We start from the raw sequence: 72,089 nt of genomic DNA on the forward strand, positions 1-72,089 counted from the left end.
CTTAATGATATTCTTTGAAAAGATAATTAAATAGTGGAAGTTCATCGATTAAGAATTTGGGTCAAGTTCCAAAAATGCTGCAAACAGCAAGCGGAGACGTCTTTCATTAGTTCAGTACAACAGCACGCTGTTAGAAACAAACCTTTAGAGCTTTTGTCAAGATAACCCAGATGACTTTGCTACTATATCATCAGCACAAACTGTCCACTAATGGAAATTATGCAACGTGTGTTTTCGGCCTCTCATCTGCCAGCTTGCAATAAGCTTCAACATCGGCTGCTTTAAATTCAAATTCAAATTTTATTTGTCACATACACAGTCATACACAGTACGATATGCAGTGAAATGCTTACACAGCTGCTCGTGACCTAAAGAAAAAAGAAAAGGCTATGAATAAGATAGGAAATAAATATGAAAATTAAAAAGGGTAAATTTAACCAGGAAGGAATAAAATAAAATAAAATATATAAATTAAAGTTGAAAATAAAATAACTGTACAACAAAATACACAATACACAGTATAGAAATATATATAAGAATGTATGAAGAAATATAAATATATATATATATAAGTATTAGCTGGAAATGAGGAATATAATGTCCAGTGTTGTGCAGTGCAAATATGCTTAAAGTGGTTTAAGTGATGAAGTGAAAACAATGTCCAGAATGTCCAGAGTGTGTAAGAACCACACATGTGGTTCTTACACACTCTGGACAGTGCTGTGTGGTGGTGTGATTGAGAGACCGTATCGCCTGCAGGAAGAAGCTCCTCCTCAGTCTCTCCGTGTTGGTCTTCAGGGAGAGGAATCGCTTTCCTCCAAGACTTTAGTTGGAGGACCTGCTGGTTCTGTTACTCAGCTCATGAACCCTCAGTCAGGACAGTCGTGCTGAGCTCCGTCCAGACTCGTGCCTCAGCTCTGGGATCAGCGCTGGGTCAACAAGACCGCGACGCCTGGAACGGTTTGTATGATGAACTTTCTGCAGCCAGCATCAGGAAGCTTTGGTGCAAATTAAGCTTTGGTTTAAAAACCAAGGAAACGGCGTCTGCCACATGTCTGCCACCGGCTGCCTCGCAGTATGATAACGGTCCCCTTTGATTTGCTGCATAGCCTAATTTCACAAGGAGCCCCCACCCCCCATTTCTCACCCAGAAGACCTGCCCATGGTTTAATTGTATCTGCTCTTGTTCCTTTAAAGTCAGTGGAGAAAAGTGGCAGGGGAAAGATTATCTTTGTAACACCTCTGCACTGCATCGCTGTGTATTTTCTGCCTCTTGTGAGTGGATTTCATGGTTGAGAGTGCAATTTGAAATAGGATTAACAGTAGGTGTCAGGTAGTGCTGGCTAAACCTCTTTATGTCAGGTATGGCAGAGAGAAGTCTGTCATTGCATCTGCATGAACCCTTTTACCAGCGAACGCTGCTCGAGGGGATTCTTTAAATATTACTGTGTTTGTGTTCATCAAAGGATTGGCTCCGCAACGCCGCGGTTTCTATCGTTAAAACGAAGAAGAAAGACTCAACGCTGCAGTATTAGACGACCTCGGCGTGTTCTCCCAACACGGGAGCAAAATGCTGCCTTTTGTTGTCCTGCGATAAATAAAAACGCACTCAAAGTTCCTCCTTTTTCCTCTTTGTGTTTCAGTGACACTGGGAGGCCACATGGTTGGCTGTGGTCCAGACCCACTGTGGGGCTGCATTCCTGGGATGGCCGTTGGCAGTAAGATGCCCAGCCCTCTGCACCCACAGTTTCCACACACAACAACAGCTTCAGTAGCTTTACGTAACTGAGGTTTGGTTGTAGAGGAACAGGAGGGCTGCAGGGAAGGATTATGAACCAACGCTGAGCAAAAAAAGGAAAACAAAAAGAAGAGGTTGTTTAAAGTTGAGCAGTAACACAAATTTTATAGCCTCACCCAGAGATTCAAAAGTAGTGCCACAGACGCTGCACAGTATCCTTCCTCCCTGTGGGTGAGTAGTCCCTCATACTTGTTGTAACATTTGAGCTGCTATGAACTTTAAAATAAAAGTAACATGTGTTTATCAGGTGTCAGTGTTACATGCAGCTAAAATTCTGTCTTCAGATGCAAATGATCGTGGGAATGATGATGTCCTACAGCCCAGCTGTTTTAGCTCAGTTTGAGATTTGGGCGTTTTACAGTTTCACTGTGACTGTCTTCAAGTCAGTTTTCAGGGAGCTGTTTTTACTAAAGAAGGCAACAGATAACAAATTTAAGAGAAAACTAATTTCACACATGAACTTTGAGCAGTGTTGGGAGAATCAAATTGGCATCTCTAGTTGCTCTTTCAGGCAGCAAGCTCCACATCCACAACCATGCTCCAGACTCCAGATGGATCCAACATTTAGTTTCCACAGGAGGACTCAGGTTAGCTTCAGGCTACGTCCACACGTACCCGGGTATTTTTGAAAACGCAGATTTTTCTATGCGTTTGCACCTTTCGTCCACACGTAAACGGCGTTTTTGGTCACTGAAAACGGAGATTTTAAAAACTCCGGCCAGGGTGGATATTTTTGAAAACTCCGTTTTTGCGTTTACGTGTGGACGAGAAAAACGGAGAAAACGCAGAAAACGCAGCGTCAAAGGTGTGCGCATTTTTGACGTCACACTGTGCGCCACGTTATTGTTTCGGTGAAATGAATTTCTACAATACTGTTACTGTTAATTGTCTCTGCAGTGTTTAAATGCTTACATATACACACACAGTTACTGTCCCTCCACACATACGACTCGGTTCTGCTTCTATGCCCCAGCTTTGTTTACTATTTCCCACCGAGGCTTCTAGACTTCTGATTGGCCAACATTTCTACACAGTTAGGAATATAGCGCCATCTGCTGCTTTGGCATGTTCCTAGCAGCGTTTTCCTTCATTTCTGCCTTTACGTGTGGACGGGATTATTTTTTAAAGCGAAAACGGAAAATCTCCGTTTTCAAAAATACCCGTGTACGTGTGGACGTAGCTTTAGTCGACTCCTTTGAACGTCTCTTAGTTTGCTTATTGAAGTTAGTTCTTTAGTAAGAGCTTTACATTGTGTTACTGATGTTCCACTTCTGGTGAGATATACCACGAGTTTAGGATCAAAATGCATTTTAAGCATTTTAAGAATCTGGAACATTCATTTTTTATTTTGTTTTGTTGCAAATGTTTTTAATGTCCGATTTACAGAGTTGGATATTAGTGTTCTCACAACAACAACAAGTCTGGTAACACAGAAATGTTCCAGGCGACGATGGCTGCTGATGTGTTCGGCCGCCACACGCTGTTGCTTGAACAACTTTCCCTCCAAGTGTTCTTATTATAAAATGTCCTGTTGGGTTGAGGATGCAATGAGACCTGACTCCACTAACCGCCGTTCCTGTCTTTCTGATTCTGTTTAAACCAACCTGATGACTGATGTAGGTCAATGACAGTGAAGAGGAGTTATCCTTGGGGGGTGACTGGAGCCTATCCGAGCTGTCTCAGGGTGGGAGGCGGGGGACACTGTGGACAGGTTGCCAGTCTGTCGCAGGGCTAACACGCTGACACAGACGGATAGCTAACAGATGATAATGATTCAATATAATGCACTGACTTCATGCTGCCAGTGTAACATAACCAGTGTCGGCTTTTTCTTTTGCTTAGTTAGCTTAGTTAGCTTAGTTAGCTTAGCGAGCAGAGCAGCGCGCTGTGCGACCATGATGGCGGATAGTAGTCGAAGTTGGCACACGGTCCATTTGTAAGCATAAGCTAGCAGAGTGTTAGCACCTTAGAAAGACTTTGCTGTTTTACTTTGATGTTGTTAGTGAAAAACGCAGTCTGTGTCATTTCTGTTATTTTGTTAATAATTTGGAGAGTGATATTTCTTTTTTGTACTTTTCATGAGTTATGAAACTTAACAGCAAAGAAATTCCGATGTGTATTCTATATTTGTCTCTCGCCCTCGTTCTCTGTGTTTTGGTTTTTCGTGGCCTTGGGCGAACCCGTCGCATGTCCCACGCTTGTTTGTGCTCGCCTCGTGAGGTCCCACCTGTAGCCGATCACCTGGCTGATGACGCTGCTATTTTAGGCTGTGGTGGATCGCTGAACGTCTAAACGTCAGTGATGCCCCGCCCATTGTTTCTTCGTGCTTGCGTTTTGAGATCTCGCTGGTCGTTGTGGACTGCCTGACCTCCCCGTCTCCCTGTGCTCAGGCTCTGGACCCTGGTGACCCCGACCCTTTGCACCACCAATCCCTGCACGTTCCCACACTGCTGTACGTTATTGTGTCGCTGTAAATAAATGAGTGCTGCACAGTAACACTGCTAAACACCGTGCAGTGAACACTTTGTGCTGGTGGAATATTCAGAAGGATTTAGACTCATATCATATAAAGGCTTCTGAATTTAATGTTATTACCATGTTATTACTGTTGTAACGCTGCTTTATTATCTTTTCTCAGAATCATCACTGGGTTTCTGGCACCAGCAGCACTAAAGGAGGAGGACAGGTGCTCCCTGTAAATGCTGCTAGTGCTAACTATAAAGTCAGAATTCAATTGTGAGTCAGCTTCAGGGTCTCGGCGTGTTTATCTTCTCTGTGAGGTTGGCAGGAAGCCCAGGCTCAGGCTCTGCTTTATGTTCAAGTAACAGCTGAATCCAAAAAGGAAGCACAAACTCAGGTGTGTTTGTCCTTATCGTGAGCACAGAGGGAAACATCCCAGCTTTCCTGATTGGAGCATCAGCAGCAGCCGCCGGTGTTACTCAACAGAAACCCTCGGGGTTTCCCAAGGCAGGGAGTGGCATCCCCTCTCCACTGGTGAACACATCGATAATCCTGCAGGTTGACTGACTGGCATGAAAATAAAGCAGGAAGACCTGTGGAGAAGAAGCAATTAGTGTTCACTCTGAGGTGGACGGGTGTAAAAGGTGGGTGAATCATGAGGCCCAGTTGGCTGCAAGTTGGTGTTGCTCTCCAACGCATCCATGTGTGAATCTGACACAGATGAAGTGCTTTGAGTGCTGAGTTGATATAAGAATCAGTTCGTGTACTGTTTATCTTTATGAACTAATTTGTCATTTGAATGCACTGGTTTCCAGTACACGCAGCTGTCTTAAAGATAAGTATAAATGTAATTCAGCTGAGCTTAGAGAGCATTTAGGCTGATGTATGAACAAACACTACAACCAGGGGAACCTGCTCATGTTTCAAATACGCCTTGCAGCAACTCCTTTCCTCGTCATGCAGTGTAGGAAAACAACATGAAAACAAGACGTTGTGGTTTCTGTCTTTCACAACAGGTCTAAATACCGACGATGCAGGTCATGTCAGTGGTTGTGAAAATAACCTGATATGTATCCACAGACAAAGCCCCGAGGCTGCTGGCCTCCTCACGTGTCCTTTTTTTTCAAGGCGGTTTTTTTCTTTGATCGTTTTATGTTGTTATTTTAATTTTGGCCCGTGGCAAGAATTCCCCATTAGAAGCATTTAATGCCCAACAGTTCAAAGTCACCGGAGTCGTCCCGGCACCTCGCTGACTCTTTGCCTCCCTCAGGAGCAGCACCTGATCAGATTGTATTAGCACACAGCTGGTTTAATATGTGCTACTGTTATCAAAATAAAACACGCCAGTCGAACATAAGCAGCCATTCGTTTGTAAAAAGAGAAGCTCGTTTGGTTTAAAATGTCCAAGAGAACAAAAAGAATTACATGATCATTTCGTTTTATTTATGCGGCGCCAAATCACAACAACAGTCGCTTCAGGGCGCTTTATAGTGTAAGGTCGACCCTACATATATACATATAGAGTGAGTATAGTGTAACATGAGTATGGTTTTACTTTCAGCTAGTGAAGGTCAAAGTGCACGTTTTAGGTTTGCTTAACTTTAAAACTTAAATCTAAGTCATAAAAAATGAGCAACAAGCTTTTTACAAACTGAGCTGATTAAATTCTCTTCTGTGGAACCAGCTTCCAGTTTGGATTCAGGAGACAGACACTATCTCTACTTTTAAGATTAGGCTTAAAACTTTCCTTTTTGCTAAAGCATATAGTTAGGGCTGGACCAGGTGACCCTGAATCCTCCCTTAGTTATGCTGCAATAGATGTATGCTGCCGGGGGATTCCCATGATGCATTGAGTTTTTCCTTTCCAGTCACCTTTCTCACTCACTATGTGTTAACAGACCTCTCTGTATTGAATCATATCTGTTATTAACCTCTGTCTCTCTTCCACAGCATGTCTTTATCCTGTCTTCCTTCTCTCACCCCAACCAATCACAGCAGATGGCCCCGCCCCTCCCTGAGCCTGGTTCTGCTGGAGGTTTCTTCCTGTTAAAAGGGAGTTTTTCCTTCCCACTGTCGCCAAAGTGCTTGCTCATAGGGGGTCATATGATTGTTGGGTTTTTCTCTGTATCTATGAAGCGCCTTGAGGCGACTTTTGTTGTGATTTGGCGCTATATAAATAAAATTGAATTGAATTGATTAAATGTCACGATGAAAAATCCTGAATTCTGATCTTTGTTCGCTCAACCTTTCCAACTCCAAAGAGTATTCTATAAAAAATCACACCTGTTCATAGTCTGTCGTTACTTTGGCAACAAAGTTTCTTTTAAAACATCTGAAGAAACAAGTTTGGACATTTTTCTGCTGAAAAACACAAAACTGGTGTGTTTGAACTGGGATCTGGATACATGTTGGTGTCTGTGGTAAAGCATGAAGCTCCGTTCTGACTGGGCTCAGCGCCCACGTGGAGCACCACGTTTTAATGCACCAGATCATCTTCAGCGTCATTTTAAAGAAGCCAACATGAACTTTTATCCAAATGATGCTCGTTTCCTGAGTGTCATCACTCTTTCTGTACAGCCATCCAACAAGTGAAAATCAACAGGATCTCCGTCTCCTGGACACCAGCACGGCCTTATCTCACCCCAACCAATCACAGCAGATGGCCCCGCCCCTCCCTGAGCCTGGTTCTGCTGGAGGTTTCTTCCTGTTAAAAGGGAGTTTTTCCTTCCCACTGTCGCCAAAGTGCTGCTCATAGGGGGTCATATGATTGTTGGGTGTGAGAGCACACCTCATGAGAGCGACGTTTGGTCGTTTGCCTTTCATTCATTTGGGGATCAGTGGACTTTGAGATCAATAAGAACGGGCAGAGTGAGGGAAGTGACACACACAGTCAATATGCATATCATGAATATTAGATGGTGAGAAAACAGAAGGATAATGGATGAAAATGAATCCACGTGTACAGTCGGTTAATCTGACAAATAACAGCTGAAACAATGACATAAATGTGTTTGTTGGACGAGCTGAGTGTTGATCCTCTACTTATAGTCTCCTCGTGTTTCCCACAAGCTGCCACGGCGTCTTCAACAAATCCACTCCCCTGTCTGCCTTCACGCTGCGTCCGGCCGTGTGACTCATGTTTCTCGTGTTTACGCTGCGGCAGTACATCACCTCGTCGTGATGACGAGGACTTTGCCATGAGCCACAGCAGACCACACCATATCCACCCTGCTGGCACCGCCTCAGTGTTTTCATTCCATGTGATAGGAGTCACGCCGCATTCCTGTTACAACTTCTCTGTGGCACATAAAAATCTCCTCGGAAAACCGCAGAGCCATGTGTTTTGAATTTTCTCTTTGTTCCCATTTACAGCATCTCGCTCGCTCTCATTTTTCCTCTCTCACACAAACGCTGATCGCTGGCTCTCCTTCTGTTGATAGGTCCATTTAGTTCTCGTGAAAGCACTCCATTTATGTGCGTTTGAGGTTTATGGTTGTCACTGACAACCGGCTGACGGAGAGTGGCAGCCTCTATCAGCGTTGGGGGTTTCCAAAGGAGCTTACGAGACACAGAGCGGCCATTGATGGGGCGAGCTTTATGGACTCAGAGCCACCCAGAGACAGCAGTGTGTGAGAAACACACCGAGGAGACTTGGAAGTGTCCTCCTTTGGCCCTCACTCTAAATTACAACACTGATCATCTGGACTTTGTCAACAAGAAGAATTTGCTCCTCTGTCGACTCTCTCATTGGATTTTCCGTCTACTTTTAGACGGATATATGAGGAGGAGGATGGCTGTGATGAAACCTTAGTTCTGCTCAGTCACTCACATGCACAGCGCTCTCCTGTGTTAAAACCCAGTGTTTCACCCACCTCGACCTCGCCTTACAGTAAAACTACACTCAGTGCTTTTCTTTATTCTAATCCTCTCGTGATAGAAACTGTGTCGCCTTTGCAGATTCCACCTTTCATTGAAGGAGAGGAGCACAGCACACTGTGAGGAAATGCAGGTGATGATCCTCACACAGTGAATCAGAACTTACACTGTGTGTGTGAGGTTTACAGATAATAAAATAAAATCTGAGCCTGGTTCTGCCGGAGGTTTCTTCCTGTTAAAAGGGAGTTTTTCCTTCCCACTGTCGCCAAAGTGCTGCTCATAGGGGGTCATATGATTGTTCGGGGGTTTCTCTGTATCTATGAAGCGCCTTGAGGCGACTTTTGTTGTGATTTGGCGCTATATAAATAAAATTGAATTGAATTGAATTGAATTGAATAACCGCTCACAGTTACATCTCAAGATTCTTGCACTGTTGTGTGATAAATGTAACGCAGTAGAAAATACAATGAAATCAAAATGCAAAGTGTCCCACAGAGCAGTAGTCAGGGTGTTTTTGTGTGCAGGCACTTGCTGTAACATGCTCGTTTATGTTGGTGCTAACGTTGCTCGTATAGACGGCATGAAACCTAAAGCCAGCTCCGGATCCAGAATGACGTCTCTGCCAGGACCTCTGGGAGTGGGTGGGCTCCTCCGTCGCTCATCATGCTCTCAAACCCTCCTGATCTCAAAGCTTCAAGATGACAGCAAAAATATCACCTTGATGGCGTCTGTGGTTGGTCTCAGCCGCTGCCGTGGAGACTGAATAAATAAAGTCTTTGTAGTGACTTGGAAACAAGTGCAGCCACTGTGTGCTGTTGTTTTCTGATATTTCACGTTTCATCTGCTTCTTCCTCGCTGTGGTCATCTCCACCATGTTCAAATTAACTCCGCCCCCAGCCATGACTTTTTCAGATACCTGCACTTAGTGTCAGTGTTGCTGCTGGGCAGCGTGCTTTGACTTTTTGAGGACTGGCTGCGTGTACATCTCTGCAGGCTGTAATCCCACAGCCCCTCTGTGACCTGTGCAAACGTCCCAGCCTGAGATCCTGGGACAGACGCGTCTTTTCTTACGTTCACACTGGGAGGAGCTACGATGGGAGGAAAGCAAATAAAGAAGGCAGCAGATATGTTAGCGTAACACGCACACACTACACAGCCTTTGCTGCTCTTATAATTACTGCAGGGATTTAATTACCGGACACAAACCTTTGTGTTTAATCTTTTTCTGCATTATGTTCGATTATTCTAGTAACAAGCAGACTGATAACAACTTTTAACTGTAACCAATCAACACTAATCACACAATAACAAGATGGCCACGGTCGTTCTTGTAGCCACGTTTAAAAAATGTAAAACAATATCAGGGTTCATCAGGAAAAGATCAGCTGTGTTTTATCTTCAGTTCAGACTGTGTTTAAACTCAGTTCATAACATTTACACCCAGAAATGCCTCCTTTGGATGGAGGTTTCATTCACTTCACTGAATGAAACTACAAAAATAATAATGCAAAACAAATGGGAGAAAATAGTAATTATACGTATGATTTCAGTTCTAGTTTGTGTTCTCGTGGTCAGAGATGGGCAGTAATCTGATTACTTTTTCCAGGTAACGAGTAAAGTAAGGGATTACTATTGCAAAAACGGTAATTAGATTACTGTTACTTTCCCGTAGGAACGCTGCGTTACTGCGTTACTAAAACCGTGATTTTTTTGCGAGAATGTCTCATGACAGTGACGTAAGCGAGTGCGACGTTCGTGACAACAGCTGTGTGCAGATCAACAATGGATCATATATCGAGTGCAGAGAGAGTATGAGCGTGCAGCGTTTAAAGCGTGGAAGTACTGACCTTACTTTGAGTTTGATTCCATAAAAAGTGACAAAAACATTAGTGTCCGTTGTGCGTGGGAAGAAAACTTCTTTTTACAGAGAAAAAACCCCTAAACTTCCGAGCAAGCACCGAGTAGCTACGACGTAATGGGAAACTCACAGAGAAACTCGCGGATTCTTCCACTGACCGCTGCACACCTGCACCAGGGTAAACCTCCGCCTACCCCACTCCTGCTTTACAGGTGAAAATAGAGCAACAGGACCGCTAGTCTTTGACTTTATTTATTTTCTGCTGTGTTTTACTTGCATCTATTTGAAAGACTGAGTGTAAACACACAAAATATTTTATTTTATGTGCTGGAATGTGCAGAAAATAGGTTTAAATGTTAAACTAATTTCTTCCAGTCAGAGAATGTTGCAGATAATTAAATGTTTGCTTGATGCATAAAGTTAAAAGATTAAAACTAATAAAACAAGTTTTAAAAAGAGACTTTTCCATTTGATTACATTTTGTATGATGATTATGCAGAAAAAGTAGAATTGGGCTGAAAGATCTATCACTTTATCACCTATTCAGGTTGTAAATCGTGTTTTTAAAAAGTAACTAAGTAACTAAGTAATTAATTACTTTTGAAACTAAGTAATCAGTAAAGTAACGGGATTACTTTTTTGGGGAAGTAATCGGTAATTAGTTACTGATTACTTTTTTCAAGTAACTTGACCAACACTGCTCGTGGTAAATTATTAGTTTTGCTTTCCTAATAAGAGGCAGTCGGACTTTCAAACATGAACCTGGCAGAAGTTTCAGGCTCGTTCTGATGGACTTTGTAGGATTAGAAAAAAGTCCGTCAGTTCAATTTTGTCTTTAATTAGAAAAAATGTGACTATTTTAAAATAAAAGTCTATAAATGAATCTGTCTGCTGTATAGAAAGGGTTGCTTTTAGAGTGTTGTCGGGAATTTCACCACACACACACACACACACACACACACACACACACACACACACACACACACACACACACACACACTCCTCCCTCTCTGGAAACCTGTTCTAGAGGGAGTGACTTGATCCAGGCGGCGTCCAATTATATGGAAGCAGCACTTATTCCACTTTATTCCAGGCTCCAGTTGAGTGGCTTGGAGCCTTCAGAGACACACAGACTTGTAGAATAAAGGCAGAGCAACAGACAGAGCGACGGTACCCATGTGACATGTGCGCGGAAAGCTGAAGACAAAGGTAGAAATCTCTACCACACCGAGTCAGGTTGCGGAGAGGAGACAGAGGATGCTCCCAAACAAACCCACGAGAGGCTTCTTTTTTTCTCTCATCTGGAAATTTACGGCTTCACATGAATGATTCATGAGAGCCTGTTCTGATTTCTAAAGGAGTGAATAGGCTCTGTTTCACTGGCCAATCTGCCAAAACGCGCCAGCAGAGCTGGGATCAGAGCCCGGAGAAAAATCTGAAGTCAATTAATTTGCGGGGAGTTTGATAAGAATTCTGGACTCGTCTGTCAGGGATCAACTGTTGCTGCAGCCGGAGCGCGAACAGAGACATTCTCCAAGTGTCTGGCTTTTTCACTGGATGTTTGACCGTCACTCGGCTGTGCATGCAGCCACACAGCCAGTGTTGTGCAATTAACATGGAAGAGAGACTGATACTGCTTCTGATGCCTCGGATACACCTTCATCTGTCCTGATGTGATCCACATTGTTGCGCTGAGGAGAATGAGAATACACACAGCTGCTGATACTCCGTGTGTGTGAAACTGTGCAAATCCATCTTTTCAGCCCGTTTGGACAGTTTGGGCATTTTCACTCACTGTCACGTCAACACTGACACGCGTTTTGTTACTGTGACCTTGCCCGGTTTTGACATCTATTCAGCGGGAGATCATGCTGATGATGATGGAGAACAGCGGCGCGGACGTGCATCAGGTTGACATCGATTCGGAATTTGAGCCTCACGCTCGGCCGCCGTCGTGCACCTGGCCGCTGCCGTGTCCGGAAGACTTCCCCGGGGGAGAGGAGGCGAGCCGAGGTCTGGCCCTGGCGGCGGTCAAAGTGGAGCAGTACAACGTGCCGGCGTGCCGGGGCGAGAGGAAAGGCGGCGCGCCGGCCGAGATCAAGCATCCGGCCGGCGCCCCGGCTCCGGTCGTGGCCGCTCCCGCCTGCATGTCCGGGGCTGCCCTCGACGTGGCCGGCCAGCTACGCAAAGCCAAGTCCTCCCGACGGAACGCGTGGGGAAACCTGTCGTATGCAGATCTCATCACCCGTGCCATCGAGAGCACCCCGGAGAAGAGGCTCACCCTGTCCCAGATATACGACTGGATGGTTCGCTTTGTTCCTTATTTTAAGGATAAAGGCGACAGCAACAGTTCAGCCGGGTGGAAGGTAGGCCACATGAAAGAATGTCTGACACCACACAGCGAAGCTTTGAGTGCACACTAGCCTACACTATGTTTAGCCTCAAGCTGTGTCTGCAGCACACCCCCTTTCCTGCATATCTCACAGCCACATAATTGACCCTTGGTTCCAGCAATTTATGTCAGTGGCGTGTCCTCGTGTCACTCCACAGTACAGTGTGTGAGCAGGGGCAATGAGCGTGGCTGGATAAGGGTTCACTGGGTTCATGCATTCAGGAATTCCAGCGTGTGCAAACAGGAGAAGCCACACGGAGCCCAAACTCCCCTCTTCACGGTTCCTCCTGCAGGCGAGCCGTGACGCATTTGCGCTCGTAAGCTTGTATTTCCCCCACGGTCACATCGGGGACATAGTGAGCCTCCTGTCCGATTTCTGTCACCTACCGGTTGCGTGACGGGGATAAACCCTTTGGAGCCACCCCGCCCCCTACTATCCATTGCGCGCACGCCGAGTTACGCACAGGCTGTGGGAGAGCATGGCACGAGGAGAGAGGCTTAAAGGGTGATAACAAGAGATGATGACAGTGGGTGTCACAGCAAACAGATGTAACTACAGATTATCATTCAAATTAATACAAGGTAATCTCATAGACTGGTGGCTGTAATCTACTTAAGGTTATCATCAATTCTGTGTTAGGATTACTAGTCTTTTGTTTCCACGCCTCACGTGGGTTTTTCCTTCGTAGCTACTGTTTGACAACGACAGGAGACTGAAGAAACCATCAAAGTGGGCTTCAAGTTACATTAAACACAAAAGTAACGAAACGTAAATAACAAGAACATTCGCATCATTAGAGACCTGATTGGCTCTGACTCCACGTGTGTTTTATGGTCTCAGTGGGAGTTCCCTCAGTGGGATGCGAGGGTCAGTGCTGCAATTAATGAGCGCTTTAAAAAGTGAAACACACTGTTAACTGTAACAGAACATGGACGAGGCCTCAGGTTCTCAGGCGCCGTGAAAACACACAATGTATTTATTAAACATGATGACTCCACAGAAAGACTGCAGTAGATATATATATATATATATATATATATATATATATATATAGAGAGAGAGAGAGAGAGAGAGAGAGAGAGTTTATGTTTTAAATCAAAGAGTTCATAATTAAAGCTACAGAGGATGAAACGTACAGACTTTCTTCTGTCATCGTTGAGGCTCTAACTGAAAACTCTCTACATGTACACGCTGACGACATCACTATGACATCATCAGAATGATTTCTTCACAAACTTTAAAGCCCCCTCAGAGCTGCATTAATAACATACAACTGAAAAAATGATCCCCTAACAGTCGATTGACAGTCCTGCTTGTAACAGGTGGAGGAGACATTTGGATGCTTTTTAAAGCAGCGCTTTGTTGCCATGGTGTTTTTGCTTTAGTGGGTCACCCAGAGGATACTGTATCAGGCGTGCAGAAGAAGAGGAAACAGGGTCATAGTGGGATTAATCTGTGTGGGACATTTTATCCTATTCTTACAATGTTTTTGTGAGCGTCTTTCTTCTTATTTGTCTAACTTTTTGCTTCAAGCTTCAGCTCTGTACCAGCTGACGACTGAACGTAACCCAGTTGCAGATTAATCCACGTAAAAATGTGAAAGAACAACAACAAAGAAACGTAAACCAATGATAAACAAGACTGGATGTGACAGGGTTTAATTCCCTGTTTTTGTTGCTGACTGGAGGATGCTCAGCGTGATCCCTGGCTGACCACTGAAGCTTTGTTTGGAGGTTTTGATTGGCCGCTGTGGCAAGATAGGTGATTGGTGCAGAGACGGACTCCTGCGTGAAAACAACAGCTTGATTCAATCACAATCAGTCTCATCAACAAAAGAGAGTAAGAGAGAGACGCAGTGTGTTTATAGGTATATAATAGATAAAAACGTGCAGGCACTGACATTTCAGTAGAATATGTGTACACCCTCACACTGATGAGTTGGGAGTGTATGACTGGCTGGATGAATGGGACGAGTGGGAAGGAAATAAGATCCAATCAAAGTCTTGCTGCTAAAAGAAGTCTGTAAGAGCTGTTGTGTAATCGCGTCTGAGAGCTGCTGCTCAGCCCTGCCACTGGGCTGCGGCTCCATATCTAGGCCAGCAGCTTCCCGTGCACCCTTCAGACAAACGCTGCTGAGGTGTCACTCACTCGTTTAAGTGTGAAGTGCTGAGGCCACAGCAGCCAATCAGATGCTTTCACACACTGCTTGTCTCCAATGATACGTATGTGGATTTCTGTGATTGTTGTCACACACACAGGCAGTGTGTGTGTGTGTAGCAGGGTTGCACTGCTGACTATGTATGGATTTCTCTGACTGTGGCTCAGTAATTGTGGTCAAGTGTTTCAGCCATGTTTGTTATTGGCTCTGAGGTGGGAGGCTGTGTTTGGCTGTATGAAGTGAGTTCAGTTCTGTGGGTGGTTTCGGTGCTGCTGGTGGTGAATGAGGGGGGGTGCGTTCTCTCTGTCTCACACACACACACACACACACACACCTACACACACGCACACACGCACACACACACACACACACACACACACACACACACACACACACACACACACACACTGTTATGTTCATTTCACAAGTGGCTCTGCGTGGGAATGGATGTGCTGAGCTGTGGCCTGTCTGCAGGCTGTACTGCACACAGATTGGGCAGCAGGCAGGCAGGTAGGCAGCAACGATCTGACTCTACCTGAAGGCTTTACGAAGAAGCATGTTAGAGGTTCATTGTGGGTGTACGCCTGTGGTAATCAGACTGCGATAAAATGACACGAACACAAGACAAGCAGCAACTTAATATGTATTAATGTTTGTTTTCTGTCTCTCACGAGAGACTGGTCATGAGAGACTATAGTGTTTCTTTCCGTTGGTATATTCAGCACCAGAACAACTGTAGAGTTTCATGAGTGAACTCAGTTTAGGGGAGGCATATTTTCCCAGCAATCTACACATGAACGCAGATCAAATACGTGTTTACAACTGATCTGAATCTGATGAGACACATTTTAAAAATCCTCACAAAGTTTCACCAAAGCCAAGCAGGTTGCACAGAATAACTAGTACTAGGACTAGTTATTTGAAATGGGATGCAGTTATATTTATGCTTTTCATGTTAGAACAAGCTCCAGGTCTTCTGAATTTGGAGTAGCTCTGCTAAACACCTGACGTGATGTAGGGGAAGGTTTGTTTACTATACCAGCGTCGCAGAGCAGAGGGTTGTGTTTCCAGTGTTATGGTCGGGTAAAACAGTACGGTGCCGAGGACAGTAACTAATATCTAAATATTACATATATATGTAAATATTACATATATATGTAATATATATGTAATATATATGGGTTAGGGTTAGGGGTTAGGGGGGTTAGGGTTATATTACATATATATGTAATATTTATGTAATATATATGTAATATTTACATATATATTACAGCACAATTTGGATTCTGTTTCAGTTTAAGCTCCTCAGCTCGTATCTTTCAGCCTTTGATGAAAATTGGAGACAATGTATCGGCATTTCAGGAGCAGGGCCACGCCTCCAAACACGCTCCTTCCGGGTCTCATCTATATACGCTCCCCCAGTTCTGCAAGCTGTTCATTCTCGTTTACGTGCCCCTCCCTCTCTCCTTGTTCTCAATTCTTTAACTTCTTCTCTTCTATTTAGTACGTGGGGATCTGCCCGGCCCGGCAGCCGTCGCCCCTTCGAGGCCTTCCCCAAACCGCAGCTCAATTCATGCCCAAGCTTCCCCTTTACCTACTAAAACGCTGTCAAACCTAAAATGAGGACGTGGGCCCAGCGAGTGAATATGAAGATATACGTATCTTAGATTTTTGTCATTGGGGACAATTGTAAAGGTGGAGTCGTATCGTTTGGCTCTTTTTATTTACATATGAACAGAATATATTTTTTAAAGAACAAATTCCAGCCCATGCCGTCAACACCAAAACAAAATCTTTTCAGTAAAATGAACACAGTGTTTGATAAAATGAGGCAAACCTGGGTTGCTTTAGACCAGCGGTCCCCAACCCCCGGGCCTCGGACCGGTACTGGTCCGTGAGTCGTTTGGTACCGGGCCGCGAGAGTTGAGGCTCAGGTGTGAAATGTTTGGTTTTCAGGGTTTTTATTGGTTTTCAGTGTTATTTTGTTATTGTTTTTATCGTTTACTCGGTTTTTCTTGGTCTTTTCACGTGTGTTATGAATAAATCTTCTTTTTAAGTACCGGTACTAGTTTTATTTTGTTGTATTTATCCACGACACCTTAAAGGCCGGTCCATGAAAATATTGTCGGGCATAAACCGGTCCGTGGTTGGAGACCGCTGCTTTAGACGGTACAGGTGTAACTAATAAAGTAGCTCACGATGGTGTCATCCGCCCATATGCAGCATCCTGTCTGAAAGCACGTAGACAAGAGGATCACTGACCTTCCAGTAACACAGATTAAACTGAAAAACTTTAACACGGTGACTTATGAGAGAACTCACAACAAGTATTGATAATGATGTTTTAACTCCTGCAGACAAGAAAAGAAAGCAAATTACATCCATCGACTCTTTCCTCTGGGCTGCATTTTCACCTGCTGGAAATCAGTTTTAATCCAAACTAATGTCCGCATTAAAACAGTCAAACTGACTTTAGATTAGCTTATCATCTGTGTCCCTGATTACAGAGAGCAAAAGTGAATCTTTATCTGGATCATAAAGCACTTGCTGTATTACTGCCCGGGCTGAGGACGGTCACCGTGTTCTGCTGAGAATCCACTTGTGGGTGATAGAGAAGGACAACAAGGTGATGAGATGAGAAAGAGAAAGCAGAAAAGAGAGAAGAACAAGGTATTATTTGTCTCGCCAATAAAGCCTTTTTTTGAACTGGATTCCATATTGAGTGGGAGAGGAAGAGAGAGGTGGAAAGAGAAGAGATAGAGCGAGTGCGTGAGTGGTGCTGATGGCCCCTGCTGCTGAGCACATTGATAGCAGCCTTAATGCCTGTGATGCTCCAGTGCCAGCCCAGACAGAGGGGAATTGGTTGGAGATGGTGAAACAAGCTTAGAGGGTTCCCCGTGCCAGCCGGCCTGGCGCTAGCTCAACAGAAAGCCCTCTGCACCACTACACAGTTATTGTTATTATCACAAAGGCACAGCAGAAGGAGAGGCAGCTCTGGAGTTGGCAGGCCTGGGGCTGGGTTAACTGGGGGCGTGGAACGAGAAGAGGAATTTGGAAGGCGAGGGGGGTTGGTGGTTGAGTCTCAGACTGTGGTAAACTCATCTGATCAGTCTTGTGAATGGAGAGAAAACAGTTGGGAAGAGCTGGTGAGGGCCTGAATGGGAAGGAGGCTGATTTTGGTCCAAAGGGATCAGTTGCCTTGTCAGTTTCTACAAAAGGCATCTGAGTAGATATCGCTTCAATCTGGAGAAGGACTGGGATGTAAACAAGGGATGCACCAGCAGTGGAGGCGGGGTGTTCACTGCCTAAATGAGTCATAGTGGTTGGAATAGCACATAATATTCTTGCTCTCAGCCCTCACACTTCAATCAGCTGGAATAAATTGTTAAGGAACTGTCTTCAGACAGAAATTCCAGAGAGAAAACAGAGTCCAGACACAGAACAGTCAGCGAGGCAGGCGGATCTTGGGAATCGTGCCTGGTGGTGTCGTAAAATGCCGACCCAGTACACATTCCCTGTGTTGTCTACCAGACCTTCAAAATGTTCCAGTTTCTGGCTCAGATGGTGAGCAGAGGCCTCGCCAGACAACAGAAGCGTGTAAAGTCGGGGCGTTACTAACAATACCTTAGAAGAGATTTGACTCACTTTAGCTACTTTCATCAATGCTGCTGCTTTTTTGAAATGTGGTTATATATCATCATCTGCTGCTGTAGGCAGCCATTGTTTTCAGTTCACGTGTTGTTACGATTGTTCTGACCTTTTTCACCTTCCTGCTGGTTTCCGTTGGTTTAATGATATGAGACTCAGTCATATAACTTACACATGTGCCTCATGCAAAGCTTCTCTTGCATGATAGCAGTAAGGTTTAGCTTTGTAAAGCCATTTGTTCCACTTGTTATCAAGTCTTGATGACACATTTAATGCAGGACAGACATTTCAGGTCATCCCATAATTAAAACACATAAAATATCAATAATAATGATGATGGTGACTTGAGTCAATAAAAAAAGTTATATCTGTTCATTAACACATCTTCATTTAAATAGATGTAAATGTACCCTGAGTGTTAATAAGGAAAGTGAGTCCAGTGAAGATCATTCATCTTCACATTTATAATGTCTAGCACTCCAGACAGCCATTAATGTCTATGTATTATTATAAGGACAGCAGCCGTCTGGCTTGATGACCCAATACAAACATGGGTGCTTGGAAAATAAAGCACTGGTTTTTCAATAGCAGAGCAACGGCTGCCTGGGTGGCAGGAAAATCAGAGGAAAATTAAGAACAGGAAAGTGTTTAACTGTTAACTGTTACTCTTTAAATGTTACTCTTTAAATGTTACTCTTTAAATGTTACTCTTTAACTGTTACTCTTTAACTGTTACTCTTTAAATGTTACTCTTTAACTGTTACTCTTTAACTGTTACTCTTTAAATGTTACTCTTTAAATGTAACATTTAAAGAGTAACTCTTTAAATGTTACTCTTTAACTGTTACTCTTTAACTGTTACTCTTTAAATGTTACTCTTTAACTGTTACTCTTTAAATGTTACTCTTTAAATGTAACATTTAAAGAGTAACTCTTTAAATGTTACTCTTTAAATGTTACTCTTTAACTGTTACTCTTTAACTGTTACTCTTTAAATGTTACTCTTTAACTGTTACTCTTTAAATGTTACTCTTTAAATGTTACTCTTTAACTGTTACTCTTTAAATGTTACTCTTTAAATGTTACTCTTTAAATGTTACTCTTTAAATGTTGCTCTTTAAATGTTACTCTTTAACTGTTACTCTTTAACTGTTACTCTTTAAATGTTACTCTTTAACTGTTACTCTTTAAATGTTACTCTTTAACTGTTACTCTTTAACTGCTACTCTTTAAATGTTACTCTTTAAATGTAACATTTAAAGAGTAACTCTTTAAATGTTACTCTTTAACTGTTACTCTTTAACTGTTACTCTTTAAATGTTACTCTTTAACTGTTACTCTTTAAATGTTACTCTTTAAATGTAACATTTAAAGAGTAACTCTTTAAATGTTACTCTTTAACTGTTACTCTTTAAATGTTACTCTTTAAATGTAACATTTAAAGAGTAACTCTTTAAATGTTACTCTTTAACTGTTACTCTTTAAATGTTACTCTTTAAATGTAACATTTAAAGAGTAACTCTTTAAATGTTACTCTTTAAATGTTACTCTTTAACTGTTACTCTTTAACTGTTACTCTTTAAATGTTACTCTTTAAATGTTACTCTTTAAATGTTACTCTTTAACTGTTACTCTTTAACTGTTACTCTTTAAATGTTACTCTTTAAATGTTACTCTTTAAATGTTACTCTTTAAATGTTGCTCTTTACATGTAACATTTAAAGAGTAACTCTTTAAATGTTACTCTTTAACTGTTACTCTTTAACTGTTACTCTTTAAATGTTACTCTTTAACTGTTACTCTTTAACTGTTACTCTTTAAATGTTACTCTTTAAATGTTACTCCTCCTACACGAATCAAATGTTCAGATACAGAAGGAGATCTGGAGCTGGATCAGTTTGTGACATTTTCTTGCAAACATCGAGACAATGTGCCTGATTTACTAACACATGTGTAGGGAAAAAAATAGTTCCCACGCAGAATTACTGTCAGATTTATCAGATGCTGAATAATTTTGTTTTTTTGCGGTTGATGATAATTTAAGAGAGAAGGCTACACCACTAAAGCAAAAACACTGAAAATATCACACTGGAGAAACTTAAATAACAGTGTTGGAGGTCCACAGAGGGGCCACTTTCCAAAATATTTGATTGATCATTTTAAATAAAAAAAAATAAAAAATCACCATGGCTCAAGGAAAAAAAAATCTGAATCACAGTATGAAAAATGACAAAGAGACTACAAGAAAAGAAGAAAACAAAGAAACCCTCCTCATCCTCCAGCATCTGTGGGACAGTGGAGACAACACGCAGGATTTTTAATAAAAGATCAAATAATTCAAGATAACACAAGAAATACTGGAATATATTTAGTATTAAATATAGTATTTTTATATTTTTACAGGTTATTTAATCGTTTTGGTTTTTAAATTGTTTTACGGTTCTGATTCCAGGCACGTGTCTCACGATGTTTAGACAGCTGTAAACAATCACCAAAAAGCAATAATAAGTATAATTAGTAGTAGTAATATTCATATTAAAGATGTATTTCAATTTTCAGCCAGGGCTTCATTTGGTCATCAGGACTTCAAATTTTTGGAATTTCTAATTTTCAGACAAACCAGAAGAAAATGTTGGCAAACCGCTGATGTGTGATCTATAAACAGATCTGTGTATATGCACTACGACCAATGTTCCTCCGTTTATTACAAAACGACATTTTTCTTTTTTGAAACGTGACATGAAGAGCTCTGTATTAAGACGCTAAAACACCCACAGCTGTATGAAAACGGCAGGAAATTTCCAGCCAGTCGGTGAATTATCCCATAATGACGTTAAAAACTAAAACCAGTTTTAGGTTTACCATCATAGCGAAACATAATACAGGGTGCTAGTGTGCAGTCAGTCCATCAGTTCACAGCAGCATCAAACTGATTACGATCCCACTGGAATCAGAGAAAACGTTCTAATGTAATCATGCATCTGAAATTGAACTAAATTTTAATGTGATTAATGAGAGAGTTGCCTCATAAAGTATTCACCCCAACTTTCTGCATATTGTACTCATTATACTATGCATCAATTTTAATAAATCATTATGCACTCAGTTTATAAGAGCTTTTGATGCCTCATAATGCCTTACGAGGACCACTCCAAGTAATGTGTTGCCCTTATTTTCTTTGCAAATGGGATTAGTTTGGAGTTCCTGCACATGCCGAAATGGATTTAATAGAGGTTTGTATGGATCTGAAGATTCTGTGTGTGTACATGTGTGCATCTGCTGTTGTTGTGGTGTGGCTGGGGCTGATGGGAGTCCAGGTCCAGGGGGTACAGCTCTAGTTAATAATTCAGATGAGGCTCATTATCAAGGCAGCACAGATCTCTCTCTGATTCCACCTTAATTGCAGGCAGGATGTGCCTCTCAGACACTCTCAAAGTCACTCCCCCTCCTGTCTGCAGTACCACACACAGATGCACGCACGCCGGCAGACCTCCACTGGTTCTCTTCCAGACCTCCCAGTTGCAGCAGGTCTCCTCAGTGGGATCAGACCTGGATCTCTGCATAATCACATGAACGTACATTTGGAGATGAGCAGATAAGTTGTGCTCTCGCCTTTGTTCTGTCACAGAGCATCGACTCAGAGACCGGTCGTGCTCTCCTGTTATGAGTCAGTTACATTTTTAATCAGATCTTCGTGAAGGCTTTCTCCCGTTCGAGGGCTCGGCAAACTGAGATTGATGGGAGGTAATCAGTCGGGGGACAGCGGGCTTGTGATTAATGCTTCTGGAGAGTGGAGCTCTCAGCACCACACTGGAGAACTTGGATCACAGCGTCTCCACCACAAATTTCCAGAAGCGCTGAAGAATTTCTGTTCTACCTGCATGTCAGTCCAGTCCCACAGAGCACATTTGGACTGGTTCTTATATACTCTACCTCAGAGCACCTCGTTCACCCATACAAGTGCTTTCTATCTACATTCATACATCAGTGGATGCAACCGAGAGCAACTTGGGGTCAATATCTTGCCCAATGATATTTGGCATGTAGACCAGAGCAGCTGGGGATCCAACCAGCAACCTTCCCATTAGTAGATGGCCTGCTACAGCCACAGTAAGAAGTTGGGTATTGGGTTAGGGCAGGGGTGTCCAACTCCAGGCCCTGCAGGACACCAGCCCTCAAGGCCTGGAGTTGGACACCCCTGGGTTAGGGTAAGATAATATGTATGTGTAGATCCCAGGTGGATGACAATTTCCTAACATATGTATTTGTGATTGTTTCTCATTTAACTATTATCATAGATTTCTCCTTTCCGTAACTGCACAAAGAAAGGAGGAAAAACCCTTTTTCCACATGTAAACTGAGCATCTTGTATGGACCGGGCAGCAGAAGGCCCTTGTCTTGGCTTCTGTAACTGAACCTGGAGCATGACGGCACTGTGCCCGTTTGCTGGCGTGGAAGGAGCAAGTCAGGAGGACTTATGGGAAATCAGAAAACTGCCAATTGAAAAACGGCTGAAAATTCAACAAGTTCTAATAATTACATTTAGGACAGGTCTGAAACAGAGCTGCACTGAAACACAACATTTTATGTAGATGTTCTGAAAACAAGCTAAAAAACCAAAATCCACACTCATTACCTGTTTATCTTTGAATTAGAGAACGTATGCTGTGTGAAAATACTGAAATTATTGCAGTGACTTTTATTAAAGCTTGCAATAGTTAGCAGAATTATGAAAAGCATCTTGGCTAAGTTTAAACGTGCCTACTATCCTCCTAAAGAACTGCACTCACTATTAGTTCGGTCTGAACGTACAGTCAACACAATACAGTGATGACATGTCGCTTACATGTAGTCGTTTTGACGTTTTGACGTCCTCAGCGTTGCTTTGACAAAGGAGGGCGATCGTGGCTCAAGAGTTGGCAGTTCGTCTTGTAATTGGAAGGTTGTCGGTTCGAGCCCCGGCTTGGTCAATCTCAGTTGTTGTGTCCTTGGGCAAGACACTTCACCCGTTGCCTACTGGTGGTGGTCAGAGGGCCCGGTGGCGCCAGTGTCCGGCAGCCTCGCCTCTGTCAGTGCGCCCCAGGGTGGCTGTGGCTACAATGTAGCTGCATCACCAGTGTGTGAATGACTGGTTGTGTAAAGCGCTGTTATTAATGCAACTCAAATCCAGAACCTTTGCTGAGTGTGGCGTCTTTTTGTCGTTGTTGGCTAAACCAGAAGAAGTCGTTTCCCACACGTGTGTTTCATGTTTTTAAATAGGGACAAACTGGCCGCGCAGCTTTTCAGGCTGGAGAAACTGGTGGACCGATCAAACAAAGTCCCCCATCAAACCCATCAGAGGTGAACAACCATTGGCTGTGAGTCATTTCTGGACTTGGTTGGAAAAGAAATCCAAAATGAAAGTCGTAGTTCCCTACTACTACATACTTCTTGAATGTTGCATGAACGCCATTTTAGACTTTTGAAAGTGATAGACCTGAAAATAGTAACAATTTTGAAATCATTAAGGATCATCAGAGCCGTTTGTAACCATCCTCAGGTGTTGAAGGCTGTTTAGTTCAAAGATATATATTTAACTCTGACCTAAAGTAGGTGAGGGACCAGTATGGCAATTCAGCCAGCCATGTTTCTATCATGATTAAATAAAAGACTATAAGATGAATACTATTGTTTTAAAAAAAATCTACACTGCTTTGTTCAGAAAGCCTAAAAAAGTCTCTCCAAAATGCCACGGCCGATGGTGTAGCGTGGTCTCTGCACTGTAGGAGCTCGGTTTAGGAAGAAGAAACACATTTGTACTGACGCATGATGAGGCAGATTCACGCCTGCCATAGTTACAGCAGAGTAAAAAGCTCCACTCTGTCATTTTACTGTACTATCACTCACCCGTGATAATTATTGTTCTCAGTGTAGTTTAGTCACAGCGAGGTGATGTTCACCATCAATCAACTCACTTTCATTTGCAGGCAATTGAATCCATTTTCATTAAAGATGTCTGTTATTGCACTTTGATCATAGCTGATAAAAGCCTGTTGAAAATTAAAGCCATTAGTGTCTTAAGAGCAGGATCGTTTGCTGTGTTTTAACCAGAATTAATTGGCCATTGTCTTTGCAAAATGTCTGTTAGAACAGTTTCTGCTCTGGGGAAGGTGTCTGTGAACAATGTCAGGCGGAGCCGAGGTGGAGAAAGAGCTAAATACCTGCTGTCAGCACAAAGATGGGTCGAAACGAGGACGGTTTCACTGCTGAATATTCATCAGTCCAATGACATATTTGGTCAAATTGCAATAAAAGCCTTTCAGTACTTGAGGTGACTGCTGTTGTTATTTAGTGCCATATAAATAAAACTGAAGTGAACTGAAAAAATCTGGAATGAGAGAAACATTTTGTCATTTTGTAAAATATTCTTCAAATATCATTAAACTACTAAAATGAAGGCTAAGCAGATTTACATTATGCTATGTGCAAAGTGTGTGTGACGGCATGCTGGAGGTGGTCCAGGAGGCAGGCAGAGGTTAGCAGCGTAACACAGCCTCTCGGTGGATTTCTGTGTCAGTTTGATGAAAATAGGTCAGGTTTCCGAGCTCTGCATTTAGCATTCTGGTCATGTGATGGCTGACGCTGCACGTGATGACAGCTAGCCTCAGATGAACCCTGCACCCTTTCTGGCTCTCTGTTTTTCCCTCCTGCTTCCTGTCTAATCCAGACGCTCTCCCGTCTTTCTCTGTCTCTGCTGTGCCTGCTGTCGCTTCAAGCTCATGTAAAGAAATTCAGATCTGCTGACCAAAGATTAAAAGCCTGCTCTTTCAAAGAAGCTGCACTCAAATCCACAGCAGACTCTGATACAATTTACCTGTTTAGGATGTAGTTTTGAGTATTTTTCTCTGCTTTCAACAGAAAAAACTGCTCTGCAAAGTTTCATGAACTGAGCCATGGCTGCAATAACAGGGTCTGCAGAATGTTTTGTCATCTTTATGTATGATCATCTCACTACTGCCATCTCAAAAGTGAAGCAAATGTAAAGCTAACAGCAAAATAAAAAGACACCTATAAGTTAGATCTGATAGATGTACACTTTGAAATAGTCGAAATAGTTACTTAAAGGCCATTAAATTAATTCTTGTTACCAGAGAAGTACTCCAGCCTTTAGCTTAAAGCTAATACCAGCTTCTGAACATGCTTCTGTGTGTTGCTAACACTAGTTCTTCTCTGCAAGCATCACAGCCATCTTTAAAGCTGAGAAAAACCACGCGTGCAAACTGGCTTTTTTATTTATTCTAGCTATCCGGTCTTTAAGTGATGACGTATGAATCCTGCTTCTGGGTCCAAACTGCTTTGTGTTTATTAAGGCTGTTCTGTTTTTAACATGCTTTGTATGCTCTATTTATTCTGAACAAGCCCCTAAAAACAGTCAGTGATCACTGTCGGCCTCTCGGGTTTTTATTACCACTGTTCATTTTAAAGCTCAGTTTTTAAACCCTTACGGTGTAGCTGCAGTCCATGCAGCAGTATATTAATGACTAACCTCGTACTGTGGATGGATTATCTCAGTTGTTCTCCTGACTGAAGTTTGGCCCGTGTATAGCATCCTGCTATGCGATTGCATTTGTCCCTGACCACCAGAATCCCTCACGTTAACTTTTATCGAGTGGAAAAAAGTTAGCGTTCATCCTCCAGCTTCACTGTGTTTATATTATGCTAACGTAGCTGTTTTGCTAGCGATCACGTAGCACATCATTATATAGCAGCTAGCCCAACTTCAGTAACCCTACAAACGTCACTGCTGTTTAGTTTTCTGTCTTCATTTATGTTGGAAGTGACAGCAGAGCTGTACGTTTGAATTGTTTCAGAAATCTCTCAGTCAGAACATGCTATATCATGTTTAGGTGGAAGCTAGCAAGCTAACTTCCTGCTAACTTCTAACTCTGCTCTATTTTCGAGTAGAAGGTGGTCACCACAAGATGTAACGCTAAAGTTTGAGTTAAAAAGGACAAAATACAAAACTGGTGATATGTAGGATAGCAGGGAATTAAACAAGGTTTGCCTTTGCACTTAACAGCAGAGGATAAATAATTACTGGTTAGATAAGATGATGGGAAATACAAACATTTAGACTTGCGCTGTCAGAGTTAGCAACAGGGTGTCACCAGGATGCTAGGTGTGGGTTAACACATCCCCGAGGTGATAGTGTGTTTGTTAGCACCCTTCTTTTTTTTGATTAAGGATGTATCATAACTGATTCTCATTTTACATTGATGAGATCACACCAGCAGCTTTCATTCCCATCTCTTTAGGATGCTGTTAATGGGTAGCTAATGAGTCTGCTGAAATATGCCTGCACTAAACATCATACGTGTTTTTTCCAGGTGTCTTTAAAGCAGTCACTTTGTGGCAGGTTGTTTTATAGCATCACAGACGACTTTGTGCCGTGTTGTTAATTGGCTGTGGTGTTGAATAAGGTTACGATAAAATGAGAGCATGATGATAATACATTTACTATACTGCTAAAAAAGCATCACTGCTTGCTTATTACATAGAATTCAATCTGTTTCAGGGAAGTTAAGGCTTCACACAACACAACGGGTTGGATTATTGAGATTATTGGGTCAAATTTTACAAAATGCTCACAATAGCTTGCAAGAAAAAGTATCGTTCTGGATTGATTAGCATCGTCTTAAATGCTGTCAATTTGCAGCTTCGCCCCGGAGATACTGACAGATGTGATGTCAGTTTAAGCTTTGAGTACTGGAGCTGATAGGCGGGCAGTTAGGGGATGGCGGTGTACTGATGCGGTTGCGTGACTGTGCAGTGCTCAGGTCTGTTTGTGTAATTCTGGCACGATGGATATTGAAGACGTAACACTGAGGCCTTCCCTCCCTGCGCTCTCTCTTCTCCATTTTCCTTTTCCTTCACTTTCCCCTCTCTGTCTCTGCTAATGATCTGCTCCGCCTGTCGCTGCCTAGCTGACTGATGCCTACTGACAGACCCACTCATGTGGAAATCTGCTCGTCTTGCTCCCCTTCTCACACACACACACACACGCATACACGCGCGCGCGCACACACACAAAACGAAAAATTAACTCCTGCACATCACAATGCTGCATATGTGCTGTGCATGTGTGACACACGTGCACATGCACGCCAACATGAATAAGTGCTCACGGTGAGATCAATGGATCTATATTAACTAATCAAGCCCATTTGTTCAGTTACATGCCAGCAGATATACATGTAGAGCAGATGACAACACACAGACCATAGAGCATGTGTATGTTATCCACATCACAGCGGATCATCTGCCTACAGCCTATCCCAGCATCGTGTCCCGTCACACCAACCCTGTGCATGCATTCCTTCACCACATCCTCTGAGGTCTTCCTCTGTTCCTCCTCCCTGCCAGTCTCATATTCAACATGCTTTGTCCATTGTATCCTTTGTCCCTCCTCTGGAAATGCAGACAGACCTTGCAGACAGAGGTTAGCAGTGTAAGACAGGTTCAGCTCAGGTTCAGCTTTCCAAAAAGCCCAACCTGAGCTTTTCCTTTGATTTCTCATTCCATCCTCATGGATCCCACAGCAGTGGCGAGTAGACGTCATCACAGTAGACGTCTTTCTGAAAGTGCTGTGGTTGAACTTAAAGGATATAATTCACCCATTGTTGTCTTCTTCACTGCCTCGTGCCAACGCAGAGCAGAGCAGCTACCTGGACTCTACTCCCACAGAGGTCCTATGTGTTATTGTAGGGTCAACCTTACAGTATAAAGCAGTTTGAGGTGGCTGGTGTTGTGATTTGGCTCTGTATGAATAACAGATATCATTACCATCTTGTAAACTCTTCTTCTATCACACATTACCCCAATATTCCCCAACCACTCTCCATCACTTCTCTTGTGCACTTTCCATTGTTTTGCATGGAGACCCTACAGATTTTAACTAATGTACCTTCACTCTCTCTTCTCAGTCCAGTTAAATTCAGTTTTAATAATAATAATAATAATAATAATAATAATAATAATAATAATAATAATAATTTATAATATTATTATTAAATAATATTATTTATTAATAATATTATTTAATAATAATAATAATAATAATAATAATAATGATAATAATAATATTATTAAATAATATTATTTATTAATAATATTATTTAATAATACTTTATTATTATTTGGGGCTGAATAAATAGTTTTATTTCTTCAGCCCCAAATCAGTTTCCTCAAGGTGCTGCAATAATTCAATAATACTTTTCATGTCACGTTCACCTTTCCACCTGACCTCAATGACGTCATCTGTCTACCTTTCCATCACCGTAGCCAATCAGAAGCAGCTCAGAGCTGATCCTTGATGTAATGGCAGCCCCGCCTTCAACTGATCTGTCACTCCTACCGTGCACCTCACCGCTGTCAGTTCAATTCAATTAAACTTTTATATTAAATATTTTTGATTTTAATTTATTTGTATTAATTAAATTGTATTTTAAAGCTCCAAATCACAACAACAGTCACTTCGAGGCACTTTATATTGTATGGCAAAGACAATAATACAGAGAAACCCCAACAATGAGCTGAGGCCCTGTGAGCATTTGTCAACTGTGGGGAGAAAGAACTCCCTTTTAACAGGAAGGAACCGCCAGCAGAGTCAGGCTCAGCGAGGGGCAAGTTAACTCTTGACTATCACACTTTTTCTTTTAACTTCTTCCTTTGAGCACTTCCTTGTATTTCCTCATTCCACCACCAGGTCTCCCTGTCTGCTGTCCTTCCCTCTGGACGACACACCAAAAACTTCTTGGCAGTTTCTACAGGTGTCCTTTCCCAGTCATCTAGTGACTCTTCCCTGCCACCTACAGCCTGTTTCCCCCTTTTCCTCCTCCTGACGTCTAAAAGTCAGACGACTATCTGACATGTACCACGCCTTTCAGTCTCCTCTTCCAGACCTTCTGCCAAAGATGTAGTTTCTCCTCCTGTCTGCACCGTGGGAGAACAGCTTGACTCCACCCTTCTTGCTTCCATCTGGTCTCCCCCTCACACGACACATCTACCCCCCTTACTCACATCTCCACAAGCCTTCCTTCTCTCTTATCGCCTCGTCACTCTCCTCTTCCATTGTCTTTGGCCAGCAGCACAGTTTCACTGGTAAAGGCGACTGTTGTTAACCCTGATGTTATGTCAGACAGCCTCTGTGATGCAGTCCGTCCCATTTACCCAGTCTTGGACTGGCACTGGTAGTACAGCGGCTTCTCGCCTCCCTTTGGCTGTTTTCATGTAGTTTGGATGTTTTTTATTTTGTATTTTGATGTGACTTGGATTCTACTGGAGCTGCCACGACCGACTGAATTATACTGAATAGAAAGCAGCACGTTTCAGTGGGATTCCCACACTTTTATCTCACCTGGGGACAAAAGATGATAAAATAATATAAATAATGTGATATAAGTAGAGATGGGAATACTTCTGTTACGTTAGAAACATGGTGAGGGTTTGACATGATTAGCCTTTCAGCAGCTGCGTTAGTCGTGGTTCAAGAGTTCATGTTTAGCACGAGAGGAGCTGTGCTTGTGTTGGTGCTGCAATAGTTCATGGATCAGAAACTCCAGGTTCTCAGATATGGAGGAGCGACCCCCAGAGCCACATACAAGCTGCTCACCCCAGTCCTGCTCTCAGCAGCAGCTTCTTGGTGACCAAAACTACAGCAAGTCCTGTACGAGCTCAGTCAGTGGGCCCAACACAAAGAGACAGACAACAACACACAGTCGCACTGATTCAGCACAAACATGCAAACCTGATACAGAAAGGCTGAACAGCCGCTTCAAAACCTTCTGTTCAGACAGCAGAAGAAGAAGCTGGTTAATACTCAGAGTAAATGTGTAACTTTTCATTTTACCATACCACCTTGATTTATAAAGCACTTTAACATAAAACCAGAGTTCACAAAGTGCTGTACATGCTAATAGCATAAGTAAAGAAAATTAAAATGAGATAAGATAAGATAAAATAAATAACTAAAAAACTAAAATAAATTGAAACATGTTAAAACAAATTGAGTCAACCCCTCTAATCAATGCCAAAGGCTTCAGCGAATAAATATGTTTTAAGAAGACTTTTAAATTCAGAAAGAGAAGAGGCCTAACATGCAAGGGTAGATCATTCCACAACTTTGGAGCCACTACAGCAAAAGCACGATCACTTTTAAATTTATACTTAGTTTTCGGTACCTTAAGGAGCTGCTGATTGGCGGACCTAAGGGAACAGGCAGGTGTATATGGTTGTAGTAGCTCCGAGAGGTGGGAGGGGGGGGGGGGGGGGGCAGGCCATTAAGAGATTTAAAAGCAAATAAGAGAATTTTAAAAACAATCCTAAAATGTACAGGTAGCCAGTGGAGTGAAATTAAAATTGGGGTAATGTGTTTTTGTTCCAGTTAAAAGACGCGCTGCAGCATTTTGCACAACCTGTAGGCGCCTAATGGACGCATCACTAACCCCAAAATAAAGTGCGTTACAATAATCCAGCCTAGAAGTAACAAAGGCATGGATTACTGTCTCAAAATGCTGTTTCGATAAGACGGGCTTTATTTTGACTAATTCTCTCAAATGAAAAAAGCGAGATCTTACAGCAGCTCTGACCTGGCTTTCAAGTTTAAGATCTGCCTCCATTTAAACTCCCAGATCAGTGATGACTGGTTTAATATACTGTGCCAGTGAACCAGGATCTATAGTAGTGGTCTCAGAAGTGCCACCAAAAACCATCACTTCTGTTTTCTGTTCATTAAAATGTAAAAAGTTCAAAGCCATCCAGGCCCTTATTTCATCAAGGCATCTGAGCAATGGGTCTATTTAGTCAATTTTAATAATCGATTATAATTAATTTATCAATTAAGTCAAAATCAGTTTTTTCCGACTTAATACTTAAAACACAGGAGACGTGACAATGAGTGCTGATGGTGAAGTTTTCATTTTCAGGATGTCGTATAGGAGCATTTGTTTCATGCACTGTCATGTGTGGATGTTTAAATGACACGTTTTAATGATTAATGTGTGAATCATAATTCTGGTTGTCCTAGCACATAAACACTACTGCTAATAATAAAATGTAGAACATTTCTGTCAGGCTGACAAAAAGCAGTTTGACGACAGCTGAAATGGATTTATTGGATTTATTTGACACACGTGAACATGTTCATGTACAAAAACATGTAACAAACAGCTGATCTATTTATAGTGTGTTATAGTTATAGTTGTTTACATTGACCAACAGTTGAACCAGTCTTTATGCTACCTAATGTTAAATATGGAGAGCTCAGCTGTTATCAGTCTGACAGAGTGATTCAAATCTAAGGTGAATTTACTGATAATGTAAAGTAATCTTAGCACTAATTCAACCTTTTTTTAAACGTCTGCTTTTACTCACATACGCGAGTCTCACGTTCTCATCCCAGCCTCAGGTTTGAAACCTTCGTTATGACTTAAAAGTCTGAATAATAACACATATATTATTATTCACACATTAACCTGCGACGAGGCGAAAACACTTCAGCGGTGCTCACAGATAAATTGTTGCCACTTCACAGATTTTGCGACACCTCCAAAGTGAAGCTCGGTGAAGTAGCCTAGTTTCTCAGTAAGATAATAACTGAATATCTCGTTCTTTCATCAGTGTGTGCTCCAGCACTGGCTCCGTATTCTCCTGCTGCTCTTACTCCTAATTTCTAATTGGCTCTTACTAATAATAAACAGTCATGCATATGGAAATCTGTTCAGAACAGCTCATTTGAATCAATTCAGTATAATTCACTCCCACAGACTCCCAGTGTGGCATCGATCAGCTCTGCAGCCAGTCCAGCGTATACATCACTGACTGCTTCATGTTTGATTTTTAATAATCTCAGCATGCTCGGCTCTGCAGCAGCGCCCTGCCGAGGGACTTTCAGTGAGGTGAGGAATGAGGTCAGTGAGCAAACCTGCGATGCCGTGTGACACCCGTGGGCTCCCCCTGGACCCGGCATGTACACAGCCCACAGTCCCCCAGCTGATGGCTCAGGCTTGCCATCGTGCCAGGGCGGGGGGTGGGGGGTTACACAAGGCTCTGGCACAGATTAGAGAGGGAGGCTCAGCCGGGTAGTTCACCGCTTTACTGATTATCTGTGCGAGAAAGGAACACGAGGCAGTTTCTCAGGTAGAGCAGAGACTTCAGTGACCTTTCACCCTGTTATGTTTTAGCAGAATCAGCCTCCTTCTTTTATAACACATGTTAAAGTGTAACGTCTGTAGCTAATGGCATTTAATTATAATAGAAACATATAAATCAGCAATAAGCCCTGAATACAGTTTTTAGTGTTTTAATAAGCCGATATATGAATCCACCAAAGTGACAGCGACGGACTTCAGTGAAAGATCAAGTAGGATCCACATCGACACCACCCACAGTTTTACAAGCTGCTCCCCCCAAATATTGTAGGGGTGTAGAGTGGGGTCAGGTTGGAGCACATCCACCAAAGCTTCAAGCGCAGCAGAAGGATTTATTGTTATAATTATGATGTGCGTTCTTGACGTATAGAAAATACAACACAAAAGATCTAAAATGTCATGTCACCTTTGACCTCTGACCTCTCCCTTCAGGTCAAACAGGTGATTTTCAGACCGACTGAATGTAAGTGTGGGACACGTGCTGAGCATAGCTGATTAGTTTTATATGACTTTTGTTTCGTACATCACAGGAACAGGTTACTTTAAATAAACGTACCAGTTTGAACACGTGTACGAGGTCACAGTATTATTCTGGTGGAAAACAGCATAAACTTAGTAAACACTTAAATTCACTTAACATCAAAACGAATGTTACACCTGTACTATAACATGTAAATAAACACATAAATGATGCTGTTAAAACCTGTTTAACCAAAGCCTGCACGCTGGTTTTACTGCTCGACAGAAGAGTTTTAAAGTAACAAAAATGTACCCAACATGAACATGTACAAAACACAGAATTGTTACAGTAACTAATGGCCAGAGATTTAGTTTCTACTGATTTATAACAGATTAATAATCTAAGGAGCTTGGAAAGACCGACTGAGAACCTTCACAGACATAACAGATTAACTTTTGGCTAAAATCATTTCTTTTTATTAAACAGATCACACACAAACACACAAACACACCAACACACCAACACACCAACACACAAAAACACCAACACATCAACACACCAACACACCAACACACAGACACACCAACACACCAACACACAAACACACCAACACACCAACACACCAACACACCAACACACACACCAACACACCAACAAACACACCAACACACCAACACACCAACACACAAACACACCAACACACCAACACACCAACACACAAACACACAAACACACAAACACACCAACACACCAACACACCAACACACCAACACACACACCAACACACCAACAAACACACCAACACACCAACAAACACACAAACACACCAACACACCAACACACCAACACACAAACACACCAACACACCAACACACCAACACACAAACACACCAACACACCAACACACCAACACACAAACACACAAACACACAAACACACCAACACACCAACACACCAACACACCAACACACCAACATACCAACACACCAACACACCAACACACAAACACACAAACACAACGGTTGGAAAAGAATCCAGTTCAACTCTTGAACCTATTTTCTTTTGTCCTTCAGACGTACATCCAGCTCCAGCCATGACTAAAAGGAAGCCTGGTTACAAACAAGCCTGGTTGTGTTTGAATGAACAGGATGGTTTGAGACTTTGTTAGCTGTGGTGGGAGCAGCGAAGCCAAATATCAGAGGAAACACTTGGATGTACAGCAGGAAAAACTTCAAGCCTCTAATGAAGTTTCTCGTCTGCACTTTGAAAGACTGAAAGCTCCGCTTTACTCCACCCCTCAGTTACCAACTTGACCCCCCTCCTCCCTTCACTCACACACACACACACATGTGCAGATACTCAAAGACACACAAAAAACACACATTGCAGCATCCCCATTAGCAATTCATGAGCGGCGTCTCATTAGACTTTAAGTTTTACCATAGGCCTCTGAAGTATATGGCTGGAGCAGTTATTAATATTTCATAGTCTCCCATGGAGGAACTAAAAACAAAGTCGACCCGCTTCCGCTACAAAGTGAGTCGCGCGCCTCGTTTCTTCCTTTCTTTCCACTTCTCGTTCACCCCCTCTTTCCCCCGTTTGTTAGACCGTCTCTCTCTTCCCCTCTGCTTGCCGTTCGCTCCTCCGCCGTCGCTTTCTACCTTGCTCGCTTCCGATCCTTCTCTGCCACACAGACCTTAACTCAAACTGACTTAATTGGGCTGTCTTTGTTCTGGGAAATGTGGGCATACCTTCCCCAGCAGAGAGAGAAAAGAGAAGTCGAAAGTGAAGAGGAGGTGGAGAACGACAGGCGAAGGGAGGGGAAGCGATGTAGGATAAACCTGGGTCGCTCTACAAATAACCCGTGTGCCCTGCTCGGGGTGAGGGGGACTCGGGGGTCGGGAGGTGGGGTGGGTAGGGGTGTGACAGAGATGTGTGTGTGTGTGTGTGTGTGTGTGTGTGTGTGTAGACAAAGATGGGGAGGGGAGTCTCAAGGGTTCACGGGTTGTCTGTCAGACTGGCAGACAGGAGTTCTGCCCCCGAAACTAACCCATGCATGAATAAGTCAATAAAACTGTGTGTGTGTGTGTCTGTGTGTGTGTGTGTCTGTGTGTGTCTGTGTGTGTGTGTGTGTGTCTGTGTGTGTGTCTCTCTGTGTGTCTGTGTGTGTGGGGGTATTGGTGAGAGTCAGTAAAGAGAAGAGGATCAGATGATGATGAGGCTTCTGGTTTCCCAGCATCTGTGACAAAGAGACAGACGCCGCGCTGACAATGAGAAACAGGCTGAGAGGCTCACACACTTCAGCACGTCGCTGGGACAGTTACAGCATGTCTGGATGTTGTGTGGAAGTTTGTGGGAATATGTTGCACATGTGTAAGGATTCTGCAGCGCTCTCAAACTGAGACCATAAATCCACCACTTACATGTTTTAATGCTTCTTTTTCCAAGACAAAATAAATCAAATGAGTTGATTTTGCTCATAAAAATCAGTCAAAAGTTCATTTATTTGTATTTATCTGCATTTGCATTTCCAAATGCGCTTGTTGAACAAACCTCTTGCTAAGGTTTGCTCACAGTTAGTGTTCGGTCTCTACAGGTACAGCTATTTCTTTAGAAGCTGACTTTGTCCCCTCACTTTTTGTCAGATTACACATATATAGCTATAATTTGTTACATTTAAAAATGTAAACATGTCTCTTGGGCATTTTTGTTGTTGCAGGTAGTTTCATGGAGTCCATCCTGGTAGGTTTGGTGTAAAATGTACCGATACTAGTACATTTTACAGTATCGGTACCGATACTGTACCGATACTGATACCAGTACCGATACCGATACTGGTATCGGGTATCGGGGCCGATACTGTAAAATGTGTGAGTACTCATACTCGTAAAAGTTAACCGATACTAACTTATTTCATTAGTCAGAGGGTGGCTTGTCATTTCTGTTGTAGTTTTTTAGATTGGCCACTAGGGGGACATCCCGTGCTAAACAGGCACAGGGTTAGGCGAGAGAGACTGGCAGCTCCAGATAAAAAGAGAAACTGGAGGCTGCTGTAGCTAGGCTAAACAAAATGTCAGCAGTGTGGAACAGCCAACTTTAACTCAGGTTTTGGAAAAGCGATGAAAAATGTCAAGAGAAAATCCACGGGCAGTTAAAATAACAGAGGCTCGACTCATTTTATCGCTCTGGATGACCAGCCAATGCCGGTCGTGGAAAACATAGGATTGCACCGTCTTCTCAGCATACTCGAGCCGCGATGTGAAATATAATAAATAAACAGAAGTGTTTATTTATTATTCTGAAAGCTCGAGACAGTGCCAATAGTTCAGTGATATTTTGTTAAATTACAATGTGGAGACTCTGCAATAATTTAACAGAAGTGCTGATTTTTCACTTGAAATTTTTTTGTGGTCATTTTTAGTAAGATTTTATTTTTTATCGGCAGAGAATAAAATAAAACCTGTCTTCCAATTCATTGCATTTGTATGTGTGTGTGTGGTAGAAGTATCATTTTTTGTACTCTGTATCAGCAAGTACTCAGATCCAAGTATCGGTATCGTATCGGTTTGAAAAAATTGGTATCGTTGCATCCCTAGTTTGGTGTAATCTTGATGACAAACAAACAGCGAACTGTTCAGGCTCTGAAGCTTCACACAGAAACGTCTCTTCCCTGATCTAAAGCAAACTAACACTAAAACTAAGGACTGTAGCAGCACTGCAGCGTGGGGAGCCTGTAAGGCTCTGGGTGTTAATATATGGTGGCTGCTGCAGTTCTCGTTCCCCGGGCACACATGTATTCCTCAAAGTGACAAACCAGTCCTGCGCAATGAAAAGAATGATTTAATAAGAAAAAGAAAAGAGATGTGCTGGCGGGAGAGGGAGGAGGGGGAGAGAAACAGAGGATGGAAACAATTCCCTGTCCTTGAAAACCAATAAGGCTAATTTGAATTTGAGACTGAGGACTTCTTCTCTCGTCTTTGACCTCGTACGACCTCCTCGTCGCCCTTTTCCTGCACTCCCCAATCAGTTTAATCTCTCTCTGCTCATCCCTCACACATGCTCTCCCTCTCTCCATCCGTCGCTCGTTACAGCACACTCTCACAAAAGCAGATTTTCCATGATGGATGGGCTCTGTGGAAAAGCTCTGTCCGAGCTCCACGCCGGGAGGCGGGCAGTTCACCTGGGGACACGTGTGACATTAGGTGGAAGCTGAAGGAGGGGCTGCAAAGTGTTGTTGTCGTTCTCAGTGCTTAGATCGAGGTGTGTTTTAGCCACGCAGCGACCTGTTAGCCATGGGGGCACAGCTGCATCCTCATGGCCCCCCAGGCTCTCCCTCCTTCTCTTTTCCCTCTGCATTAATGCAACGGCCTCTTTGGTTCTCCAACGTGTCGCAGCCTCACGGGCATCTTTGCAGGCTCTCTCACATCTTCACCATAACCCCCTCCAGCCTTTCTCTTCACTCCCTTCTGCCCTCACTTTTTCTTCCCTGTCTCTCTCTCTCTGTCTACGATGGTCGAGTCTCCTGGGTAGGAGACAGTTGGCAGGATGCGAGCTTGCTACCATGGAAACAGGAACCCTCCCTCTCCCTCAGGTCTCCTTAGCAACTAGTAGCTTGGCATTGTAGTAATGAGCCGTCCCAGCATGCCATGCTTGCGGAGCGCGAGATGTGTGTGCGTTTGTGTGCGCGTGTCGGTGTGGCTTTGTGTTTGCAGGGGGGAGATTCACGCAGTCAGAGTGCTGTGATGTCAACTGATGAAGCAGAATGACAACTTTTGTAAAGTCTGACGACACGTTCGTCGTCTTTCCCCACATCTCTTCAATTTCCTGCCACGAAGGAGAAATGGATGACCTGGTTATTCTTTCAGTCAACACATATTTTAGTGTGATTTTTCCCCTTTAAAATTGAAATATTTCCACAGAGTGTGTCTGACAGGAGACGTGCTCACTGGAGAGTGTGACAGTGTGAACTGGGAAAAAATCTTATCTGGTGGGTTTGAATCTGAATTTAAAGGACTAATTGAATCAAACTCTACTGTCAGGTACTTATTATATATAGTTATTTTATTATTATTTATTATTATTATATAGAATTATGGAGTTATTACAATTCATGCACATTTACTCACTAAGTAATCAGCATGTACACGTCTACATGATCATATTGGCTGTTTGCTGATGTGAAAAGAAATATATATATATATTATATTTATATATATATTATAATATATAATAATTATTATATATAATTATATATATAATAATTATTATATATATATAATAATTATTATATATATATATATATATAATTATTATATATATATATATATATTTTATATATATATATATATATATATATATATATATACTGAACACATGCACGACTTTTCATTGTTTCATTCTTCTGTTCTCACTAAGTGTTCGGTTAGCTTTAAGCTACTGGAAGGTTTAAAAAACAACAAACAAACTGCATTTGTAGGTCAGCAGACAAACATCATAGAAGCAGCTAACCGCTAACTTATGGCGAGGGGGCGGGATTAAATATACGTAGCTGAATCAGAACAGGTGAAGCCAGATTGAACCTTGTGTATTGTTTACATGATTGAAATAAATGAACAACCAAACAACAACATGTTGTGCATCACAGGACGCTGTATGAATGTAACTGTGGGCCATAATGAGTGCACGAGTGTCCCTGTGGCTGAGCGTCAGAATAACTGCTGTCATTGATCCATCCTGTATCAAAGCATGAACATCGGCCTGTTTACTGGTGATGCCGTGTAGCACTGCTGGGACTGAGATGAGTGTGTGATTTCAGGTGATTTGGTCTCATAGATGAAACTTTTAGAGCAGGCTTGGTGTTATTTACGGTCTAATGCTCATTTATTTGTTGATCAGGCACACATAACAGTTTTTCTTTGCTATTTTCTCTCTCCTTGGCTGCTGATGTGACAGGCCTCTGATCCACAGAAAGCCCAGCCTGCACATAAAGGATGGTTATAGCTATAATGCCCGGGGCTTACGGGGTGAAGTCCATCTTAATGCACAGCCTCTGTGTTTGTTGGACGAGGGTTTAGTCCACCTACAGTCAGCAGAGTTTCTTACACCATCTCGTACAGAGTACTACATTTATTTGTTAGACTTGTTTTATATAAAGAGATATCTTTATGCTCCTGGCTGCACTAACACTGTGAGCAGGACTCGTACGTCATTGTCAGGTGTAATATAATAAAGCTAACGTCACTGAATAGGAAGAAGTGCAACAAAAGGGCAACTGGCCGTTATTGTGGTGATGTTGGTGAAGCAGTTAATGTTGTGTGTTGGGCTTTGAATATTCAACGACACCTTCGATTGTTCAGAGAAATGATGAATATTCAGTATAAAGTATGTGACACTCATGGTCACGATCAAGTGGCTTTTCAGCGCCACTTTGGATCGAATCAGACGTCTCCAAAGCTCATCACCTCCTCATACGAGTTTGTTACTCAAGGCTACAATATTGTGTTTCTCACACTCTGGATGAAAGGCGGTGAAAGCGTATGGCGGGGTCCTCCATCTTTGTTTCTTCAAGTCGATCTTTTTTCCCCATTAGCCTGAATCAGCTCTCCACTGTGGGTCAGCACACCTGCTGAGCGCTGGGAGGAGGCGCTCTCCTGAGACCTGATTGCAGGTGTGATCAGTTTATCAGCTCCTCCTTTGGCTCTCGTAGGCGTCACGAGGTTACACCTGGTGTGTTTCAGGGGGGGAGGAGTCAGCTGTGGAGGTGATGTGCTCTTGTTACTATCATGTGGGGCGTTTTCATTCTTTGTATCAATTTTTCCTCATTTTTGTCACAAACAAAACTCATGAAATCTGTAATGATAATGAAACTTTAGGATAATGAAACCAGAAAAGGATCCAGTCATATGTGTTTGATTGAAGTGATTCCCCCAAAATACAAACATTTAAAAAGTGATCAGTATAAAAATGTATGCGCTGCAGAGCTGAGATACACTGGGCAAAAAAGTATTTAAAAAGTATTTTACAGTTTTGTTCTGTTCTTCTAGAACATCATTAAATTCACATAAATAGACTGATTTCACATTTAGAATAGATTAGAATAGAATAGAATAGAATAGAATAGAATAATCCTTTAATTGTCCCACAAGGGGAAATTTGGTTGTAACAGCAGCCAAAAAGACAAATATACAATCAAACAGGACACAGGACACGGAACAGAAACATACACAATTTTTCTTACATATTTACATTAAGGACAATGGTTACTATAAACAGAGAGTACTGTACAGTTATTAAATTAAATAAAAATAATTACAGGTAAGAGGCAAACCAGGTTGTAGTGCGAATTGGTTAATTAACTAACTTATTGCAGTTACAGCACTGATGTAAAATTGATGTAAAATTGATGTAAAATTGATGTAAAATTGATGCACATTTCAAATGTAAATTAACGTAAAATCACTGTAAATGTAATAAACATCATTTTCTTGTTTGTTAAACGTATCTGTACATGAGCATATTTAGATTGTTAAAATAATTCACAAATGCATCATAATTTCACAAATATCTGTCCGTTATTTTAAAGATCGAACTGTTAAATTCACATGTGATGCTGTGGAAAAATATATAAAGTTTTTTTTACATCAAATAATAATAATAATTATTACTGTTGTTTAGGGCCATCGTGGCTCAAAGAGTTGGGAGTTCATCTTGTAATCAGAAGGTTGCCGGTTCGAGCCCCGGCTCGGACAGTCTCGGTCGTTGTGTCCTTGAGCAACACTTCACCTGCTGGTGATGTCAGAGGGGAAATGTAAAGCGCTTTGAGGGTCTCAAAAAGGGCGATATGAATGCAATCCATTATTATTTAAGTTAACTGTATATTTCTGTACATTTAAGTATTATGATTCATATTGCCGCATTCATTGACTTTGTTTACAGGTAATTTCATTGTTTAATCACATTAAATTGTTCCTAATTTAATGTTTAAAAGCACATGAAAAAGGCAAAATCCCATGTAAAATTAGGGCAACAAGCTGTATTGTCGTTACTGAAAATAACCGTATTTTTATGAGAAAGTTATTTTCTGTTATTTTCTGTTATTTTCTGTTATTATTTTGGCTGCTGGGATATAACTCTTCTTTTAGGATTTTTTTGTACGGTGTAGCTCTCCTTATATGATGTCTAAACTATCAAAAGAGCATTTTAGAGCAGAAAGATGACTCCTACAGTGCTTTATGTAAATGTAAACTCGCTGGTTTTGCGCCCTGTGATGTCAGGACGGCCAACAGGAAGGAAGCGCCACTGTGGCTGCATCAGTCTGTACAGCGCTGGCTCCGGCCCATGAACTGGGCATCTCTGGCACGCAGGGAGGATTTTCTGATCCCCTGCCCCGCTTTCAGATGCTCGTTAATCTGCCCGCTCTATTTTTATCTGCCCTCTCCTCTCGCCCCCGGGCTCTCCGCCTTCACTCGGCTCCTTATGTCCTTCTGCAGAGGGAGAGCCTCAGCAGGCCGGCAGCTCCAATTAGAGGCCTCTTCGCTGGGAATTGGGCTTGCTGTCCGCCCCCAGTCCCTCAGGCTCTTTTCTTGTCTACCTTTTCTCAGGTTAGTCCCTTCTCTCCCAGTGTACCCCACCCCCTACCAGACCCCTCTAGAGCTTGTGGAGCTCCACAGGGAGTGAGGGGGAGTGAAAGGCCTTCTGTCGCCTGAGGACTGGCTCTAGTCCCTCGGCTGCACTTTCAGAAGAAGCTAACTGCTGCACCTTTCAGGCGGTCTCAGCACAACTGCAGGAGACACTAACTCTGATCCAATTGTCACAGCCACAACAGGAACATCGGAAACTGCTGCTAGCAGTGTAAACACTGTAGTGCATCCTGAGCACAGAGAGAGATTCTTGTTTGATGGGCTGCTCACATCATGACCCAAAGAACATGCCCGATGAGACAGACGTGTATAAATGAAAAGCTTGCTTTGTTTCCAGCTCCTGTATTAAAACCTTTCTTAACTGTTGTTTGCATCGTCTACGTTCAACGAGGTGGTTCTTCCACACACACTTCAATGATCTCCTATGTGATGTTTCTCATGCACTAATCTGCATTCTAGCTCTCTGCTCTGTGCTGCACAACCACGCATTGTCTTACACGTTAAAGTTGCACTGGTCTCTCTGACCTGTTATTTTCCTGCAGTCAAGAAAAAAGAGGGAAGAATGGCATCTCTTTTCCCAGCTTAGCTCCCACCCAAACTCAGCTTGCTCACACCTTCTCCAACCCCATTAATCCCTCAGCCTCCCACTTCTTTATTTCCCTTCAAAGAGACAAGCACAGCCCGTGACATCAGTCACAGGAAGTGAATCTTTAGCGTTGACTAATTTCCATCGATTGCCTCCAGACAGGCTTAGCACACAAGAGCCATTCCTACACAGAGCCTGGCTGCTCTCATTTAAGTCTCCCCGCCTGCAGAAAACGCTTCACAATGAACGCAGTCTGTGCTTTTATCTTTTTCCCCACTCCTGCTTATTATCAAATAAATGCGCGGCATAGAGAGATACCCATTGACAGGACCGTGCATAATGACTCCTGGCTGTGTGAAATGGATTAATAAATAATGGTTGAGCAAACGGCTTTGCCTCGTCCTGCTCCTTCTCAACACGGCGCGTAGAACAACCCACTGCTGGACCATGTCTAATGGGACACTGCATGAAATGTAAAATGCAACAGTCTGCATGAACGCGCTGTGGGATGCATTATAAATTAGAGGTAGGCTTCTTAAAATGTGTGGACTATCAAATCCACTGCACGACGTTCTGTTCAATCCTCTTCAAGAGGCGTTCTGTCCTGCGAGGACGGCGAGGTAAAAGCAAAAAGGTCCAGAAGCTGGACTCGTCTGTGTTCCCTCGTCTCGCCGCAGCTGAAGCTAAATCTAGGGATGCTACGATACCAATTTTTTCAAACCGATACGATACCGATACTTGGATCTGAGTACTTGCCGATACAGAGTACAAAAAACGATACTTCTACCACACACACACACACACACACACAAATGCAATGAATTGGAAGACAAGTTTTATTATATTCTCTGCCGATAAAAAATAAAATCTTAATAAAAATGACCACAAAAAAATTTCAAGTGAAAAATCAGCACTTCTGTTAAATTATTGCAGAGTCTCCACATTGTAATTTAACAAAATAATAATTATTATTATATAAATAATAAAATATAAAAAATTATAAAATAAATAATAAATAAAATAATAATTGCCCCCCTAGTGGCCAATCTAAAAAACTACAATAGAAATGACAATCTATCTGTATCGATATCGATACCGATACCGATATCGATACCGATACCGATATCGATATCGATGCCAGTATCGGTATCGGTATCGGTGCATCCCTAGGTAAATCAGTTTCCTGTTTGCTGTCACGCGCATACCCACGGTTCACATCCTGCACACGGTCGAGCCTGCAAACAGCAAAGGCCTCCTTGTTTTTAAAGCATCCATCCCCTGTCACCGACACATTGCTTCATTAACACTCTTGGCTTTGGGAATATTGACAGCTTTTCAAAGTGGCAGAGAGTAAAAGTGCTCGCGCTGCCTATGCTGCACCAACGGGGCTTAAAAGAGACCAACCCGAGGCTGCCACTGTACCCGTGCGCCGGAGTAATAAGTCTGTCTGAGACACGGGGTGAAAAGGTCTCAATCTCCTTAACGCTAGATTAAGGAGCAGCTTGATCAAGGCGTCTTAAGTGCTTCATTATGGAATCAGGATCAATAGCCACTAAGAAGAATTGAGCTAGGAGCTTCGCTAGGTAGAGCTGATTGAATAGAGGCTAATGACTTCTCAGAAGCCTTTTATAGCAGAGGAATGGCTCATACTGTAGGTGCTGCCTGTGGTACTTGTGTTAAATCACACACGGCTCACGTTTCAGTAGCAGCGAATCACCAGCACAGACTTTTATTAGCAGGGAGACGCTAACGTGGGCTCTGGAGAAAAACATGTTTTCTACCAGGAGCAGCGACAAACAGCACGGGGTCAATCCGGATGTGTTTGGAAGACCCGCGAAAACCTGTGCTTGTTTTTCTCGACTCCCAATAACCGTCTGACCAATTATGTCTATCAATGGTGCGCCCACCCTCAGTCGCCATGATCCGACCAATCCCCACCCTGTCTCTGTGGTTTCAGGGTGAAACCCAGCTGAGGAGTGCCCAGAATTAACCAGGATTAGCCCTGGATTGTTAGGGATTACTCAGGCTGGAGAGGGATTAAGTATGATTGCCAGTTTAGAGTGGGGTGGGGGCGCCTTGTGCAAGTCTGTGCCCACGCACGGCGAGGCGAACGAGTTGTGAAACACCGTACGTATGGTGGCGTTTACATGTGTGGCATCTAATGTTGTTGTTGATCAATTTATAACACCTTTACAAAACGCAGCTGCGCTTCAGAGAGAGGACGACCGAACAAAAGGACGACACGAGAGAGGAAAAATAAAGAAATTACAGTAGATTGAAGATAATAATAACAATTGTAGCCAGATAATGAAATTACAGGCCCCGGGGAGCAGACATGTAAAAGGTTTCCCTCGCTCCAACTTATGAGCAAGACCGAGTGAGAGAAGAGACACAAATCGCCTGCGTGTCTTACAGATGTATTGCATCACTTTGCTTCTCATTTTGCTCTCTTCTGTTCTTCTGGCGTCTTTTCCTGACTTTCTCCATATTAACACTTTTTTTATATTAAGTTTGATTTAAAACAATGAGAACAACATCAAAAATATATATTTAAAATATAAAGATGCAAAAGCAACGTGGAGAGTCCACATCACCAGCTTTACAAATCAGAACTTTGTCTCTGACGCCAGTTCATCATCAAAAACAATGCAGTTTAATGAAGGACTCAGCATCCATTTGAATGACAGTAATGCTGAGAGGCCTCATTTAATGTGCCACACTTGCAAACCACAAATGCTGGTGGGTTGGCTTTAATAACAGATCTAAAGCACGGACAGAGTTAACGTGCAAAGAGATGTTTAAATATGTTTGTTCTTTGTGTGCTGCTACTTTCTGTTCCACAGAGCTAACAAGGCTTTTCTCTATACGCACGTATAGCTTCATTGATAGAAATATTAGAAAGGCAACAAGAGGGAGGAGAGCAGAATGGGTTGAGTCATTTGCGTTGCTACGCTACACAAACTGGATAATTTGCAATACATGTAATTAGTGTTAGCTAGCTCACCCAGAATGAAGAAGGACAAGGCGGTTGAAATAATAATAATCAAGAAAATTAGCCATTGCTCTGTTATTGCTGAGCAATGGCTGTTATTGCTTCAGCTGCATGCTGACATACTCAGCATGCAGCTGAAGACGACGCATGCTTTCTGAGCATTCAAAATGCGATTTGCAGGAAAAAATGTAGGTGCATAGCAGACAAAACAGCAGCAGCATGACATGACCTGCTGCAGTCTGAGAGCATCATCTGATCTGCTGCACTAGACTTAGACTGCAGGGACGACATCGTCTGCACGCTCACTGTGGAAGCCAAACAGTAGCTACAGTTTGATTTGTTCAGAATGGGATGCACTGATCAGCCTGTTTAAACAGACGTATAATGTCCTCTGCTACTGTTGCATCATGGGAAACGTACTGTTAAAGCTTGGTTTGCACTGTGAAGCAAAGGTAGACCACATCAGTTTCTTCTGCTTCAGTTCTGTCTGTTGTCGTTCCATCTTAAATACAACAGTCACAGAAATCGTAGACGAGACTTTTCGAAACATTAATGGACAAAACAAGTCTGATCCAGAGTCACTGACTAACATATCTCTGATCTGTAGCACATGTTCCCCTCATGTTAATGTTTTCATGCTGTATGTGAAGTTTGAACTACTTCATCTTTTCTGTAAGTTAATCTCACAGAGAGAAATATGAAGTACTTGTTTGGAACTGTGTTTTTAACGGGGAAACAACAGGACATCTGTGCACGCACAGATTTGTGTGTCTATGGACCATTAGCTAACAACTGGACTGATATTCCCTGACTCAGTGAAGGAAGTGCCAGGATCAGACTCAGTATTTAGGTAGAACATACAGCTGTGCTACAGTGCACTCCCTGTAGAGGAGCAGGGTGGAGATGAGGACACATTCAGTTATTGTTCTCTCTGCAGCCGTCCATCTCCGTCAGCATTAGCAGAAAGGCAGAGACAGAGCAAAGGGAGCGGGCTCCTCCACGTCAGATCAGTCTTATTGGCAGCTTAATATAAACACAGCTATGGCCCACATAAGCCTGGGAATCTATTTTTACTTGTTTTTATTCTCGCCAAAGGCTACACTTGAGGATTTCACCCCAGCTACAGAGATGTGATGACCATTATAACCTGCAGACTGTCCAAAGTCCCAGTGTAGTGTGGTCAAAGACATGTCTGACATTAAACACATTGGACAGCTAGTCCCACAGAGACAGGAGCCTTTGGTGTCAAGGAGAGGTGTTGGACCCAAAATGCTTGTTGGGTTTGTCTCTATTATCGTAGGGTCTACCTTACGATATAAAGGGCTTTGAGGAGATTTGGTGCTGTATAGATAGTAGGGGTGGGGGGAAAATGGATACTGTGTAGCATGGTGATATTTTGTTTGCTAATAATGTATCGATACAGGGACAGCAGAAATGGATATTTTGTTACAAAAAGGTTTTTGTGCTCTGACTTCAGAGCATGTTGATCCTTTTTCTGAGCAAGAATCCTGACATTCCTTCACTGTCCAAATGTGACAGTTTACTTATTTTAATTTAAGACATGTTTTATTTTAATTAAGTTTAAAACTTTTTTATTTAATGTAAAATTATATTTTGTTTTAATTTACTTTCAAATTCTTCAGTTGCTGAAGGGGCTGCATAGTTTTCATAAACTGCATAGTTCAGAATAGCTATAATTGTACCAGATGGTTGATTCAGTTAAGTTGGACTAGACTGTAATACAAACCGTTCAGTTTGTCAACAATCAAACTGAAATGAGAGAAAGACTGAGTGTGAGACTTTGATATTAGAGAAAATGAATATTGATAAAGTTTACCTTTATGTACAGAATCTGAATATCGCAAAATATTTTAAAAATTGCAATAATATCGTATCGTGTGTTAAGTATTGTGATAATATCGTATCGTGGGATGTATGGTGATTCCCACCTCTAGTAGATAAAGTGAAATTAAATTGACACCATGCTAAAAATATATCTCAAATTGTTCTAATTTGTGCGATGAGACCACCGGTTTATGATGAGAGTTTCTGTTACACTTTATAAAGATTAAAGGGAAATGCTGCTGAGAAAAGTCCTTCAGTTATTTAGCTCACACTGATTTAAACATAAATACCAATAAATGAATCAGTGCTGCACGTTTCAACAGCACAACAAACAGCAGAGTGATCATACGGCTGAGTTATCACCATTAGACCACCGCTGCACCTTAGGGGAAATCATTTACAGGACAGCCTTAGCTCTGTGCACATGATAAAATGATGATTGAATATAAAAAAATGATCAACCTGATACTTTATTATCTATTATCCTGTGTGCAAGTATTGATGAACAGAACATACACACTTCTTTATTTGAGGTTTCATTTGACACAAAAAAGTCTAAACTTGAAAATGCAGGCAGTGTGGTGCAAGAAGCTGAAGTAAGTTTACATAATTGTTCATTTCAGGATTTAACTCTTTGTGCTGCTATTGTTTCAGAATGAATGACAATCAGGAATCATTATATGTAAGCAGCCACATGAACGGGAACAGCAGTCGGCTGTTGTGGCATAATTGTTGCTCTTGTAGGTGCACAGAAGCCCCTCCCCCACCACACACACACACACACACACACTCACACACACACACACACACACACACACACACACACACACACACACACACACACACACACACTAATCACAGCTTGGTACAGGTAGTCAGGCTTTGGGACTGCTGGTGATTGAGCCTCCCTGGTGGATTGGAGCAGGAATCTGACAGACTCAGATAAAAGGCTGTTTGGAGTTGCCTGCAGCATCAAACAGCATCAGCCTCCTCCCCCCACTTCTCCTCCTTACCATCACCTCCCCTCTCTTCACTACGCCTCTTTTGGTTTACTCTGTTGCCATGGCTACGCTCAGCCGGAGCCGTCATGTTGCCGAGGAACCTGTCAGGGCGCCGCTCTCAGATCACCTGATGCGGGTCGCCTCCACCGGTGGCCTCTTTCACACGGTGTCATCGTTCAATTTGGCTTTGATTAAGTCTGCTCTCCATAGCGAGCTGCGGCGCAGGAGTGCAGTCGCTCTATTTCTTTGGTAAATGTTGAGCTCGTGCAATTTTGTTGACCTGGTGTTTTGGAGAGAACACTTTGAAACGGCAGGAAAAAAACCATAAATACAGCTCTCGTAGCCAATTTCCACATCTGTGAAGAGTCTAGTCACGGCAGCGTGATGTGAGTGGAGGATAGGTAAGCATTACCTGTTAGGAGTCATGCCGTGGGGATGGGTGGGCTCTTCTGCATGAATGAAAACAGACTGATCCCAAACTCACATACACCTGAATTCTTCCTGTGAGAAACCCATTACCTGCCGCTCTGGATGCTGTGCTTTTCATAATGTGCTGTCCAATTTGCAGCCAGTTAACTGTGTGTGTGCTATACATATGCTGAATCTATAGACAGCACTGAATATTTAGCCTTAGGTTTGTTTCTGGTTGATATTTGCTTTTACATGCAAATATATGCATGTATGAATAAATGAGTGAGTGAATGATAGAGGAGAGGTGGTAGCCGAAGTTTTGCGAGATGATGGGAGGATAGATAGAGAATAAGAGAGGGAGAGAAAATGAGCAATGTCAGGATCTAGAGAGGCTGGGACACAGATAGGGAGATGAATGGGGCTGAGAGCAGGAAAATTGGACAGGGGACGGGGAGTGAATGAAGATAGAGAACGGCTCGAGATATCAGGAGACAGAGATTGTGAGCTATGTGCAGGTAATAAACAAGGCAGAAATAGATAGATATCTCCTGAGAGGAAAAAGAAAAGTGTGTGATTGCGGGCATTGGGGTAGATGTTTGCAGGAATTGTTGCTCCCAAAAGACCCAAAAACCAAAGGGAAGAAAGAGAGGGCAGAAAAGGAAAACTGGAACGAGTGTGAATAATGACACAAGCCGGAAAGATTTGGATGAACATGCTGTACTTAGTCTTACTTGGCCAGCTGAGATGATGTGTATCCCTGCTAAGCTCTCCTTTAGGCAGGCTTAGATCTCATCAACTCACTCCAGGTTGGCACCAGTTTCAAATGCTGCTGCAGAGCTCTGGATTAACTATACAGCTGTCACTCAGACACTTAAACAGGGGTCTGGAGAGGCTTATTGCACACTCCCCCCCACCCCACAGCCCTCCACACCCACCCACAGTCACTGCATCCGTCTCCATTTCAAGCGACTTGCAGAAGGACTTCATTATAAAGCTGTGGTCACCTACGGCCGTGCTAATTGTGCCATGATTTTTAAAAGAGGTCAGATGAGCAGGTCCCTCCCGTCCTCCCACTTACTTCCACTCTAACTTATTCCAGGCCTCTGTAGTAGTGTTTCTTTTTTTACTCTGGTGCTCTTCCACAGCACCTCGTGCCAAATCCCCCGCCTCCCCCTCTTCTTCTCTGGCTGGATCTCAGGCTTTCATATTTGGAGGCCCTGCAATCGATACGGGCTGTCTGTGATTGGGTTGCCTTGTGTGATTCATTTCTGTAACCTTGGTGATGGTTTGATGTAGAGGCTGCACCCATGTCCATATTATGACTCACTGAGCGCGTGTGGAGAGGAGAGGCAGGTCAAGGGAGATATTGATTGGCCCTTCACTTTCCCTGCCCTCTTCGCTCACCCCTCCATCTGCTTTTTCTTTATCCATCTTTTTTCTCACTCGCAGTGCTGCCTCGATAGTTTCGCCGAAATAATTCGAAATGACTTTGTTTTCTCAAGAAATGATTATTTAACCCTAAATGTTCCCTTGGGCGTTAACATTTATCAATTTTCTTCTCTCTCTCTCTGCCTTTCTCCTATTTTTCTTTCTTGTTGCAGAATTCTATCAGGCACAATCTGTCGCTGCACAGTCGCTTCATCCGGGTGCAAAATGAAGGGACGGGGAAGAGTTCCTGGTGGATGCTCAACCCAGAAGGCGGGAAGATGGGAAAGGGGCCGAGGCGACGTGCATCTATAGACAATGGCACCCGCTACCTGAAGACGAAGGGTCGCATCAGCCGGAAGAGAGCAGGGGCCATGGGGCTCCAACGAGGACAAGGTCAGGCAGCTGGACCAGCGATGCAAGGCTCCCCAGAGCACGGCAGTCCAGCGGCGAAAGGAGGTGTGGGCATAGGTGGAGAGGAGTACGATACTTGGACAGACCTCCATTCCCGCACGTCATCTTCTGGCTCCACGTTGAGCGGCTGCCTATCTCCAATCCTAGCTGAGGCCGAGGCTGATGAACCAGAGGAGGGTGGGCTTTCCAATTCAGCCTCCCCAAGAATATACCCAAGCCCCACTAGCACGCGTTCCCCAGCCTTGGGCACTGGAGGCCACTGTCCCACGGTGGAGTTGCCACAGCTGACTGACCTAACTGGGGCTATCAGTCTAGATGAGAGTGGCTACCCCCAGCCACCACAAATTAAATGCAATGGTTATCCCTATGTGCCTGGACCCAAGGCAGAGGGCTCCTACTGTGCGCCAATGTACGGACAGCCTTCTATGGGCATGCTGCGCCACCACACTCCCATGGAGACCATCCAGGAGAACAAGCCAGTCAGCTTCCAGCGCCCAGTGAGGGGCTATTCAGAGAACAATGCCCTGCAGAGTTTGCTCACTGGAGGTCCTCGATATTGCAACAAAGACACAATCCTGAGCCAAGGACGGGAACCACACACATTAATGACACAGGGAACCAATGGCATTCACAGCCAGCACAACCACAATCAGAATCGCAGCCACAATCAGAACCACAGCCAAGAGCATGCTCGCAATGCAAGTCTACACAATGACCAGAACACAACTCACCATCAGAACCACAATCAGGGTCACAAACACCAAGCCTGCCTCGACTACGCACGCAGTCACAAGCCCCACCCGGCTCACGACTACGGCTCGAGTCACGATCACAATCACAGTAAAGTAAATCCTAGCCATGATCACAACCCTCACTCCACGCAGAGTCACATGCACAACCACAATCCCCACAACCCTCATAACCCTATGCATAGCGGGCCTCACCATCAGGCTCTTTCCCCGAGAGTGAGCACTGACATCCTGCAGCCCTACAGTCTCAAGACCTCTAACCACTATGGACCCCGTCCCCACCTCCCGACATCCCCTTCTCTGCCCCCGAACCCTGCTGGCGTCATGGGTGTTCCCCAGGACCCCTGCCGCCTGGCATCCGCACCTCACCCTCGTCATCAGCCTTACCCTGGAGCTCACCATCAGGGCATGACTGACTCCTGGCATGGGTTCTACCCCAACAATCACCAGTCAGGGAATGCTGGTTACCAACAAAACTCCCAGAGTAGAATGGCTGCTGACCTGGAGATGGAGAATGTCCCTAATAGTCTAGACTGTGATGTGGACTCTATCCTGCTCAGTGATTTTATGAATACAGAAAACATGGACTTCAACTTTGACGGTTCTCTGTCCCAGGGAGTGGGGATGGGGATGGGCATGAGTCTAGGGGCGTTTGCATGTCCCCCACCTTCACACAGCAACCAGAGCTGGGTGCCAGGGTGAACTTACGCCCATACATACAGACTCGTGACCAGAAAGCTCATTCCCTGGGCGGGGCTGCTGTTTGGCTGTAGCCTTGGACTGACTGACTGACTGTGATTCTGTATCATCATTTTGTTTTCTGGGGACTCCCCACACTCCGATGTTGTGCTCTTTCTCTTTCTTAAAAGCCTTCTGTCTCCATATCGAACCTTCCCCCAGTTAGCACAGTGCTAAAGCAACCCCCCCCCCCCCCCCACGCCTTTTTTATATTTTTATTCTCTATTCCCAAGCTCATTCTGCCTGTCCCTAAGCTTCCAAGCACTTTATATCCATCTTTTCATACAACTGCAGTAACACAGAGACCAGGCAAAGTCATGTTGTGTGTTGGCTTAACTTTAATGTATGCAATCCACTTTACAGTATTAAAGGAGGCGTTGTTCTTGACTTGAGAACGTGATCAAACAGCTGCATAAATGTCTTCAGTGTGGAGGTGCTCTCAAATCGGGGGTTAAAAGTCAAGGGAAGGCTTTGAAGTTTAAAGAAAAAAGGTTTTTAGAAGAAGAGGGAAATTGCAGGTATAGAAAAGGGGAACTCCAGAACTCCACAACGGTGTTTCGTTTCAGGCACAGGAGGACAGGAGGACAACGCTCAGCACTGAAATGCAACGTCCCTTCTTTAATCTCCAAAGTAATGCCAGAGTGATGCATCACTATTGCAAATCTAATGCGCCACTCTGTAGTTTTTCAACCTCCCCCTTTCTCTTCAACTCTGGACACATTGGCTTAATGTGTTTTGGCAAAAGTGATGATTAAACTCACTCTGCACTAAACGGGGGAGGGATTGAAATGGGTGATTTTTGAGGGCGGGGGTGGGGTGGCATTGAGGGGGGATGATAGGAGAGAAGAAATGCAAATATTCCCTCTGTGTCTCTTCTTCTCCATTTAGTGGATTTATGTAGCTTTCCCCATAATGAAATAAGCAACGATCACGGCCTGCTGTGCATCCTGAGGGGCTCTCTGATTGGCCTGAGCCTCATCGCCTCGGCGTGGCACCTTCACCGACTGACCCGAGAATAGCTTAGCGAGCAAGTGTGGTCAGGCCAGCATGTTGATGGAGCTGCTGTCCTCAGACCCCAGGTAACCTTGTGTAATTCACTAACACCCAGGTTCAAGCCCACTATGTGCTTTTACTCCTGTGAATTGCTCACTGATGAACACCGTCAGCAGATTACTATTTGGTGCTATCTCTTCTTCCCAGGCTCCCTCCTATCACGCCGCCCCATCCCGAGGTTACTCGGAGGGTAAACAAGAGTAATTAACCGCCAAACAAGATGGATGATTTATGCAAGTGTGTGTATTCGCTCATTGGCACAAAGTCATAATTCTCTCCACCTCCCACAAAGCACAAGCAGGGCGTATTTTGAGAGGTGGTACCCAGCGACGAGGTAGAGCGGCTGGCAAACGGTATGCTCGCAATGTCCTTCAAGAATCCTCTTTACAAGACTCCCATCCCGGCCATAGCGTTACTTTGCTGTTGTCTTTTCTCGTGCTTGTTCTGTGATCGTGCAGTTGTCTGTCCTGTTTCGGTACAGCGTGGATAGGAGCTTTTGTGTGCATTTTATTTTCTTTGTTCGCAGTGGGGAAAACAGGCAAAGGGTGGCAATTGCCAGCCCTCGTGCTAGCAACTATCCCCTTCAAGATAGAGAGAATAGGGACAAGAGAGGGAAGGAAGGTAGATGGATATCAAGAGATGCTAAGAGGGAGGAAAAGAGCTGAATGAGTAGGTAGGATCTCTACGACCGTAAGAGATTTTCTAGCTTGGAATTGGCTGTTTCAATCAGGCCAAATGTCAAGTGCTACTCAGCTAGCTCCAGCGAGCTTTGACCAGAAAGCCACTTCTCCCTGGTGATCAAGGACAATGACGGGTATTTCCATGCACATTTCTTTTGATTTTTTCATTCCTTTTCAGGAGTTAAGATAGCCCATTGTTGTAATTCAACTGTAATTTGTTCTCTGGCCTGTGTGCAATTGTGTCAAGCTTGTCGTGGGTGTGCGAGCGTGTATCACAGTGATGTACAAGAACTGATTAAGGGAATATTATTGAGAAATAACTTGCCATGGTATTGTCTATGCCTGGCTGAGTGCACCAGATAATATATACAGTTTATATTTATTGGTTAGGGAGCTGGGTCTACGGAGGACCAGACCCCTCACTTCTCTGTTTCCTTGATGACGAAGAAGTAGAAAGCTATTTCAGTTTGACGACGTTTCGTTATGTACATAATCTATATTGACAAAATTGTATTATAATTTTTTTGCAAATATCAATTTCTTTTCTAAAATGATGTATCTGCTCTTCTGGTGACTGTAAAATAAAAAACAACAGCAAATACAACCCTTTTTGTTTTGTGTCTCTGTGATTCGATTGGACTAGTTTGACGTATTTAGTTCTAGTTGGTGTTCATGCTTTTCCAAGATTAAAAAAATAAAATATAAAGTCATATAAGATCAAGAGTAATTCACTGGCTGGAGATTTTTGATGATGCCAACTAGGGATGGGTATCGTTTATGTTTTATTTGATACCGGTGCCAAACCGGTACTTTTGAAACGGTGCCGGTGCTTAAACGGTGCTCGAACCGGTGCTTAAAGAATGGAGAACACAAACTTTGTCCAAAAACCTCTCATGTTTAACTGTTTTCCACTTTTTCTTTGGTCATTTTAGCCTTTTTGTCCAGGGTGAAGGGAGTATCTGCCATCAAACAAGAAGACAGCCGCATGTAGCTATGATGGTGTTTGCTAGTTCACCTTACATGCATTAATGTAATAACGTGGTTAGCCTACTCAACGTAAATTACACACGAACAACATGAAGCTACTCATGCAGAGAAGAACGGCTGCTGCTGCATCATCATCCTCATCATTTCTGCTACACTGGCAGGGCTAGGGGCCAGGACTCTCCTCTTCGTGTTTGTGGGGGATGTTGCTAACTCCGGGTCCGATAACAGGCACCACATCTGCAGTAGATGTGCTCGGTGTGAGGTCTCGCAGCAAGCTATCAAATACGGCGCATTTTTCGGCTTTTAAAAAAAATGCTATGTGTCGCCAGGTGTTTCATCGGATTTCAGGAGTTACCTCCTTTCCACAGTATCACCTTAAAGCACTTGTTGCAGCTGCTGAGTTTGCATCTTTTGCTGTGAAGTATAGCCAGACTTTGACGCTTCGCCTTGGGCATTTTTAATCTGTAGCTCTGCTCTAAAAGAACGTACGTACCTGGACCCGCCTACTATCCCCGGAAACGTAAAATGATTGGCTAGAATTCAAAGTGTATCACATCTCAGGAAAAAAAAGCACCGAAATGTGCGCTGCTTTTCGGTCTGGTTACTACCGTTTATGTCAGAACCGGTGCCATAATGGCACCGGATACCGGTACCCATCCCTAATGCCAACAGAACTCATATAGGAAAATCAAATTTCAGTGACTAACTGTGAATATTAACAATGTTAATACTAATAATGCAATATTAATATTATCAAGTCAACAAATAATTATGCAAAGATAACAGAAATTATAATGCTATAAATAATTCAGTATGTTTGAGGAATTTCTAGGTGATTATTTTGTTTTCAATAAAACAAGCTGACAAAAATAAAGAACCTCTTTTGACTCTGATTGATCCAAATAGTCAAAAATGTTATAGTGAAAGTGTATAAATGAAGGTGAATGTATGAATGGTAACTGTGATGACTCCCACTTTGGATTCCTTTGAAGTTACAAAATTAGCATTTTGGGTTTTCTGGAGCTAGAAATGACCTTAGAGTGACGAAAGAAAGTTTAAAGCACCTGAAGCACAAATTCTTCATTTCATTTCAATTTTATTTATTTAGCGCCATACACAACAGTTTTCTCAAGGCACAAATATAATATGAAAACATGTTACTACAAAAGATGTTCACGTGATATTAAAATATGACAAATTAACGTCAATAAAACAAAAAGCGCAACTAAAAAGCGCGTTGCATCGTGCCGTGCATTATTAATGATGCACGCTGTTTAAAAAATTAATGACAAAACCTTATCTGAAGACGGGTGACCTCCACAAGCTGAGAAACATTGAGCGTTTCCCAGGCCAGCTGATGATCAGGTCTCCGGGCTTCCTCCCAGGAGGACATGGCTGGAACACCCACGAGGTGCCTGCCTCCAGTGTTACTGGAAGACAGAATAACTGTCTAGTTGTACACCATGTTTCTACGCTTTCTAGGTCAGAGCACAAAAACCTTGGTTTTACCACATAATACAGCCTCAACATTAGTCAGGTAATCTGTTAAAATAGTCCAAAAGGCAATACACACGCTCACAACATCCAGATGTTTTTCTTTCCAAGCTCCTGATGACCTGGATGATTGAGAACCTTTGCAGACAATCCTTGGACTCATTGTCAGACCATACTGAATACCTCTGGGAACTGCTTGAATGAAATTGCCACATCATTTTTTCAGTTTGATTTTTGGGGTATCTAAGAATTCAGCCCTCTGTAGGATAATAACCTTTGATTCTAGTGTTGAAGCCAACAAGTGGCAAAAACTGCAGTTCAAAAAGACGTTAATCCTCATACTGTAGACTCTTATCTTAAAATCTCTAAATTTAAAGGACTGAAAAATATAGTTACAGGCTGATATACAGTAAAATGTGGTTTTTGCTTATGTTGGTATTTTCCTTTCCAAGGTCAAAGGAGCTTGCAAAGAAAAGCGTCTGGACTTCTTTAAGTTGCTTGAAGACGTTTCACCTTCATCCGAGAAGCTTCTTCAGTTCTAAGGTCAAATGGTGGAGAGTCCCAGATTTAAACCTAGTGGGAGTTTCCCCCCACAGAGGGACAAAAGGACCCCCTGATGATCCTCTAATCGCCTGAGCCAAGGTGTGGAACTGGGTGTGGGTCACAATCAGCCAGAGTTTCAGGTGAGTTCATTGTGAAACCTGGCCCCACCTTATCATGTGATTTCCTGAGGTCAGATGGCCCAGGATGTGAGTGGGCGTTAAGGTGTCTGGGGAGGGAACTCAAAACTGGATTATAGATGGCAGAGAGTTGGTGTCGTAAACCACCGCCTCTGTTCAAAGATGGCCGCTCACAGTGGACAGAGATGCTTCTTTCACTCCTCTTTCAAACCATCTGTCCTCTCTGTCCAAAATGTGAACATTGGCATCCTCGAAAGAGTGACCTTTGACCTTTAGATGCAGATGGACTGCTGAGTCTTGTCCTGTGGAGGTGGCTCTTCTATGTTGTGCCATGCGCTTGTGAGGTGGCTGTTTGGTCTCTCCAATGTAGAGGTCTGGGCATTCCTCGCTGCACTGTACAGCAAACACCACATTGTTAAGTCTGTGTTTTGGCGTTTTTGGCATTTCCTTTCCAAGGTTTCCGAAGTTTCAAGCTTTCAGGTGAACCCACTGTGAGACGTCTTGATGCTCAATCATCCAGGTAAGTAAATCTCAAAAAGCTGGTTTTGTTCATCTGGATGTTTTCAGTGGGAGACTTCTTCAGTCTCAGCTGACTGCAGGTTTCCAACCATCCAACAGTTCGTTTACACAATGACTGAAGCTAGCACCACTGAATGATCACCCAGCCCCACCCTATCATGTGACTTACTGAGAACAGGTGGCCCAGGATGTGAGTAGACGTTAAGGGAGGGATCTGAAAACTGGATTATAGATGACAGACAGTTGGTGTCGTAAGCCACCGCCTCTGTTCAAAGATGGTCGATGGGGGGGGCAAAGTCTCCAAACGGGTTCACCTGAAGCCTTGGCTGATTGTGACCCACACTGTGATTAGGCAGAGGATCAATAGGGGGTCCAGGACCTCTTAGGGACACTCCAATTGGGCTTAAAATCTGGGGCTCTTCACCAATCGCTCCCAAAACTGAAGAAGCTTCTCAGATGAAAAGTCTTCAAGAAACTTAAAGTCCAGACACTTTTCTTTCCAAGCTCAGGTCCAAGGATTTCATCCTAATACCCAATTGGCAGTCATTTGGCTGTTGCCTAGACTGTAGAGGTCTATTTGTCTCTCCATGGATGTCTCTGTAGACATCACTGACCCACCAACAGACAGGGCTTGTTGAAAAATGTTACGGGCAGCTTCTCTACACACTTTTACATCTGTGACATGTGGTCAAGGTGAGCCCACTCTCATATGTGAAAAGCCAGGTGGGGGGTTCCAGTGGTAGACCTGACAATTCAGGTGTACTACAGCAAATGCTAATGGGGCTCCATGGTAGGCAGTGAGCACAGGGTCCACTAGAGGGCGTCTGACCCTCAGGACACCCTCATGGTGTTTATTTCTGATTGGTCAGAGACATTAACACCAGTGCCTGCTGGAGGTCACTTTGCAGGTCTCTGGTAGTGCTCCGTCTGTTCATCCTTTGGGGTGGCTGTAGCTCAGGCGCTAGAGCAGGTCATCTACTGATTGGAAGGGGGCTTCCCCTAGTCTGCATGCCAAATATCCTTGGCCAAGATACTAACCAAGTTGCTCTCAGATGCATCCATCGGAGTATGAATGTGTGTGACTGTTAGAAAGTTAGAAAGCACTAAGAAAAATGTGCTTGAGTGAATGGGTGAATGCACAAGTTGTGTAAAGCACTTTGAGTGCTCAGGATTGAGCTGAGCGCTATATAAGAACCAGTCCATTTACCTTCAGCAGTTTCTAATGGAGAGAAGGAGAAGATGGAGTGCTGAGGCAAGAATGGAGCAAGTACAAAAACCTCCTGAGAAAAGAGTGGGAGGTTACATTCAACTGTAGTTACAGATAGACTGGAAGAAGCCCAGGAACAAGAAACAAAAGCCACGTTATTCAGAGAGGTTTGAGGGCATCTGACTGGGTTTTCTCTGTGTTACTGTAGGATCTTTAACTTGGCCAGATGGTGGATACAAACACAGGATCTTCTCGCTATGAGGCAGTGGTGCTAACCACCACACCAGCATCCTATAGAGCTAGTTTACTTTTTCAGTTTTAGCTGTGGTAAGAGTTGCACTATAAATACAAGCCATTGTTTCCAGATTTGGAAACAGGCAAAGGGTGACAACTGCTCTCACACTCATGTCTCATTACACACGAGTGTTCAGATTATTGGCGAATTTTTAAACGAGCCGAGAGTTCACTGCTTCGTCAAAGTTAGAAACTAAAAACGACTGAACCTGATACACTGGGGAAAAAAATCTCTTTATCCTTGAAGAATTTACAATTTGCACAAAGTCAGTCTATGAACTATGATAATAGCAGTAAGATAATAATTTTAATATTCACTTGTTTCTTACTTCATCTCACTCAGTGTTGATGTTTTGTTTCCACAGATTAGCCATTAGCTTTGTGAATGCAAGGACTCATATGTAACTGAAAGGACAATAAAAATAATTTATTGAAGCTGCAGATGCAATCATACAGTGAAAGAACAATGGAGGAAATATTTGCATTTATTACTTAGAGTGGGACACTTTAAAACCTCTGACCTCGGTTTTGTGACTAAAAGGGAATTTGTGCACGACTCCCTCTATGCATGTGTATGCACACGTGTGTGTGTGTGTGCATAGTCTAGGGCCTGTGCGATAAGGCTCGTTAGCAACCTGATGCCGTGCCACAGCTGTGTCTGTCCCAGCGGAAGCTTTCCCACCAAGGGACCGACTGCATCTGCATCTCCATACTGTGCAGCACACACAGACGTACACACACACACACATGCACACACACACAGATGTACACATGACTATATCCAGGTTTGAGCCTGCAGAGAAAAATGCAAAGCAATACATAGTTAGTGGCAACTCAGCTGACTAGACGGCTGATCTTTATACACCTGGAAGATGGTGGCACCTGGCACTGAGACACAGACGGACAGATAGGTACACACACACACACACACACACACACACACACACACACACACACAATAACAGCTCTCCATCATTTCCAGCTCATTCTATAAAATATGCCTCTCTCGCTGCTAGTTAGCTCATCTGGTAGGGGAAGGTTAGTGTGAGACAGGATGCATAATAAGGACACGCTCCTGCTGCACTCCATGCAAATGTGAAACCTGACGTGTCAGAGCCTTGATGGATCTGTTCTGACAGACACGGTGACAGTGTGGTGACAGCAACTTAAAAACCTACCCTCCTCCCTCTCTCCATCCTCATATATATTTACAACCACAGCATCCTAATGCACTTCCCACCCTAATCTCCCAGTTTCCTTTGCAGCTAGTTTAGAAATGTCCTCATATTTCACAGAATATGGAATTTTGTGATCTGACAAAGGTTGTAGGCTGATATGCGAGCTCTGTACTAGCGTTTGATATCAACATAAAGTGTATGGTGCTGGAAAATATGCAAAGACTGTCGCTAAAAACTGCAGACTAAAATTCTTCATTCACCCCAAGGAAGTACTTTGAAAATGATCACACAGTCCAGTGATGTAGTTTGTAGTTTGATGTAGTCAACTGCAAGTAAATTATGACAGAAAATAATGTTCTATTGTAATTACACTACAACGTATGCATTCAGTATATGTAAAACAACAACAACAACAGAACAAGTTTGTTTCATGAGAAAATGTTTCCAAATAGATGAAAATATAAATACCACCAACATCAAAAAGCAAACACACATTTTTTCTCAGATTATTACGACTACCTCTAGATCTGCTTTAAAAAGATCCACCAATCAAATGTTACCATCTTGAAATTGACAAAAGTTGTGCCTGAAACCTGTATTCTGCAACAGCATGGTTGCAAGTATTTTCATGCTACAGACACATCAATGGGCCTCCAGAGGACTTCAAGAGTTCAGGTATTTGTCGAGCTTTTTCAGTATTGTGATCAGTGTTGAGGTAGTTACTCAATACCCGAGTATTAAACATTACTCGTAACTTAAAAGTGATGCAGTATGGCTGGTGCAACTTTCAGTGATCGTCTAATCATACTGTCAGAAGGACAAATAAAAGTAAAACGTGCAACCAACCATAACCTGTGTCTGTTGTGCTGGGACCTGTAGTAATATTAATGTTACTGTGATGCCCAAACTTCCAGTGTGACAGCTGGACCTGCAGCCAGTGTAGCTGTTGTGTTGGAGCTCATGGTGGCAGAGCTGGTATGTGAGGTAGGCAACCATCAGGAGCAGGCGACCACCTACCAGCGATCACTTGAGAAGCTAGAGACACAGGCTGAGTGCCAGATGCAAGTTTTGGAGAACCTGGTTGCTCAGTCTGGGTCCTCTCCTGCACCACCAGCTCTCTCTCTCTGGCCCTAGCAGTTACGCTGCGTGGGATCGGCGAAGGAGATGAGTCTAAGTGTTGTACAGGAAACGAGCTCACCAAGTTGCTGGTGCCAAAAAGCCATCAGGAATTACATTTCCAGGCAGCTCATTGTAACATGACGGCTGGTCCCACAGTATATAATAAAACTCTGGAGCAAATTATGGCCCAATTCTGTTGGCCCAGAATGGCCCTTTCCAAGATAGCCTTTGGCTCCATCGCCATTACTGAAGGTCCTGTTTGAATGTGATGGCGTAGACCTTACCGAGCAATTTCACCAGAGTGCATGTAGACATCACTTTCAATTGGTTTGAGTGGATTATGCAATGCAATATCGAAAACTGTGCCACTGAGCAGCATTTCTGCAAAGAGTGTGGCAAAGATGCTGTTGTGGATCAATTCCTGACTTGGTGTCCCAAAAACAGATAGTAACCAGGGGACTATGTTTATGTTTTGCACTTTAAAAGGACCAGTGTCTATCACACAGACTAAAAGGTTAGTGAAGCAACTGAATAAATCTCTAAAGTTTTTAATTTGCCAGTTCATTCACAAGGATGAATGCAACTGGGATTAGTGGTTAGACCTTTGTTATTTGCTGTGCAGAGGAGCCCCAGACCTTCACAGGATGTTGAAACTCACCCTGGTTCGGTAACTCGAACATAAGAGACATTAGCTAAGAAGGAATTGGCTGGTATGCTGGAGATGGTCTAATACACTCCCAAGACTAAAATGGAGGTGAGGCAGTTCATGGGGCTGGCTTGTTATTCCCACAGGTTTGTCCCCAACGTTCCCGTCCCTAACTAACTGCAGCTGAGCAATCTCTTAACCGACCTCCTGAAAGGGAGCTCCAGATCTGGTCCAGTGGATGGAGCAGTGCCAGGCGGTGTTTGCCTGAATCACCCGCTGGAATCTGGCTCTCCAGCCATTCAGGTTCAAGGTGATCCATAGGGTGGGGGCACAGATGGTCATTGTTGTTCTCCCAACCACAACCTGAGTCATGCTGGAACCTGCAGTAACCTTAGATAGTGTTACAGAACACAAAGCCAAGAACAAGGATGAAAACCAGTCCAAAGAGACCTTAAAGTGATGTCCAGAGTTATTAAACCTATGCTGTCATTATTCTCTCCCATCTCCCTTTTTTCCTTCCCACTGTTGCTCGCGGGGCGACCGTGGCTCAGGGGGTTGGGAAGCCGGTTACAGATACGGTTCGATCTCCAGGCTCTCTGTCCTGGTCGTTGTGTCCTTGGGCAAGACACTTTACCCTACCACCTACTGGTGTTGGCCAGAGGGGCCGATGGCGCGATATGGCAGCCTCGCTTCTGTCAGTCTGCCCCAGGGCAGCTGTGGCTACAACTGTAGCTGCCTCCACCACTGTGTGAATGTGACAGTGAATGAATAGTGGCATTGTAAAGCACTTTGGGTGCCTTGAAAAGCGCTGTATAAATCCAATCCATTATTATTAGATTGTCTAATTGCTGGGGTTTTACCGTTTCAGGGGTTAACCTTACAACATAAAGCACCTTGAGGCAACTCCTGGTATGACTTGGCACTGTATAAATAAAACTCAATTGAATTTAATTGAATAGTCAAACTGTGATTCGTGTCTCTGTTCGATGTGCGACACCTGCAAGTCAATGGCAAGTCTGACACTTTTGTGCCAGTGGGTGATACTGCTATCCCAAATAAGGAGACTACTCTCTAAAACCAGGGGTGGCCATTTAATTTTCCCAAGGGGCCACATGACAAACTGGCACTACTGAGGTGAACTAAATTCTCCTTAAATGATTTTTATTATTTCTCTTTATAAGCCATTACTGGTACGAGCAGACGTTGAGTTAGGATGCCAGGATTCAATCACGATTTCATCAACTTCCCTGAAAATACAAACTCTGAATCATCTAGTATTGCTATTCTGCTTGTAGTACTTGATCTACTGCTTTTCCAGTTTGTTTTTTCTTATTCAGTAAAAGGAATCCAGCTTGTTTTGGTCTTAAACAAGTGAATTAAAGTACGATTCAGTGTCACAGTTTCTCCCACTGAAAGATTTATGTCCAGATTAACAGAATCTACTTTTTGGGGTCTGAGGTGGAAATTTGAAAAGCCACAAATTGAAAAGTTATATCAACAGCAAAAGCTCTGTTTTCCATTCTCCATGTATGAGCTCTGGCTTTAACCTTTAGAATTCCCCTTCGACCTCATGCAGGCTGGTCAGCGATGGTCACATGGGGCTGTACAAAAAAACAAAACAAACAAAAACCTTTTATCACAGTTTCTTATCATCAAATTTTGCTTCATATACAGGAGATAAAATGTGGTCAGCAGAGGACAACGAGTACAATAACCTGACATGATCCATTCTCACTGGCCTCCTGACCTCATGCAGCTCCCAGAGAGCCATGGGGAAGGGCTGATGGGTCTTCCTGCTGGTGAGTGTGTTGAAATGTGCTCACTGCTGTGGTTTATTACAGCAGAGCTTCCCCTGGGATTCAGCTGATGGCCAACATCAAAGCTGCGCCCGGCATATTAGAACAGCGAGAATGTGGGTGGAGGTCATCTCCAATGAATTCTGCCTCATATATGGGACAAACGCCTACAGCACGTTGCAAAAATGCTCATTATCAATTCATGGAGCCACTGAACACTCCCGTCTCTCTTCAAATTCTCTTTTTTCCATCTCTTTAAAGAGAACTGAGGGTTTTTTCTTCTTTTTTGAGCATGAATTTCAACAATTCAAACTTCCGCTCAATGACAAGCTACGAGTCCCACGCTGGAAAAAGGTCCCATGTGTTTGAAGCATCTAGGCTGCTCCATCTTTTTGATCAGCAGCTCGGCTGTGCATTCTGCAGATCAGAAAGTGGATCAGAGGCTCCCCGGGGACCGCCATTTACGCCTGCCACCAGCGGAGGATAGAGAATGTAATTAAGAGTTTGTTAAGATGCCCAAATTCCTTCTCATTTCCACCCACCTCCCTCTATCCACCTCCCATCCCTCCTTCCCCTGCTCCCAGTAGCTCTGATCTCGCCACAGATTAAACCTCTCATTCCCTGAGAAGACGGAGCCATGGAAAGGAGCTGCATCTCCAGCCACACGGGCTGATTATCTTTAAGAGTAATTAGTGAGTGTGACAATTCCAGAGACGGAGCCCTGTATCGACTTAATGGAGATGGATTATTGTGAATGTGGTGTAAACAGGCCCTCTGGAAGGCATCGGAAAGAAGAGTGCATGTGTGTTAATCGTCAGTGTCACTTATTCTTTATGTGTCTTTATGTGGTTGTTAGTAATTACTGTTCATGTATGTTTATGTATAAGTGTCAGTCAGTCGACAGGCGACTTTAAAGCACCGCGAGGCAATAATTATCCCCTCAATAATCTGCGGCTCAAGCTCAGTGCGCACTGTGAGATTCTGAATGCTAATTGATGTTGAAGTTGATTGTTACGTGTGTGGGGGAGGCAGACGGCGTGAAAGCTCATTTTTCATTCACAGAAATGTGTCTGGATCAGTATAAGAATATAATTCATATTTTATTAACTTTGCTGATGATATTACAGGAAAATAAAAGACACATTTAGGTAAAGTGAGTTTTACATACATGTTGTTAACAAGCAATGCCCTTTGTTAGTGCTCCTTTTCCTCTTCCTGTCATCTCATATATTAAAGGTAAAACAGTTTCACAGTCTGAGGAGCAGTAATAGAAACACCTAACAGAAGAGATGTTGCTGTGTGAGGCAGCAGAGAGGAAAGAGACTGGGTCCAGTCTTGCTGTTGGGGTTCCTTGTAGCTGACATTAAGTTGGTAGTAAGCAGTGTTGGTCAAGTTACTTGAAAAAAGTAATCAGTAACTAATTACTGATTACTTCCCCAAAAAAGTAATCCCGTTACTTTACTGATTACTTATTTTCAAAAGTAATTAATTACTTAGTTACTTAGTTACTTTTTAAAAACACGATTTACAACCTGAATAGGTGATAAAGTGATAGATCTTTCAGCCCAATTCTACTTTTTCTGCATAATCATTATACAAAATGTAATCAAATGGAAAAGTCTCTTTTTAAAACTTGTTTTATTAGTTTTAATCTTTTAACTTTATGCATCAAGCAAACATTAAATTATATGCAACATTCTCTGACTGGAAGAAATTAGTTTAACATTTAAACCTATTTTCTGCACATTCCAGCACATAAAATAATATTTTGTGTGTTTACACTCAGTCTTTCAAATAGATGCAAGTAAAACACAGCAGAAAATAAATAAAGTCAAAGACTAGCGGTCCTGTTGCTCTATTTTCACCTGTAAAGCAGGAGTGGGGTAGGCGGAGGGTTACCCTGGTGCAGGTGTGCAGCGGTCAGTGGAAGAATCCGCGAGTTTCTCTGTGAGTTTCCCATTACGTCGTAGCTACTCGGTGCTTGCTCGGAAGTTTAGGGTTTTTTTTCGCTGTAAAAAGAAGTTTTCTTCCCACGCACAACGGACACTAATGTTTTTGTCACTTTTTATGGAATCAAACTCAAAGTAAGGTCAGTACTTCCAGTAACACGTTACTGTAATCCGATTACTTTTTTGCCCATCTCTGGTAGTAAGTGATGAGAATGCAGTATATTGTATATTGTACTGGTTTCCTCCTGTGGTTGGAACCTGCAGATTTCAGAGTGAGATGATTGTTTTTAGTGAAAGATTTTAACAGCTTCTCACTCCTGCCTCACTCCTTCTATTCAGCAGATGCTCTTGAACGTTGTCCTGTACTCTATCACCCCCCGCAGTAATCTGTGATCTGTGGATTAGCTCCACCCTGTTAATTTCTATTTAAATGCCACATTTGTAAAGGAAATGCATTTGTGGTTTGAGCAGCAGAGCTGAGTATGTTGGGTGCGAGTATTAAAATCTTCCACTTAATAAAAAATATCTAACAAACAAAGACCAGTATGTGGTGTGTGTTATCTGGCTTCATGGACAGATAGAGCTGGGTGTCATCTGCATAGCAGTGTAAATGTATGCTATGTCTTCTAATGATGCTGCCTAAGGGAAGCATGTATAATGTAAACAGAATTGGTCCTAGCACTGAACCCTGTGGAACTCCATAATTAACCTCAGTGTGTGAAGAGGACTCTCCATTTACATGCACAAACTGGAGTCTATTAGATAGATATGATACAAACCACTGCAGCACAGTACCTGTAATACCTACAGCATGTTCTAATCGCTCTAATAGGATATTATGGTCGACAGCAGAGATGGTAATCCGATTACTTTTTTCAAGTAACGAGTAAAGTAAGGGATTACTATTGCAAAAACGGTAATTAGATTACTGTTACTTTCCCGTAGGAACGCTGCGTTACTGCGTTACTAAAACCGTGATTTTTTGCGAGAATGTCTCATGACAGTGACGTAAGCGAGTGCGACGTTCGTGACAACAGCTGTGTGCAGATCAACAATGGATCATATATCGAGTGCAGAGAGAGTATGAGCGTGCAGCGTTTAAAGCGTGGAAGTACTGACCTTACTTTGAGTTTGATTCCATAAAAAGTGACAAAAACATTAGTGTCCGTTGTGCGTGGGAAGAAAACTTCTTTTTACAGAGAAAAAAACCCCTAAACTTCCAAACAAGCACAGAGTAGCTACGACGTAATGGGAAACTCACAGAGAAACTCGCGGATTCTTCCACTGACCGCTGCACACCTGCACCAGGGTAACCCTCCGCCTACCCCACTCCTGCTTTACAGGTGAAAATAGAGCAACAGGACCGCTAGTCTTTGACTTTATTTATTTTCTGCTGTGTTTTATTTGCATCTGTTTGAAAGACTGAGTGTAAACACAAAAAATATTTTATTTTATGTGCTGGAATGTGCAGAAAATAGGTTTAAATGTTAAACTAATTTCTTCCAGTCAGAGAATGTTGCAGATAATTAAATTTTTGCTTGATGCATAAAGTTAAAAGATTAAAACTAATAAAACAAGTTTTAAAAAGAGACTTTTCCATTTGATTACATTTTGTATGATGATTATGCAGAAAAAGTAGAATTGGGCTGAAAGATCTATCACTTTATCACCTATTCAGGTTGTAAATCGTGTTTTTTAAAAAGTAACTAAGTAACTAAGTAATTAATTACTTTTGAAAATAAGTAATCAGTAAAGTAACGGGATTACTTTTTTGGGGAAGTAATCAGTAATTAGTTACTGATTACTTTTTTCAAGTAACTTGACCAACACTGGTCGACAGTATCGAACGCTGCACTGAGGTCTAGCAGGACAAGCACAGAGATGAGTCCACTGTCAGAGGCCATAAGAAGATCATTTGTAACCTTCACTAAAGCTGTTTCTGTGCTGTGATGGTCAATTCAGATCAGTTGGAGAAAATGAATCTAAATAAATATCAATAGTATTAAAAGTAGCTGTACATACTATTATGTCTGTGAGGTTCTGAGTCATTTGTTTCTCTAATGGTTAAAATTTTGTTAAGTCATTACTAGTTAAGGTTAAAGGATTGGTTAGCCAGTGCTGAAGCGAGTGGCTCCAGCTGAGTGTCGCCTGTACGTGTAACAACAGAAATGAACTAAGGTTTCTACGATGAGAAAAAACAGACACAAAAATAAGTAAATAAGCTCAGGTTTTCTTAAACTTGAATGTATTATGTTATACAGACACAGTCAGTGCAGTTCTGTCTGTAGCCACACTGCACTGCTGGCTGTTCTCGTGTTGAGTCCATGTTGAGATGGTTAAACAAGAAGGAGAGAAAACAGATCGATGAAAACTACATCAGATGATGGAAAAGCTTTGAGTGAAAGTGTTGGTGTTGGTGGAGTGAAGATCAAACTGGGCAAACATGAGTGATGTCATAACTGCTCACAAAATACCACAAAAGTGCAGATTCAAGTGATTCACTGAGATTGATATTGTAAGCACGTCTCCAGCTGTGTGATATCAAGACTGTAATCAGAGTACATATTAGTTACAGGGACTGGATATTTTTCACATTTTTAAGATTTGCTGTGATGGTCACCCAGACATCATAGTTTGAAATAATAACTAGCAAATGAAGTCATAATCACAAGTAACACACATGTAGTTGTATTATGAGTGTGTGCTCTGGTTGGTTCTCTACTTGACTCTAAAAGGAGTCCATTCTTTATTCTTTATTACATATTACTTTTAATATTCGAGTTTCTAAAAGGATTACAGGCAACATTGGTACAGATGAGCTGATTAAATTCAATTCAATTTTATTTATATAGCGCCAAATCACAACAAAAGTCGCCTCAAGGTGCTTCATAGATACAGAGAAAAACCCAACAATCATATGACCCCCTGTGAGCAGCACTTTGGCGACAGTGGGAAGGAAAAACTCCCTTTTAACAGGAAGAAACCTCCAGCAGAACCAGGCTCAGGGAGGGGCGGGGCCATCTGCTGTGATTGGTTGGGGTGAGTGAAGGAAGACAGGATAAAGACATGCTGTGGAAGAGAGACAGAGATTAATAACAGATATGATTCAATGCAGAGAGGTCTGTTAACACATAGTGAGTGAGAAAGGTGACTGGAAAGGAAAAACTCAATGCATCATGGGAATCCCCCGGCAGCCTACGTCTATTGCAGCATAACTAAGGGAGGATTCAGGGTCACCTGGTCCAGCCCTAACTATATGCTTTAGCAAAAAGGAAAGTTTGAAGCCTAATCTTGAAAGTAGAGATAGTGTCTGTCTCCTGAATCCAAACTGGAAGCTGGTTCCACAGAAGAGGGGCCTGAAAACTGAAGGCTCTGCCTCCCATTCTACTTTTAAATACTCTAGGAACAACAAGTAGGCCTGCAGAGCGAGAGCGAAGTGCTCTAATAGGGTGATATGATATGAGGGTGAAGCAATAAACTCTTACTAACATTAGCATTTATAGCCAATTTACCTGAAAAATGTATTAGTCACATATTAAACTAATAACCATACGCTCAGTATATACAGACGTCCCTACATGTTCCTGCCTAATAAAGGAAACGCTGTGCCGAGTACAGCCTGGAAGTGGCCCCCCAGGGTGGTATTTGTTTTTAATGTGCAGCATCATAGTCTATAAATCACATGTTTGTGGTGGCTGTAATGTGAGGACCACATATCTCTGAAAAAACAGACCTACGTCGTCTTGAGTTTTCAACAAGCATATTAAAATATTAACAAACAAATCAGCTGATCTAAAAAGCTTGATCAGCGTGCATCATGGTTAACTGTCAATATCTACAGAGAAAATGGAAATAGAAGTGAAAAATAAAGATTAAGTGTTGACAAACCAGCTGCTTAAACGTATCACATTCAGACTTAGATGCTAAGACTGAGATGTTAGATGCTAATCTGAAGGTGGCGTCTAACCAGCACCTGGTCAATGTCCACGTTTTATTACACTGGCCATGGTCAGAGCTGCTGGCCCCTCTCCACCACAGGTACTGCTTTCCTTAGTGTATCATTGGAGTTACTTCTTCACGCTCCATCTTTGCCACATCACACATGTTGGCCACGCTAGTTAGCAAGAGGAAACCCCTCTGTTATGATGCCAAGTCATTAAAGTTTGTTTACTTGCTAATGCTGGCTGTGTTTCATATGAAGTGCAGATCGCACGCTGCTCTGCAAGCACTGCTCGCCTTGCTTGCTCTAATGGACTGATGTACAACTACTTTCAGTGCGATTGATATTTATTTAGTTTTTTATCTCTGACTGATCTTTCTGGGTTTATTTCAGTAATCACTTCCTCCAAACCATCAGCATAAATAGTAGAGCCCTTTCCTGGTCCTACTGTTAATGCTTCCATTTTAAATATATTAAATGGTAAATGGCCTGTATTTGTATAGCGCTTTACTTGGTCCTAAGGATCCCAAAGCGCTGTAAATAAAAAACCCTGAAAATGCCACCTGAACGCTGTGTGGGGTCCTGATCCTCCACATCATTCTTTTAATTGTAGTCCCTGTATAGCAGGCCTCGAGGGCCGGTGTCCTGCAGGTTTTAGATGTGTCAGCGGATTTAAATGGCTAAATGACCTCCTCAACATGTCGTGACCTTCCCCAGAGGCCTGGTTATGAACTAATCATCTAATTGAGGTGTGTTGACCCAGGGTGAGATCTGAACCTGCAGGCCATCGAGGCCTGGAGTTCCCCTGGAGTCATAATTCAAGCTCTGCTTTCGAGGATATTAGAAGAAACCTAACATACAACAGCCATATCACGGTGTCAGACTGGACAGCAGGTAGAGCCATCGTCTCCCCAAAACCCTGTCTGTGTCAGCTGAGGCTTTTATTTTGAAATCTTACGATGCAGCTGTGGCTAACTCGAAGCAGTGTGGGTGATGTTGAACCAGGTGACAGACATCACATTTTTATATGCAACTAACTGCCGTGGGTTGACCAGCTGATGACAGCGTCATTGACTCAGATGGCTTCTTTGCTACTTTTGGGGTATTCATTAATTTCCTGATGTGCCACTCCTCATCATTTCTACTCTATGTCAGTGGTGGTGTTCAGTATAATGACAGTGTATCATTTTTTCCATGCCTCACTCCCTGCAGCAGCGGAGACTGCGTCCCTTCTCTGTAGGCCTTAGTTCCCTGGAGAAACCGGTGGCGTTGGAGAGCAGATGCTGGAAGCAGCAGAAATGGTCTTTCCTCACATGCAACCTTAATCGACCTTCTCCTGCGTCCAGTCAGCCCAGCATACACACCAGTGCTTACGGCAAGTCCTCTGAGGTCTTTCTCAGTTTCTACTCTTGCTCTGTGACACAGTGCGTGTTCGACGTAGCTGTGAGGTTGTGGTCACAGTTTCATATGAATGGCCCACTGCTGAAGCATTCGGTAGAAACGCTCTGATCCTTGCAGTGCTGCACAATCTTTCAACAGCGACCAGACCTACACCTGCCTTTCAACGCCGGCTCTTTCATGTGGCATTCAAATGCTGAAAATGATTCGGTATTTTTAACTCCACTACCAGCAGCATGATTTCACAGATGTCATGTTTCAGATCTGAAAGAAATATCAGCTGCTAATATTAGGACAGCTATAGTTTTCATGCTCCACAGATGATGCATTCTTCTCACTGGATTTCGAGTTTTTGTGCATGAATTGACATCTGGTGAAGATATTTGTGGTCCACAGAGGTTATAATGTTCTGCCCATTTCTCCGGTGCAGGGCTTCAGTACAGAGCTGAACAGAAGACGTCTCTGTCGTCTCCTTCTCGCACACATCTTCTGATTTTTTAGAAATGAATCGTGAGCTGACAACTGGACATAAAAATGAATAGAGGTCATTGGGGTCGGCATTGTTCATATACCAAACATGATATAAATCTATGATACGTTTTACATGTCTCACATTTCAACCATGCTGTAATGTTTGCTTAGAACAGACGTTCCCAAAGTGTGGGGCCCGCCCCCTAGGGGGGGCGCAGAGCCATTGCAGGGGGGGCGCGGCATGAAAAGGGAAAAAAAAAAATAACAACAACGCTTGGACACTGCTAGCACGGGCGCCCACACAAATGCAAAGCAAGAGATGAAGCATAGCTGAATATGTTTCCAAACCAACTTCATTCTAAGCCAAAGACTAGAAAATATGGTGAAGCAAATCTTCCCTTTGGTTTCACCTGCACAGGTGCAGAGGTAGGTCTCCCTGCAGGATTGGGTTTCCCTTTGTTGGGAGCAGCGCTGGGCTGTTTAAATCACGGACAAACAGTATCCCACATCCTTGATTTGTAGTTCACAAACACTTGTTGTAATGACTAACTACTCCTGACATTTTGGAGATGTTTGCTCTTTATACAGTAAAGTTACAGCGGGATACAAATAACATCAGGCTGATCCTGCTACGATTTGTTCCCCCGGTTCAAATAACGGACAAACAGGATCCAACAGTTATTTATGTTTTTGAACCCATTTTGCAGATTGATTTTTTGAAAAATGTATTGATAGCAATGTTGAATATTATTATACAGAAAAAAAAAACAACTACATGTAAAATAATTACACCGTGACGCCTCTGCCTTTGTAAATGGAGGGACAGTAACTGCGTGTATATGTAAGCGTGTAAAACCTGCAGATAGTCAGATTAACATTTCATATATTATCTGCCATTCTGCAATTTATCTCATGTAAACAATAACGTGCACACAGCGTGACGTGAAAAAAGGCACATACCTTTGACTTTGTGTGAAGAACTCTGTATTCCTGTCCACACATAAACGCAAAGAAGGAGTTTTAAAAAATCTCCGTTCTTGG

General features: G+C 42.9%; 1 protein-coding gene across 1 annotated transcript; it reads left to right on the forward strand.

The window, feature by feature from the left end:
• The first annotated feature begins 8,932 nt into the window (after positions 1-8,932).
• On the forward strand, positions 8,933-54,123 carry foxo6b (forkhead box O6 b). The gene is made up of 2 exons (XM_085149697.1): positions 8,933-12,358; positions 49,913-54,123. The coding sequence occupies exons 1-2, from the start codon at positions 11,861-11,863 to the stop codon at positions 51,599-51,601; spliced, it is 2,187 nt and encodes a 728-aa protein (XP_085005823.1). The 5' UTR covers positions 8,933-11,860; the 3' UTR covers positions 51,602-54,123.
• Positions 54,124-72,089: the final 17,966 nt, after the last annotated feature.

This window comes from Neolamprologus multifasciatus, chromosome 22, assembly GCF_963576455.1.
Source record: "Neolamprologus multifasciatus chromosome 22, fNeoMul1.2, whole genome shotgun sequence".
NCBI classification, from domain to species: domain Eukaryota; kingdom Metazoa; phylum Chordata; class Actinopteri; order Cichliformes; family Cichlidae; genus Neolamprologus; species Neolamprologus multifasciatus.

Excerpts from the sequence above, each read along its gene's own strand:
- foxo6b (XM_085149697.1), top strand. The coding sequence starts at position 11,861 with ATGCTGATGATGATGGAGAACAGCGGCGCGGACGTGCATCAGGTTGAC. Across the intron at positions 12,359-49,912 it reads ACAGTTCAGCCGGGTGGAAG|AATTCTATCAGGCACAATCT; the intron begins GTAGGCCACATG and ends TTCTTGTTGCAG.